This window comes from Arachis ipaensis, chromosome B8, assembly GCF_059453495.1.
Source record: "Arachis ipaensis isolate K30076 ecotype BB chromosome B8, ASM5945349v1, whole genome shotgun sequence".
Classification (NCBI taxonomy): domain Eukaryota; kingdom Viridiplantae; phylum Streptophyta; class Magnoliopsida; order Fabales; family Fabaceae; genus Arachis; species Arachis ipaensis.
Genome location: NC_142443.1, coordinates 131,282,293 through 131,354,381, shown reverse-complemented (window position 1 = coordinate 131,354,381; position 72,089 = coordinate 131,282,293). Strand labels below are relative to the sequence as shown.

General features: G+C 36.7%; 3 protein-coding genes and 1 non-coding gene across 10 annotated transcripts; all 4 read left to right on the top strand.

Annotated features, from left to right (window-relative positions):
- The first annotated feature begins 5,113 nt into the window (after positions 1–5,113).
- On the top strand, positions 5,114–5,221 carry LOC148549871 (small nucleolar RNA R71). Its single transcript, XR_015897507.1, has one exon. It is a non-coding gene; the product is annotated as a small nucleolar RNA R71 (small nucleolar RNA).
- A 32,831-nt stretch (positions 5,222–38,052) lies between these two features.
- On the top strand, positions 38,053–39,771 carry LOC148549870 (uncharacterized). The gene is made up of 2 exons (XM_088495821.1): positions 38,053–38,828; positions 39,096–39,771. Exons 1-2 carry the CDS (start codon positions 38,053–38,055, stop codon positions 39,769–39,771), a joined length of 1,452 nt encoding a protein of 483 aa, XP_088351947.1.
- Positions 39,772–52,015: 12,244 nt separating this feature from the next.
- LOC107613102 (protein CHROMATIN REMODELING 35) lies at positions 52,016–59,161 on the top strand. Of its 7 annotated transcripts, none has more exons than XR_002352968.2 (8): positions 52,016–52,155; positions 52,276–52,342; positions 53,622–54,091; positions 54,604–54,798; positions 56,051–56,200; positions 56,904–58,636; positions 58,722–58,776; positions 58,857–59,161. XR_002352968.2 is itself a non-coding variant. In XM_088496280.1 (8 exons), exons 2-7 carry the CDS (start codon positions 52,294–52,296, stop codon positions 58,747–58,749), a joined length of 2,625 nt encoding a protein of 874 aa, XP_088352406.1. In that variant the 5' UTR covers positions 52,016–52,153; positions 52,276–52,293; the 3' UTR covers positions 58,750–58,776; positions 58,857–59,161. The 7 variants fall into 7 exon arrangements, 6 of the variants coding, with proteins under 6 accessions (XP_088352406.1, XP_088352410.1, XP_088352407.1 ...); XM_088496280.1 differs by having other exon boundaries at positions 52,016–52,153; positions 56,904–58,640; positions 58,726–58,776; XM_088496284.1 differs by having other exon boundaries at positions 58,722–58,745.
- Positions 59,162–60,235: 1,074 nt separating this feature from the next.
- LOC107611531 (uncharacterized) lies at positions 60,236–62,048 on the top strand. Its single transcript, XM_021108971.2, has 3 exons — positions 60,236–60,754; positions 60,855–61,480; positions 61,789–62,048. Exons 2-3 carry the CDS (start codon positions 60,961–60,963, stop codon positions 61,821–61,823), a joined length of 555 nt encoding a protein of 184 aa, XP_020964630.2. The 5' UTR covers positions 60,236–60,754; positions 60,855–60,960; the 3' UTR covers positions 61,824–62,048.
- The last annotated feature ends 10,041 nt before the right edge of the window (positions 62,049–72,089 follow it).

Below are 72,089 nucleotides of genomic sequence, written 5' to 3'. Positions count from 1 at the left end.
AATAATATGCTCACGCACCCTGTCACGGCACGGCTATTCATCTGTCGGTTCTCGATCATGCTGGAATAGGATTTACTATCCTTTTGCGTCTGTCACTAACGCCCTGCAATCGCGAGTTAGGAGCTCGTCACAGTCATTCAATCATTGAATCCTACTCAGAATACCACAGACAAGGTTTAGACCTTCCGGATTCTCTTGAATGCCGCCATCATTCTAGCTTACGCCACGAAGATTCTGGTTAGGAGATCTAAGAGATATTCATTCTAGCTTAATTCATGTAGAACAGAAGTGTTTGTCAGGCACGCGTTCATAAGGGAGAAGGATGATGAGCGTCACACATAATCATCACCTTCATCACGTTCTTGGGTGCGAATGGATATCTTAGAAGCGAAATAAGAAGAATTGAATAGAAAACAGTAGTACTTTGCATTAATCTTTGAGAAACAGCAGAGCTCCACACCTTAATCTATGGAGTGTAGAAACTCTACCGTATGAAAATACATAAGTGAAGGTCCAAGCATGGCCGAGATGGCCAGCCCCCTATGGTCTAAGAACAATGCGTTCCAAGATGATCCTAAGATCCTAAGATGATCAAAAGATCAAAAGATGATCAAAAGATGCCTAATACAATAGTAAAAAGGTCCTATTTATAATACACTAGCTACTAGGGTTTACATGAGTAAGTAATTGATGCATAAATCCACTTCCGGGGCCCACTTGGTGTGTGTTTGGGCTGAACCTGAGTGTTGCACGTGCAGAGGCCATTTGTGGAGTTGAACGCCAGTTTCTGTGCCAGTTTGGGCGTTCAACTCTGGTTTTGGATCCATTTCTGGCGCTGGACGCCAGATTTGGGCAGAAGGCTGGCGTTGAACGCCAGTTTACGTCGTTAATTCTTGTCCAAAGTATGGACTATTATATATTGCTGGAAAGCCCTGGATGTCTACTTTCCAACGCAATTGGAAGCGCGCCATTTCAAGTTCTGTAGCTCCAGAAAATCCACTTTGAGTGCAGGGAGGTCAGAATCCAACAGCATCAGCAGTCCTTCTTCAACCTCTGAATCTGATTTCTGCTCAAGTCCCTCAATTTCAGCCAGAAAATACCTGAAATCACAGAAAAACACACAAACTCATAGTAAAGTCCAGAAATGTGAATTTATCATAAAAACTAATGAAAACATCCCTAAAAGTAGCTAGATTCTACTAAAAACATACTAAAAGCAATGCCAAAAAGCGTATAAATTATCCGCTCATCACAACACCAAACTTAAATTGTTGCTTGTCCCCAAGCAACTGAAAATCAAATAGGATAAAAAGAAGAGAATATACTATAAATTCCAAACTATCAATGAAACATAGCTCCAATCATATGAGCGGGACTTATAGCTTTTTGCCTCTTGAATAGTTTTGGCATCTCACTTTATCCATTGAGGTTCAGAATGATTGGTATCTATAGGAACTTCAGATTTCGAATAGTGTTATTGACTCTCCTAGTTCAGTATGATGATTCTTGAACACAGCTTCTTTATGAGTCTTGGCCGTGGCCCTAAGCACTTTGTTTTCCAGTATTACCACCGGATACATAAATGCCACAGACACATAATTGGGTGAACCTTTTCAGATTGTGACTCAGCTTTGCTAAAGTCCCCAATTAGAGGTGTCCAGGGTTCTTAAGCACACTCTTCTTTTGCTTTGGACCTTGACTTTAACCGCTCAGTCTCAAGTTTTCACTTGACACCTACACGCCACAAGCACATGGTTAGGGACAGCTTGGTTTAGCCGCTTAGGCCAGGATTTTATTCCTTTAGGCCCTCCTATCCACTGATGCTCAAAGCCTTGGGATCCTTTTTATTTGCCCTTGCCTTTTGGTTTTAAGGGTTATTGGCTTTTTCTGCTTGCTTTTTCTTTTTCTTTCTATTTTTTTTCTATTTTTTTTTCTATATATATATATTTTTTTTTCTGCAAGCTTTGTTCTTTGCTGCTTTTTCTTGCTTCAAGAATCATTTTTATGATTTTTCAGATTATCAAATAACATGTCTCCTAGTCATCATTCTTTCAAGAGCCAACATATTTAACATTCTTAAACAACAACTTCAAAAGACATATGCACTGTTCAAGCATACATTCAGAAAACAAGAAGCATTGTCACCACATCAATATAATTAAGCTAAGTTCAAGGATAAATTCGAAACTCATGTACTTCTTGTTCTTTTGAAATAAAACACTTTTCATTTAAGAGAGGTGATGGAGTCATAGGACATTTATAACTTTAAGACAAAGTTACTAACTACTAATGATCATGTAATGAAGACACAAACATAGATAAGCATATAACATAGAAAACGAAAAACAGAAGAGATAAGAACAAGGAATGAATCCACCTTAGTGATGGTGGCGTTTCCTTCTTGAGGAACCAATGATGTCATTGAGCTCTCCTATGTCTCTTCCTTGTCTTTGTTGCTCCTCCCTCATTGCTTTTTGATCTTCTCTTATTTCATGAAGCATGATGGAGTGCTCTTGATGTTCCACCCTTAGTTGCTTCCAATAATTGTGTGGAAGAAAATGTATCCCCTGAGGTATCTCAGGGATCTCTTGATTTGCAGTCAAATGTTCTACCACTGAGCTATAGACCCTTGATGGAAGCTTTTGTCTTCCCTTTCCTCTTTCTAGAGGTTTTTCTGGCCTTAGGTGCCATCAATGGTTATGGAAAAAACAAAAAAGCTATGCTTTTACCACACCAAACTTAGAATGTTGCTCGCCCTCGAGCAAAAGAGGAAAGAATAGAAGAAGAAGAAGAAGATATGGAGGAGATGGTTGTGTTGTGTGAGAATGAGTGGGTGGGTGTAGGTGGGTTGTATGATGGTTTTAGAGGAGTAATGGATGGATGTGAGTGGTGAAGTGTTTTGGGGAAGAGTGTTTATGGGATTGTGTGAAAGGATGATTGAGAAGAGAGAAGAGAGTGAGTGGAGGTAGGTGGGGACCCTGTGGGGTCCACAGATCCTGAGGTGTCAAGGCATTTACATCCCTGCACCAATTTAGGCATGTAAAATGCCCTTGCACACAACACTGGGCGTTCAGCGCCAGGTTGGTGGCCATTTTGGGCGTTCAACGCCCATTTGTGTGCCATTTCTGGCGTTGAACGCCAGAACCATGCCTGTTCTGGCGTTCAGCGCCCAGAAGCTGCCCATTTTGGGCGTTCACCGCCAGAACCATGCTCTGTTCTGGCGCTGAATGCCAGACAGATGCTCCTCCAGGGTGTAATTTTTCTTCTGCTGTTTTTGATTCCGTTTTCAATTTTTATATTTATTTTGTGACTCCACATGATCATGAACCTAAGAAAACATAAAAATAAGAATTAGATAAACATTGGGTTGCCTCCCAACAAGCGCTTCTTTAATGTCAATAGCTTGACAGTGGGCTCTCATGGAGCCTCACAGATGTGCAGAGCTTTGTTGAGACTCTCCAACACCAAACTCAGAGTTTGGATATGGGAGTTCAACACCAAACTTAGAGTTTGGTTGTGGCCTCCCAACACCAAACTTAGAGTTTGACTGTGGGGGCTCTGGTTGACTCTGCTTGGAGAGAAGCTTTTTCTGCTTCCTCTCCATGGTTGCAGAGGGAGATCCTTGAGTTTTAAACACAAGGGAGTTCTCATTCCATTGAAGGACTATTTCACCTCTGTCAACATCAATCACAGCTCTTGCTGTGGCCAGGAAAGGTCTTCCTAGGATGATGGATTCATCCTCTTCCTTTCCAGTATCCAGGACTATGAAATCAGCAGGGATGTAAAGGCCCTCAACCTTTACTAACACGTCCTCTACTTGTCCATAAGCCTGTTTTCTTGAGCTGTCTGCCATCTCTAATGAGATTTTAGCAGCTTGCATCCCATAGATTCCCAGTTTCTCTATTACAGAGAGGGACATGAGGTTTATTCCTGAACCAAGGTCACACAGAGCTTTAAAGATCATAGTGCCTATGGTACAGGGTATTATGAACTTTCCAGGATCCTGTCTCTTCTGAGGTAATGTCAGTTGATCCAGATCACTCAGTTCATTGATGAACAAGGGAGGTTCAACTTCCCAAGTATCAATGCCAAATAATTTGGCATTCAGCTTCATGATTGCACCAAGAAACTTGGCAGTTTGCTCTTCAGTGACATCCTCATTCTCTTCAGAGGAGGAATACTCATCAGAGCTCATGAAGGGCATAAGGAGGCTCAATGGAATCTCTATGGTCTCTAGATGAGCCTCAGAGTCCTTTGGTTCCTCAGAGGGAAGCTCCTTATTGATCACTGGACGTCCTAGGAGGTCTTCCTCCTTGGGATTCACGTCCTCTCCTCTCCTCACAGGTTCGGCCATGGCGCTTATGTCAATGGCCTTGCACTCTCCTTTTGGGTTCTCTTCTGTATTGCTTGGGAGAGTACTAGGGGGGCTTTCAGTGATCCTTTTACTCAGCTGGCCCACTTGTGCTTCCAGATTTCTAATGGAAGACCTTGTTTCATTCATGAAACTTACAGTGGCCTTAGATAGATCAGAGACTAGAATTGCTAAATTAGAAGCATTTTGTTCAGAGTTCTCTGTCTGTTGCTGAGTTGATGATGGAAAAGGCTTGCTATTGCTAAACCTGTTTCTTCCACCATTATTAAAGCCTTGTTGGGGCTTTTGATCATTCCATGAGAAATTTGGATGATTTCTCCATGTTGAGTTATAGGTGTTTCCATAAGGTTCACCTAAGTAATTTACCTCTGCTATTGCAGGGTTCTCAGGATCATAAGCTTCTTCTTCAGAAGATGCCTCTTGAGTACTGTTGGATGCAGCTTGCATTCCATGCAGACTCTGAGAGATCATATTGACTTGCTGAGTCAATATTTTATTCTGAGCCAATATGGCATTCAGAGTATCAACCTCAAGAACTCCCTTCTTCATAGGTGTCCCATTGTTCACAGGATTCCTTTCAGAAGTGTACATGAACTGGTTATTAGCAACCATGTCAATGAGTTCTTGAGCTTCTGCAGGCGTTTTCTTTAGGTGAATGGATCCACCTGCAGAAGTGTCCAGTGACATCTTTGATAGCTCAGATAAACCATCATAGAATATATCCAGGATGGTCCATTCTGAAAGCATGTCAGAAGGACACTTTTTGGTCAACTGTTTGTATCTTTCCCAAGCTTCATAGAGGGATTCACCTTCTTTCTGTCTGAAGGTTTGAACATCAGCTCTAAGCTTGCTCAGCTTTTGAGGAGGAAAGTACTTGGCTAAGAAAGCCGTGACCAGCTTATCCCAAGAGTTCAGGCTGTCTTTGGGTTGAGAATCCAACCATAATCTAGCTCTGTCTCTTACAGCAAAAGGGAAAAGCATGAGCCTGTAGACTTCAGGATCTACTCCATTAGTCTTAACAGTATCACATATCTGCAAGAATTCAGTTAAGAACTGAAAAGGATCTTCAGATGGAAGTCCATGAAACTTGCAGTTCTGCTGCATTAGAGAAACTAACTGAGGTTTCAGCTCAAAGTTGTTTGCTCCAATGGCAGGAATGGAGATGCTTCTTCCATGTAAATTGGAATTAGGTGCAGTGAAGTCACCAAGCATTCTCCTTGCATTGTTGTTGGGTTCGGCTGCCATCTCCTTTACTTGTTCGAAATTTTCAATCAAGTTGTCTCTGGATTGTTGTAATTTAGCTTCTCTTAATTTTCTCTTCAGAGTCCTTTCAAGTTCTGGATCAGCTTCAACAAGAATGTCTTTTTCTCTGTCCCTTCTCATAAGAAAGAGGAGAGAAAAAGAAAAGAAGAGGAATCCTCTATGTCACAGTAAAGAGGATCCTTATTGTTAGTAGAAGAAAAGAAGAAGAAATTCGAACACAGATAGAAGAGGGGGGTTCGAATTTGGTGATGATGTGAAGAAGAGATGTTAGTTAATGAATGAATAAATAGAATAGGATGAGAGAGAGAGAGGGAATTTTCGAAAATTATTTTTGAAAAGGAGTTAGTGATTTTTGAAAATTGGTTTTTGAAAATGTGTTAGTGATTTTCGAAAATTAAGATTTAAAAATTAAAATAATTAATAAATTAAAAAGAAATTTTGAAAAAGAGGGGAGATATTTTCGAAAATTAGAGAGAGAGAGAGTTAGTTAGGTAGTTTTGAAAAAGTTAAGAAACAAACAAAAAGTTAGTTAGTTGGTTGAAACAAATTTTGAAAAGATAGGAAGTTAGGAGGTTAGGAAAGATATTTTGAAAAGATATTTTTGAAAAAGATAAGATGAGAAGATATTTTTGAAAAGATATGATAGAAATTAGTTTTTGAAAAAGATTTGATTTTTAAAATCTCAATTAATGACTTGATTCACAAGAAATCACAAGATATGATTCTAGAACTTAAAGTTTGAATCTTTCTTAACAAGCAAGTAACAAACTTCAAATTTTTGAATCAAAACATTAATTGATTATGTTATTTTCGAAAATTTGGTATAAAAATAAGAAAAAGATTTTTGAAAAATATTTTTTTGAAATTTTTGAAAATAACTAATAATTTTGAAAAAGATTTGATTTTTGAAAAAGATTTTGAAAAAGATAAGATTTTCAAATTGAAAATTTGATTTGACTCATGAGAAACAACTTGATTTTTTTAAAAAATTTTTGAAAAAGTCAACTCAATTTTCGAATTTGATGAGAGAAAAAGGGAAAGATATTTTTTTGATTTTTTTTTTTTGAATTTTTATGATGCAAGAGAAAAACACTTAAAAAAGATGCAATGCATGAAATTTTTAGATCAAAACAATGAATGCATGCAAGAATGCTATGAATGTCAAGATGAACACCAAGAACACTATGAATGTCAAGATGAACATCAAGAACAATTTTTTGAAAAATTTTTAATGCAAAGAAAACATGTAAGACACCAAACTTAGAAATCTTTCATGTTTAGACTCTAAGAAACGAAAAATGCACATGAAAAACAAGAAAAGACACAAAACATGAAAACATCAAGATCAAACAAGAAGACTTACCAAGAACAACTTGAAGATCATGAAGAACACTATGAATGCATGATATTTTCGAAAAAATGCAGGATGCATATGCAAGTGACACCAAACTTATGATATGACTCAAGACTCAAACAAGAAACAGAAAATATTTTTGATTTTTATGATTTTCTGATTTTTTTTGGATTTTTATCTTATATTTTTCGAAAATTATTTAAAAAAGAAAGAAAAATAAGGATTCCAAAATTTTTAATATGAATTCCAGGAATCTTGCCATGTTAGTCTAAAGCTTCAGTCCAGGAATTAGACATGGCTCACCAGCCAGCCAAGCTTTCAAAGAAAGCTCCAGTCCAAAACACTAGACATGGCCAATGGCCAGCCAAGCTTCAGCAGGTGATCATGGATCAGCAGCAGGTGGATGAGCAACAACTAAATTGCTCTTGATAACAAATTGCAAGCCTCAGTCCAAATGAATTTAGACATGGCTTTACAGCCAGCCAGGCTTCAACATGCTTCATGAAACACTAGAATTCATTCTTAAAAATTCTGAAGCCATAGAATAATTAATTTTTGAAAACATTTTTATTTTTTTCGAAAACAGATGAGAGATTTTTGAAATTATTTTTGAAAAAGAAAAGAAAACAAAAGGAAAATTACCTAATCTGAGCAACAAGATGAACCGTCAGTTGTCCAAACTCGAACAATCCCCGGCAACGGCGCCAAAAACTTGGTGCACGAAATTGTGTTGTCCAGGCTCGAACAATCCCTGGTAATGGCTCCAAAGCTTGGTGCTTTGATCCTAATTCGTTCTTTGTACTTGTGTGAGATTAACAATATATAATTGTATTGAATCCTCATTGTGGCTCTATGTGTGGACACAACTCCATACAACTAACCAGCAAGTGCACTGGGTCGTCCAAGTAATACCTTACGTGAGTAAGGGTCGAATCCCACGGAGATTGTTGGTATGAAGCAAGCTATGGTCACCTTGTAAATCTCAGTCAGGCAGATATAAAGTGATGAAGATGTTTTCGAATTTAATATAATAAAATAGGGATAGAGATACTTATGTAAATCATGGGTAGAAATTTCAGATAAGCGAATGGAGATGCTTTCGTTCCTCTGAACCTCTGCTTTCCTGCTATCTTCATCCAATCAGTCTTACTCCTTTCCATGGCTGGCTTTATGTGATACATCACCACTGTCAATGGCTACTTTCGGTCATCTCACGGGAAAATGATCCAATGCCCTGTCACGGCACGGCTAATCGTCTGGAGGCATCACCCTTGTCAATGGCTTCATCTTATCCTCTCAGTGAATAATATGCTCACGCACCCTGTCACGGCACGGCTATTCATCTGTCGGTTCTCGATCATGCTGGAATAGGATTTACTATCCTTTTGCGTCTGTCACTAACGCCCTGCAATCGCGAGTTAGGAGCTCGTCACAGTCATTCAATCATTGAATCCTACTCAGAATACCACAGACAAGGTTTAGACCTTCCGGATTCTCTTGAATGCCGCCATCATTCTAGCTTACGCCACGAAGATTCTGGTTAGGAGATCTAAGAGATATTCATTCTAGCTTAATTCATGTAGAACAGAAGTGTTTGTCAGGCACGCGTTCATAAGGGAGAAGGATGATGAGCGTCACACATAATCATCACCTTCATCACGTTCTTGGGTGCGAATGGATATCTTAGAAGCGAAATAAGAAGAATTGAATAGAAAACAGTAGTACTTTGCATTAATCTTTGAGGAACAGCAGAGCTCCACACCTTAATCTATGGAGTGTAGAAACTCTACCGTATGAAAATACATAAGTGAAGGTCCAGGCATGGCCGAGATGGCCAGCCCCCTATGGTCTAAGAACAATGCGTTCCAAGATGATCCTAAGATCCTAAGATGATCAAAAGATCAAAAGATGATCAAAAGATGCCTAATACAATAGTAAAAAGGTCCTATTTATAATACACTAGCTACTAGGGTTTACATGAGTAAGTAATTGATGCATAAATCCACTTCCGGGGCCCACTTGGTGTGTGTTTGGGCTGAGCCTGAGTGTTGCACGTGCAGAGGCCATTTGTGGAGTTGAACGCCAGTTTCTGTGCCAGTTTGGGCGTTCAACTCTGGTTTTGGATCCATTTCTGGCGCTGGACGCCAGATTTAGGCAGAAGGCTGGCGTTGAATGCCAGTTTACGTCATCAATTCTTGGCCAAAGTATGGACTATTATATATTGCCGGAAAGCCCTGGATGTCTACTTTCCAACGCAATTGGAAGCGCGCCATTTCGAGTTCTGTAGCTCCAGAAAATCCACTTTGAGTGCAGGGAGGTCAGAATCCAACAGCATCAGCAGTCCTTCTTCAACCTCTGAATCTGATTTCTGCTCAAGTCCCTCAATTTCAGCCAGAAAATACCTGAAATCACAGAAAAACACACAAACTCATAGTAAAGTCCAGAAATGTGAATTTATCATAAAAACTAATGAAAACATCCCTAAAAGTAGCTAGATTCTACTAAAAACATACTAAAAGCAATGCCAAAAAGCGTATAAATTATCCGCTCATCAGTAAGCTAAATACATATATACATATATACAAACAGAAAGCCAAAATACACCCAAGGACTACTTCGCTTCCCAGGATCCCGACGCCTAGCAAGGAGCCTCTCGACCTGCATCTGAAAAACAACAATACAATATGGAATGAGAACCGGAGGTTCTTAGCATGGTAAAAGTGCCATGCGTATAATAAATAAGATCCTGAGAATGCCATAGGCAATCCTAGAACTCCGTTATTCAGTTATCCAACTTAAGGACTAAACAGAAGCCATAAATAGGGCGTAGGTGTTCTAATTCTACCTAACTTACTCAAGTTCCATCCTAACCTAACACCAAACCGTTTCTCCATTTCCTCCATTCCTCCATCAATCATAACGCAACAGAAACAAGCAACCAAACAAGTTCACGCACAAGTAATGAGCAAATAGTACAAATAGCAAGTATAACAGATAGCAGGTAATATATATATCACTTAGACATACCCAAAAAAATGCATAGCAACCAATACAAACAAATGCAAATGATACATGCCTGTCCTATAGCTGATGGGGCCCATCTGTCGGTTATCCAGCCAACTCGACAAGTCCAAAAACCTTAGACTGTCCCCCATCGCGCATCCCCAAGAGTCTATGCATAGGGTTCATATTCATTCATCATATAATCACTCAATGGGAACTATCCATACCCGGAAATTTATACGTGCCCGGTCACCCTTACGACACAGGGTCAACAGAGTATCGAGAATCAACCTGGAACACGTGGTGGCAAGTCACTGTTCTTACCCAGGGAAACTCGTATCTCAGATACCATCATTAACATTTCATAATCATTCATTACTTACTCAACATATCATTGCACCTTAATACATAACTCATCATATCCCGGAGCAAGTGGGGCAAAACCACAATTCTTGCGTCTACCCGGGGAGCCTCTATACTAACCAACCTGGAGCAAGTGGGGCGAAACCACCCCTCTTGCGTTTACCCAGGAGGTACGTTCTCATATGCCCAGGAGGAATAAAGGAGGGGATCCTAACCTCCCACCATCTCGCTGGGGGCGATTTTACAATACCAGGAGGAACAGAGAAGGGGATCCTCACCTTCCACCATCTCCTGGGGTCGCACTTTCAAGAAAGAGTGCTCAGGTGCGATATTTATTCTTTTCATTAGCCAGTTTTATGATATTTATATATATATTTGTACCACCTGCCTTCTCACATCTAAATTACCACCTTATCGACTTTACTTCACCTCCAAGTTACCTTATTTTCCTAACTTCTTTTATCTACTGAACCTAGAACCATACTTTAAGCCTTAAAGGGAAGAAACTGGAGGTTTGGAAGTGGAAAATTGGTTTAAAAACAGCCAAAACCGGTCTTTGCAGCAGGCAGCATCCACGCGTACGCGTGAATATGCTCACATGCGTACGCATGCCTCTCGCGCATGCGTCGCCAAAATTCCACGCCACGCGTACGCGTGCACCACACGTACGCGTGGATGGCGTGTTTTTGAAAAAATAGGCAGAATGCCCAGAAGCATTCTGCAGCCAACTTTGCCACCCTGCAACCTAGCTTTATACACCAAACTTGTAACGTCCATAACTTCCTCTACAAAATTCCATTTTCCACAAAGTTGATATCAATCAAAATCTCTTTAAACCATATTTTATTTGCAACAAATTACAACTCAAACCAGAATTTGTAGAGTAAATTATGGACCTCCAAAGTTTACCCAAAATCATTTTTACTAAAACACTTTCAAAACCTCATTTCCACCACATTCACAATTCCTTACCTATAAAACATACAAATTGCTAACATATCCATTTCTATCTCCTCAACAACCATTTCAAGCTAATTTTAACCAATCCAAAGAGCCATAATCTTATCTTGCATTTAGCATAAATCATATGTAAATATATGAACAACCCTTCACAATTACCATTCCATTCATGCACTATCAACTTCTCACACACAATGTTCCATCAACATATCACCAATCCATTAATGCCATCATCAACCCTCACACATACATTAAACCACCAACTCATATAACAACTTTTCAATAACAACACCAACCATAATCATCAATCTATATCAACACCAACACAACCCATCACAAGCAAGTCCAAGGCATAAAATTAATAACCTCAAGGCCTCATATCTCCAATATATGTTCACCAACAATTATACTAACAACAATACAAGCTACTCATTAAATGCCATTAACAATTCAACTTATCTTATGGTTCCTCTAGTCTAAGTTTTCACAACACCGTAAATATTAAACGTGCGAAACTTTAACCATACCTTGGCCGATCACTTAATTCATCCAAGGCTACCTCACAACACAAAATTACAGCCCCTCCAAGCTCAATCAAACAGCCCCAAAGCAAGTCTTGGTCACCAACAAACCTCCAAGTAATTCCAATTCAATTCCAACGCATAAATACCCACTTAACCCACGCCTAATACATATATATATGCTCCAATTCAGTTTTCTATCACAAGTACAAGATTGAGCTAGGTTTTAGGTTGCTCTTACCATACCCATATGCTCAATAGCTTTAGCCCACAAGTTCCGGAAGCTAACTTGAACCTAGAACACAAAAATTGGACAAGATTCACCATAGGTTTTCAAGTTCACCAAAGAAAGAGGGATAGAGATTCTGAACCTAATAGGAGGCTTACCAGTAAAATTGTTCAGATAGAAAGGTAGAGCTCAATGCGCTGAGCGCGTGGCCGCGAACGGTGCGGCGATCGGAGCCCGGACGGAGGAGTTATGGTAGAGAGAAGGGAAGGTGAGGGTTTGGAAATCTCCTCATCCCCCCTTGCTGTTATGGCGTCGCAGAAGCTTATGAGGAAGAAAAGAGCTGCTGCTTCATTTAAGTATTTGGGTCCGGTTGGACCCACGGGCCCGGTTTGGGCTCTGGTTCAACTGGTTCGGTCCTTCTGGTCCGATTTTAGGCCAAATTTTTGAAATTGGTATCAAAATTTCCGTTTTGACGAGCTCTATCCCATTTTGATATTAGTTTTGTATTTTTAGCTTTTCTAATTAAAATTCAATTTATTAACTAATTATTTACCGTTTTTAGCGGGGTTTACACAGAGAGATTTATAAATATCAATTATCATTCATTATATTCTCATACTCCATTTTCAAGTTAGTTTCTCACCTATAAAACTATTGAAAAATTCATTTTAACAAATAGTTAGAAATTCTTATGAGAAAAAACAAGTACTTTAATGAGTTGCTTAAACTGTTACAAATTAGTCATTCTAAAACTAGTCGTCATGAACTAGTCACGGCAAAAAAAAAAAAAAAAAAAGATGTTAGGAGCTAACGAGTTGTTGTCGAGAGATTTATAAATACAAATTATTTCATTTATATTCTGAGACTCCCCTTCAAATTTAGTTTCTTACCTTGTAAAACTACTAAAAAAATTCATTTTAAACAATGGCTAAATTTTCTAATGAAAAAAAAAAGGTCTTTGATAAGTTGCTTAATGATAAGGAGAAGAAAAAAAAATAAAAGACACAATGAAAATAATAAGAAATATAAGGGTCTTTTTACTATATTTCTAAAAAATTTATTCTTAGCAACTCAAGTCATTGGAAGAGTTTTTCCTACCTAAGATTAAAAAAATATGTCCTTTGACAATCTAGATCAAAGTATAAAACTGAAAGAACTAGTATTAAGAGTTACCTTAGATTGGATCTTTCAATTTCTTCATATATGAGTGCGACCAATCATAGTTATTAGAATCGAACTGGTAATTAATCTGGTCATACGACTGGGTCACTGGATCATTGGGTCAACCGGTGACTCATTGATTCACCCGGTTGACCCGGTCATAATTAAATAAAAATATAAAATTATAAAAAAATTAAAACTAATAGTTAAAATTTAAAATACATGTTTTACAAATATATTAATAACATTAAGTATCAATTCTTAGATATAATTTATAATGCAAAAGAGATAATAAATTAGTCAGTAGTATAAAATACTTTCTCAATTTAAATGAACAAGAAAAGAGAAAAACACAATACAATCAATATATCAAATTTGGTATTTATGTGAATGCATGTTTAAAAAGATAAAAATAAAAATAAAAATATAATTTATTCAAAGATACTATATATTTATCTTTTGTCATATATAGTAATAAGATACTTGTTGGCATAGTGGCAAGGGAAGGGGCATTATATGCATGATGTCCCCTGTTTGAACCCTTGCATTCAATTTTTTAGTTTAATTTCTGCTACTCTTAGTGGACATGCAGAGCTCTTTCAGTAGTTCGGCGGCATGCGGGTCCACCATGCACCCGCGCGGGTCAACAGTGGTCTAAGTACGAATTAGTCGGTTTTTAACGGGTTCGATTACTGTTGACCGAGTCAAATGTAAGTCCGGTCTGAATTATTAACCAAATCGGCTAGACCACTGATTCACCGGTTTTTCGGTCAAACTAGTCGGTCCGGTCCAGTTCTGATAGCTGTGCTGCCAAGTTCCCAAAATTCTCTTTGAACTTCTATCCATGTGCTCTAGTGATGGGACCTTCCAAAAGCGCACAATCTCTATTTTTTCCCTTTGTCTTTGGATGTCTAAATTATCCTCCAAGCATGTATCATTCTCTCCTTTCTAAAAAAGATTTATCCTCAAATCTATATCCATATCAAAACGAGAAAGATAAAAATACATTGAAAGCAGCTAAAATATCATACTCACCTGGTTAATCAATCTTGTAGGCATTATCATTGATTTTCTCTAATACTTAGAATGAACTATCTTCTCTAGTATCAATTTTAGACTTTCTTTGAGTAGAAAATCTCTCCTTCCTTAAATAAACCCAAACCTAATCTCTTGGTTCAAAAACTATATGCTTTTGACCCTTATTTATCCTTTCAGTCATAGCATTGTTCTTCCTTTCAATCATGTCATGAGCCTTCTCATGTATTGGTTTAATCTTCTCAGCTTTGCTCTTTCCATCTAAACTAACAAGATCACTCAAAGGTAAAGTCATTAAATCCAAAATATTGAAAGCGTTAAAACTATATACAATTTCAAAAGGGGAATAACCAGTAGAGGAATGCATATAATGATTATAAGCAAACTCAATAAATGACAAGTAGTCCTCCCAAATCTTTAAATTCTTACCTACCACAACATGCAATAATGTTCTTAATGTCCTATTAACTAGTAGAATACAACAATTTAGTTTCCAACTTATCCCATAAAACCCTCTAAAATTGACTAAAAAACTTAGCATTATTGTCAGATATAATGGACCTAGGAACATCATGCAAATGAACAACTTTTTTAAAGAATAAATCAACAATGTGTGTGGCATCATCAGTTTTATGACATGCAATGAAATGTGCCATTTTGTTAAACCTATCCACAACAATGAAGATGATATATCTACCTTTCCTAGTCCTAAGTAATCTAAGCATAAAATCTATAAAATATTAATCCAAAGATGAGTAGGAATAGGCAAAGAGTATACAACTCATGTGGTAAGAATTTAGATTTGGCTTGTCTACGTGCAACACATCTAGAACAAATTTTTTCAACATTTTTATACATGTGGGACCAATAAAAATGCTCAAAAACATCTAAAGTCTTTTGAATTTCAAAGTGACCCGCTAGACCACCACTATGTGATTCATTCACACGCAATTTCCTGATAGAGCAAGTAGGCACACAAATCCTATGATCTCTAAAAAGAAAACCATCATGCTCATAGAACTTGTTATTTGCACCCTTCGCACACGCAATATATATAGAGACGGAATTAGAATCCGTTGCACATAAATTCTTCGTGTACTCAAAATCTAACAACTTAGAAATGAAGATAGTAATTAAGGAATACCTCATGGACAATGCATTAACAACCACATTCTCATTACCTTGCTTATTTGCAATCACATATGGAAAAGATTTAAGAAATTCTATCCACTTTATATGTCTTTTGTTCAACTTTCCTTAACCTTTCAAGTGCTTTAAAGATTCGTGGTCAGTATGCACTACAAACTCCTTAGGTAGTAAGCAATGTTGTCAAACTTTCAAAACTTTCACCGAGGTATATAGTATTATAAGTTGAATACTTAAGATAAGCTCCATTCAATTTCTCATTGAAATAAGTCATTGCTTATTTTTCATGCATCAAAATAGTACATATACCAATTCCAGAGGTATCACATACTATTTCAAAAGTATTGTAAAAATCGGTAAAACAAAAATAAGTGTAAAACACAACAAATCTTTTAGAATGTTAAAAATAGTTTTTTTGTTCTTTTTCCCATTTAGAACCTACACCTTTCAAAAATAGGTTCAGTAATAGTAGAAAATTTTTTCACAAGCTTCCTATAAAAACTTGCAAGACTATGAAAACTTCTAAAATTAAAGACACTATTAGGTGTGGGACATTCTTAATTGTCTTCATCCTTCTCTTCATCTATCTCAATTTCCTTAGAACTTATCACAAAATGCAAGAACACCACTCTACTCAAACAAAATGAGCACTTTTTTAGATCAACATACGATTTTTCCTTTCTCGGCTCGCTTTTCTTTCGCGCCTTCTGTTAGGTGGGCAGCGCTACCCCCCTTTGTTTGCGTTGTCCTGCTTTCGCGGTAGAAGCAGGAACCGCCTTCAATGACAAGCAAAGCATACTTTCTTCATATGTGATTTATCTCTTTTAGAATCTTCTCCTTGTTTCAAAGAGGGCCCTGATGCCCCTAAAGATTGAACTATACCGCTAGGGAGCGAAACCAGGATACTTCGATGATACTATTAGATAATAGAATAGTAGATAGGGGGACTGTATCGCGGAATCATCCAGTGGTGACCAACCAAAAGAGGTTGCGTTGATTATTCAATGATAAGATCATGGCACGAAAATACTTAAGGATTGGAGTAACTAGGCTGGGCGGCAGATACTTCAATGAAAGAGCTCCTTTGGAATTTTCCTTGAGAAAAGAGAATGAAATAGCATCCTTCCCTATCCCATCAGATATACCTCTAAAACAGCCTTAACATAAAAAAACATGATCATTAAGACATTTACTACAAATAAGTATATCATCAAAACAAATAAATACAAATTTTTATAAAAATTTCCTCAAAATATTATTCATTAATTTCCCAAATGGCATACCTAATCACTCATACAATCCATATTTAGTTTTAAAAACTATTTTTTACTTATCACAGGTTTCATTCGTATTTGTTAATAACCACACCTTAAATCTTTCTTTTGCATAAAATCACATTTTTTTTATCAATCTCTTTATTTTTCATTCTCACAAATTTTTCAATCCCTATAACTCTCTTTTTCACTCATACTATGACTCTTTTTCTCACTTTTTTTTCTCTCAGAATCCTCTCTTTACCCTCTTATGTTTTAAATTTCTCACATCCAAAAGATTCTTTTGTTAATTCACACATTATCAACTACTTCAAGTACACCTTTTTAGGAGATAATTGATACATGCTTCAAATATTCATGATATGAAGAGTTCAAGTATTATTTAGTAGTTATTAGTTTATATTTTTAAATAATAGAATGTTTAATTTAATTTTATGTATTTTTTTATTTTATTTATTTAGTTATTAGATTAGGTTTTATGTTAGTGGGTTTAGGATTTTCTTTATTTTGACCAAATAAGATGTTATAAATACTTCTTAAATTATTGTAGCTATCATATAGAGAGATTAGATGAGTGCTAAAGTACTTTTTGATTTCGTGGTGAAACCATGGTGTAAGCAAGTGTAGTTGAGTGAGTCTCTCTTTTGTTGCATTGGAAAATTAGATAGAAGGTTGAGTGATTCCCTTCTATTCAATTCCTAAATTATAGTATGGACAAGTTAGATTGAGTGAGTCTCCTTTTTTGTTGTATCAAAAAATTGGATAAAATGTAGAGTGATTCTCTTCGTATTCAATTTCAATCTTTATCTTTTTGTTTATCTTTGAATTTTTATCATTTGGTATCAGATTTTAGATATTAGATTAATCTTTATTAATATATGTGTGTTCTTCTTGTGTTCTTAAAAGAAGTTCTTGTGTCTTTTGTATCTTTCTTTATATTTTTGTCATCCTTATCTTCTCTATTTGTATTTCATTATTATTTCGTCATTGTTGTTGATTTCATTACTTAAAAAAAACATACAACGCAAAAAAAAATGAAAAACACACAAAAAAAAAGAAAAAATTATCTTATTTTAATCATTTTCATATACTATTTTTTCAACTACAAAATTCAAGGACGAATTTTTTTTGAAGAGGAGGAGAATGATACATGTTTTAAAAGATTAGTGATGTGAAGAGTTCAAGTATTATTTAGTAGTTATTAGTTTCTATTTTTAAATATTAATGTTCAATTTAATTTCATATATTTTGATTTTGTTTATTTAGTTATTAAATTAGGCTTTATATTGGATTTAGGATTTTCTTTATTTTAACCTAATGAGATGTTATAAATACCTCTTAAATTATTATAGTTGTCATATAGAGAGACCAGTGAATGCTAAAGTACTTTTTATTTTCGTGATGAAACTATTAGTGTGGATAAATGAGGTTGCGTGAGTCTCTTTTTAGCTACATAAGGGAATTGGGTAGAAGATTGATTAATTTTTTTCGGTTCAATTTCCAAATTATGATGAGGACAAATTAGGTTGGGTGAGTCTCTTTCTTGTTACATCAAGAAATTGGATAAAAAGTAGAGTGATTCTCTTTGTATTCAATTTCAACTTATCTTTTTGTTTCTATTTCAATTTTAATATATCTTTTTTATTCAATTTCAATCCTTGTCTTTTTGTTTATTTTTGAGTTTTTTATCAGTAATGGTGTAAGGGTGATTTTGCTGCCAAAGTAGGTAAATGAATATTTATTTGTAAAATTATCGTATTACCATGGACGCCCTAAGAGTAAATGATAAGCTTGTATAGGTACAACATCACATAGTACTTCATAACTGTGTCTCCCAATAAAAAAATTCTCACGAGTTCGCTTTATGACCTTCAATTCTCTAACATTACTCAACCACTCTAACTTATAAGAATTAGGGTCTTTGGTAGATTTTAACCATAAGTTTTCAACCATGGTAGTGCTAGCAACATTTGTGGGACTTTCAGCATCAATAATTATAAGTCTAATATTTTATCCCATTATAACTTTTGTGTGAAAAATATTCTCTCACTATTCTAAACGATCGTCCTTGACTTGAACATTTAAAATTCGTCTAGTAATAAGAGCCTCTCCACTAATAGCATATCCAATTACATTTTCATCATTTGTAGCATCTTTTAAATGTGACATGTCTTCACACCCATCTGAGCCTTCATCTTCTAATTGTGAGAACACATCATTTTTCTTTATGATCATCGTCCTTTTATTTGGACAATTTGAAGCATAATGGTCTAATGCTCTACACTTAAAGTATGTAATATGTCTATGCCTTGAAAAAGAATTAGATGTTGAATTGGATGAATTATTCTTCCTCTGTTGGTCTATGCTTCTTTCTTTTGAATCTAGAGTCTTGAAATTGTTCTTCTCCTCGAACTTAGCTCCCCTCAAATTCCTCTTGGAATTATAGTTGGGCAAAGCTTTCATCCCCTTCAATCTTTGTTGTCTTTTCACCTTTATAACTATGTTCACCAAATCTTCCACTTGCACATACTAGTGAAATTCAACAACATTTGCAATGTCTCAGTTCAATTCGCCCAAGAAATATGCCATAATAGTTTCAGAATCTTTCTCAATATTGGCCTTGATCAATAACATCTCCATATCCTTGTTATATTTTTCTACGGACTTAGATACCTGGTACAACTTTTAGAGCCACTGATGTAGCTCCCTGTAGTAGTAAGATAGTATGAACCATTGTCGCATAACCTTCTTTATCTTCTCCCAAGAGTTAATTAATGCTTTCGTAATCCTTCTTCTAGTTTTCTCTTACTCATCCCACCAAACATTAGCATAATTTGAAAATTCTACAGTTGCCAGCATCACCTTCTTTATCTTGGAATAATTGTGACAAGCAAAAATTAGCTCCACCTTTCTTTCCCATTCTAAGTAAGCCTCGTGATTAATTCTATCTTTGAAAGTCGGGATGCACATTTTGATAGCATTGATGTTACTATCAGCATCTTTCTGTTACCTATATCGTTTGGAGTTAGATGAATTATCCCCATCGGACTCCTCAATTGATTGTGAACACAATCTCAGGAACGAGTTTTTCTAGGAGAAGGTAATGAATCAATCATTGAATCCATGTCATCAGGTCATTGAATCCTTTGATGTTCTCTATGGAGGGGTTCAAACATAAGTTTTTTATTTATGACCACCCCCTCATCACTTGTAACATTCTTGTTTGTTTTTATGCCATTGAAGAACCTACAAGAAGAAAAGACCTCACAACACTCTTCTCACGTGTATCACTTGAATTAGGATACTCGTGTCTACACATAATTTGTGGTTTTTTTTCTCTTTTGAATTGATTACTCTTGCCTTTTTTTTCACTCTTAGATTGCTTTAAACAAATTGCATTTCAAAAATTAAGAATAAAGAGAAACCAAATTAAGATAATCTTAATGTAAAAACTTTCAACTTGATAAGGAAATCAGATAATGTGACAAGGACACAAAGCAAAGACAAACACTTTTCTAAGTTTAAGAGAAACTACAAAAAAATTCCAAACCCAATTGATACTCGAAAGTAGAACCTTTTTTTTTAATATTGGGCCTCCATTGGTGTAATTCACCAAAATGCTCAAAGATGCCTGTTTAATGCCATTATGGGAGTTTCTGACTGGCGCAGAAAAACGTCAACACTGTTTAGCACAATACGTCACTGCTGTTTTGCACAAAACGCCACTGACGTTTTGTGTGCATGCTTGACACGTGGCGCGAGCCTCTCTCACAAATATACAAAACACTATGAATGTGAAGAACAATGCTTTCACAATGAACAACTACTTTGCAATTTAGCACAACATAACACTTTTTTTATAGTTGATTTTATATTTTTTTATTCCTACAATCACAAAATGTCACTGACATTTTTACTTTTTCTTCAACATGTCAATGACATTTTGACCGAATTATATTTTAAAATATTTTTGCATATCAAAACGTCATTGTAATTTTTTAATTTTTTTAATTAAAAAATTAAAATACTTAAAACGTCATTGACGTTTTTTATTTTGAATTAAAAAAATTTATCAAATTAAAAAGGCACTGTCGTTTTGTGAACAAAAAAATTTAATTATTCTTTTAATCAAAACGTTGGCGTCGTTTTATATTTAAGTAATTAAAAAAATATTTTTGCACACAAAGCATAGGTAACATTTTGTGCCTTTTAAAATGTAAAAAATATCCTATAACAGTATAAAACACATGCACAAAAATATTGAGACACATTACGCAATTTGTTACAATATAAAAAAACAGCCTCCAGAATAATGTGAAACAAATCTAAAATTTTTTTTTAATTTCAGCATTCTTTTTTAATTATTCTTTTTTATTTTTTTCTTTTTTTTTGAATTTTTTGTTTTCATTTTTTTTAAATATGACGCTAAAGTAAAATTGCAGAAATAAAATATAAAACAAAGAAACTAGATGAAAATTATAGAATATGTAAATAAATAAGAATTTACTTATGACCTATAACTGATACCAAATGATAAGAAGAAGAACAAAGAATAAAAACACAATGGAAATAATAAGAAAGATAAGGGTCTTTTGTTAAACCTCTAAAAAATTTGTTCTTAATAACTTAGGTCATTGGAAGGATTTTTTCCACTAGACATTCAAAGAACGTGGTCTCTAAAACTGAAAGAACTAACACTAAGAGTTATCTTGAGCTACATTCTTCAGTTTCTTCATGTATGAGTACTGTAAAATTTCCAAAACTCTTATTAAACTTCTTTACACATGCTCTAGTAATGGGATCTTCCAGAAGTGTAAAATATCTATTTTGTACTATTTTCTTTGGATATCCAAATTATCCTCACAAGCATGTATCACATAATAAAACTTTGTATGAAAGAAAAATTTGATGAGATAATACAATCATGTTTGTATAATGATTCAGAATATGAAGATCTTTATATCACACTAAACCAAAATATTAAATGCTCTTTTTTTACTCATTGTAGATGGATCAATAGGGATCACAAACTAGGACATAATCATCTTTTTAAAGATTGCTTTGTAGAAGAGCCGATGTATTATGTTGAGATTTTTCAACAAAATTTTGAATGGGAAAATATGTATTTTTTTGGAATGTTGATACTCTCTCATTTGTCTATCTGTATTTTCAACAGAGGTCGGTGGTACTCGAAAAAAGGCTTATCACCGTTGCAAAAATGAAATGCTGAAATGCAGATGTTAGCATATGATGTAGTAGCTAATGTTGTTGAGGCTTATGTGAGTATAGGCGAAAGCATCACAATTGAATACTTGAAAAAAAGTGTTGAAGGTGTGATACTATTTAGCAGAAGATATTTCTCTTGAATGGACATTAGTCAATTCAATATCGAAACCACAAGGAGAGAAACATAAGCTATTTGCACAATATCAAGAAGGGCAATGCAAATATGTGAAGTGAGTATTCAGAGTGTTGTAGGCACACTTCACAATCATAGTGGTCTAACGCACTTTTAGGAGAGGAAGAACGCAAACATAATGAAAGCATGTATTATATTGCATAATATGATTGTTAAAAATAAAAGATGTGCTTATGCAAAAAATTTTGCTCAAAACTTAAAGTATGATAATATGAAAAATGGCTTATAACAACCATAGTTGGGAGAGAAAGATTTTGCATTATACCATTAATTTCTCTAAAAAAATGCTTAACTTCAAGATAGACAGAAGTATCAACAACTGAAAAAAGTCTCAATTAAACTCGTGTGACAATTTCACTATGTGCGTCGTCATCTATAAAGTTTAATTATATTTTTCTTTATATTAAGTAATGCTGCTAATTGGTTAAAACTCGAGTTATGTATTATTTGTTGTCGTTAATTATGAAGTTATTAAATTTTTTTCGTATATTATTAATTAGTAATAGTTAAGTGTTTTTTAATTTATAAATTTTAATAATATTATTGTGAAAAAAATTTAATTTAATCATTAAAACTAATTTATTTTTATTTTAATTAAATAAATAAGTTAGATCACAATAGGACTAGAGTTTGTCTTTCCTATCGAGAAGAAAGGGACACTCTTAATATTTTTTATTGCTTATGATACAAAAAATAATGTAAAATTATTTTATATGAGAAGTGGATCATAAATAAAAATTTGATGTAATTTTTTATTGGGATTATTCTAATATTCATATGTAACTAAGTTTATATTCTGTAAGATTTTGGTAACAATGTGGCTAATTTTTTTTGTTATAAAAGTAAAAGTAATAATATACTTTAATATTGTAATTTTTGCTGTTTTTTAAAATTGTAGATAGTACACAAATTGGAGGGTTCGATTTTTGTACCTCAAATTTTTTAATTTTTTTTAACATAAATTGAACGGTCCGATTTCTGTACCTCTAATAAGTCCGATTTTTATTTCTCTAACTAAACGGTTTCATATTTGAGAATAACATCCCAACAATTCATATATTAAAAAAACACCATTACCACTCCAATATTAAAAATAAAAAGTTCTATCAATGTAGGTAGATTAGATAAATAACATAGAAAATAAAAAATTAAATGTAATATGTGGTAGAAAAATATAATCATGATACGTATATAAAAAAAAATAACCATCTTATAAAATATATATTAAAATATAAGATATACATTAAAATGAGTTACTTTCTCTATTTTCATTTTATCATTTTTTTAAGGTTTAATTACTCTGTTGGTCTCTATAATTTTGCGAAATTTTTAATTAGGTTCCTATACTTTTTTTCTTTTTAATTAGGTCCTTACACCAATTTTTTTTCAATTAGGTATCTTTTGGCAGTAATTGACTTAATTGTATAGAGATCCAACTAAAAAAAAATTGGTGCAGAGACCCAAATAAAAAGAAAAAAAAGTGTAGAGACCCAATTAAAAAAAATTGATACAAGGACTCAATTAAAAAAAATATAAGAACCTAATTAAAAATTTTACAAAACTATAAAGACCAACAGAATAATTAAATCTTTTTTTTAATCTTAGTACACTAATTAATTTTTATTAAAAAATCAAATAATAAGAATAGAAATACAAAATTACCTTTGTATCACTATAAATATTTTTCTCTCTCCATTAATAACTACTTGTTACGGCCTGGCCCAAACCCTCCACGGGTCGGCCCGACCCGAGCGCCACCCGACCCAGACGGTCAAGGGTGAGGCACCCCGCAACCGACCCGGACACGCGTCCCAGGCAGCTCACTCACAGCTGTGGGAGAACGTCTCGGAAACAGTGGGCCTGTCCTTGAAGGGCCCACCTCTGACACAATATATAAGGGGAAGGTTTTACCATTCCCCCAAGGTACGTGACACATCACTCTCCCCCCTTTTTTCGCCTACACATTACTGACTAGAGCGTCGGAGTGTCCTTGCAGGTGACACCCCCCCCCCTTTTACAAGAAGAGCTCGGGACCCCGCCTACACCAGACCGGCAGTTCACGACGAGGCGAGACCCCATTACCAACCAGCATACCAACCCGATCCGTCCGGTACCCGACCTACCGAACATTAGCGCCGTCTGTGGGGAATCTCATCCATGGACTTCGTGCTAGTCCAAACCGGGACAGGCTGCGAACCCGAGCCCAGAGGGGACACCGCCGCGATGAAAATCCGGCAACATTCAAGGTCACCTCCGAGGAACGCAACACAGTCTCACGAGAGACGCCCCTTTGGGGAGACTGGCGACAACCACGCCAGAATAATGCAAGAGCTACGCCATAGAATGCAAGACTTGGAACGCCGGCTAGCAGATAGGGAACACGACCAACACACCCCAGAGCAGAGTCACTCCCGCTCTCACTCTAGGTGCCACTCCAGACACACGCCTAGCCCCCTGGCTGAGTCCGAAAGCGTTGGGGAGAGAGGGCGCGCGAGAAGACGTCATGACCCTGTCATTTACGCCAGACATGAGAGTCGGCGTACCACGAACCACGGGGCCGAGGACACCCGTCGGGAGAACGACGAGGGAAGAACGACGGGAACACGGGGACCCGTAATAATGGGAGCTACCCTATTCCATCGTTCCATACTCGAGGTCCGGCTGCCAAAACACTTTGACAAGCCAATGGATATGAGGTATGATGGAACGCAAGACCCGCTGAAACACCTCACGGCCTTTGAGGCCAGGATGAACCTAGAAGGAGTAGGAGACGAGGTAAGGTGTTGCGCCTTCCCAGTCACTTTGGCGGGACCCGCAATACGGTGGTTCAATAACCTCCCGCAGGGCTCAGTGACCGGTTTCGCGGACATCAGCCATGCCTTTTTAGCCCAATTCACGACCAGGATCGCCAAAGCAAAGCACCCAATCAATCTGCTGGGGTGACTCAGAGACCCGGCGAGACGACCAGGAATTACCTGGATCGGTTCAATGATGAATGCTTGGAGATTGACGGACTGACGGACTTAGTAGCAAGTTTGTGCCTGACGAACGGACTCCTGAACGAGGACTTCAGAAAGCATCTTACCACGAAACCAGTCTGGACAATGCAGGAGATCCAGTGTGTAGCGAGAGAGTACATCAATGACGAAGAAGTCAGCCGGGTCGTGGCTGCCAACAAACGGCAGCCCCCTCACAACCAAACCCGGCATCAGGAGAGTGGTGAAAGACCAAGGGAACACGCCAAAGACGGCGGTGCAAACAAGATGCCAAGGCCATTCCCCCGAGTCGGGAAGGTCACAAACTACACCCCCCTCACGGCACCGATCATGGAGGTCTACCAACAGATAGCCGAGAAGGGAATACTATCGAAGCCATGACCTCTGAAGGATCGAACAAGGGGAAACAAAAGCCTTTACTGTGAATATCACAAGGGATACGGGCACAAGACCCAAGACTGTTTCGACCTAAAGGATGCACTGGAGCAAGCAATAAGGGACGGGAAGCTTACCGAATTCTCCCACTTCATAAGAGAGCCGAGGAGACGGAATCGCGACAGAGAAGATGAGGACAGGTCCCGAGCGACAAAGCGACGTCAAGAACCGGAAGGAGACGACCACGGTCTCACGGTGGTGAACGTGGTAACGGCGAGGAATTCGGCCCCGAGGTCGAAATCGGCACAGAAGAAAGACGCCAAAGTCCTAGCCGTCTCCTCTTCATCTACAAGAAGTTCCCAGAGGCTCCCGCCCATCTCCTTTGGTCCCGAGGACCAATGGTTTGACGAGGTACCGGAGAGTCCCCCATGGTCATCACGGCCAGGGTCGGAACCGGCCTCGTTAAACGGATCCTCGTCGATACAGGGGCGGATTCGAACATCATGTTCCGCAACGTATTTGACGCCCTGGGGCTGCACGACTGACGAATGGATTTTTGACGGTTTAGAATTTCACAAATGAATTCTCGTTGCAAGTATAGTTTCTAAACCAATCACTAATCCTTTCATACAAAAAGTTGTTTGTCACTAGTACAAACCCCTAAAATTTATAAACCGAAGTATTGGACCTCGGGTCGTTCTCCCTAGAAATTACAATAAAGTGTCTTGTTATTGGTTATGAGTTATTTTGGGGTTTTGGATAAGAAGCATGAAAAGTAAATGGCAATGATAATAAACTAAAAACTATAAAAGGCTCTTGGAAAGGTGTGAGAACTAGAAGTCCTATCCTAGTTATCCTTCTCAATTGTGATGAGAATTGTTCATTGCTACCACTTAGTTAACCCTTACTAATTAAAGGAAAGTCAAGTGGATGAATTGACTTGAGCCACAAGTCCTAGCCAACTCCCAAGGAAAGACTAGCTTTAGTGCACTCCAAACCAATTAGCAATCTCTCCAATTATCAATCAACAAAGGAATTAGATAACTCAAGAGTCACTAATTACTCTACCTAGGCCAAGAGGAACAAAATCTACACTAAAACTAAAAGAGACATTTCAACAAACACATAATGTGCAAGAGGAGTAAATATTATTAAATGCAAGAATTAAAGGAATCTACAACTACAAAAACAAGAGATCAACAATAGAAAAGCAAAGAAGACACATTTATTACGAATTACCTTTATTGAATTGAGAAAGAGAAAAAGGAACAATACTAGATCTATAACAAAATACAAGAACAACATAAAGGAAATTGCAATAAAAGAATGGAAGAAGAATCAATGTAACTACAAGGAATTGAGATGTAGAAGTAGAAGAACATGAATCTAAATCTAGATCTAAGAACTAAACCTAATCCTAATCCTAATTCTAGAGAGAAGTGAGAGCTTCTCTCTCTAAAACTCTAAACTAAAAGTGATTAGTGGTTGGGAGTTTTTGATTAGTCAAAAAAAATGATCATCCTTCCCCTTAATCCTTCATCCTTTTATTCCTTTCCCTTAGCAATTTGGCGCCAAAAATGGGTTCAGAAACCCTCTCAAATCGCCAGGCACGTGTTGCATTAGTGAGGTCATGTGCCCTCATCGACGCGTGCGCGTACGGTATGCGTGCGCGTCCCTGGCTAATTCTGCGATGTGCGCGCGAGCGCCTTGTGCGCGTGCGCGTGCATGGCTGACTTTTCTTCTTTGACTTTTTATGCTTCTCTCCACTTGTATGCTTCCTTCCTTGCTTCCTTTGATCCATGCCTAGCCTATTTCAATCCTGGAATTACTAGCAAACACATCAAGGCATCTTATGGAATCAAAGAAGAACTAGAATTCATCAAAATAAGGCTTAAAAAGCATGTTTTTACATTTAAGCACAAATATGGGAGAGATAACAAAATCATGCTAATTCCTAGGCTAAATGTGACAAAAGGTTATCAAAATACTCTAAATTCAATGCAAAACAAACCGTCAAATTGGGGTTTGTCAACCTCCCCACACTTAAGCCTTAGCATGTCCTCATGCTAAAATAAGAAGAAACTAAGGGTTATGACATTTATTGAACGCAACTAAACTATATGAGTCCTATCTAAATGCAATTATCTAAAGCAATTGGAAATGTTTAGTTCAAACAAATCAATTCCCAAGAGAGCATGTGTAAGCACAAGAGCTAGGCAATAAGGACTAAGTTCAAACCACAATTGTATTGAATTGTCAAAAAGAGTTCAAACTTGCAAGAATATAGATAATATGGGTGAACACATGTGATTGAATTTTTGAACCCTCACCGGATGTGTATCCGCTCTATTCACTCAAGTGTTTAAGGGTTAATTCACTCAATTCTCTTCTAATCATGTTTTCCAAAATTTGATTTTCTTCTAACAATCAACACTTATTCAATGCATGCATACATTCATCATGAGGTCTTTCATTTAGGTTGTAATGGGGTTAGGGTCAAGGTAGGATCATTTATGGTCAAGTGGACTAGGATTTGAATCTTTGATTAGCATAGACTTTCCCACCTAACCTATTTAATGACCTATACAAATGCAAGCTATTCTAACTACCCATTCTTCACTTTTTCTTACATACTCATGCATTCTTATTTGATTCATAATACTTATGCATTGATCCCCTTTTTATTGACTTCACTTTGGGGCATTCTGTCCCTTCTTTATTGTATTATTTTTTTTTTCTTTTTCATCATCATCATTTTTTTCATTTTTCTTTTCTTTTCATCATTTTTTTTTCTTTTCTTTATATATATTTTTTTCTTTTTCTTCTTTCAAACTAAATACAAGAACATCAATGCATAAGGTCTCAACATTTAATCAATACATGAATATGTGCCCAATTCCTAAACATAAAAGTGTACTGCCCCTTTTTATCCCATCCAATGTTCCCAAGCCTCACCAACTTTGAATAATAAAACACTCTCACTAGCCTAGGTCAATCAAAGATCCAAATAAGGACTTTTCATTGGTTTTCCGCCTTAGGCTTGTAATGTGCTAAAATAAGAATAAGTTGGTTAAGCATAGGCTCAAAATTGGCTAACAATGGAGAGTAAAAGGTTGGCTATTTGGGTAAGTGGCTAATGAAAGAATGGCCTCAATCATATAAATGCACAAACACAAGAAATAAACGGATATATAGAATCAAGCAAATCAAGGATCACAATCATGGAAAGAGAACAATTTCACACAAGAATGGAAAATAAGTGGTTATAAAATGTAACCACATCAATAGGCTCAAGTCTCACAAGCTTGTGTTCTCAATTCAATACATGCTTCACAAGGTATGAAATTCAAGCAAGTTTCAAAAATTCTCTTTCAATCAATTGGGTTAATGCCCTATATTTAAACTTCTTGAAAAATCTCAATGTTTGACTAAGCATTGTTGTGATTGAAAAGTTCAAAAATTTTCTTAGTTCACCCTTTCCTTTTTCACTTAGAACCAATATATTATGCAAAAAGGGTGACTAAATATTTGCAATCCAAAGTATGATTTCTAATCACAACTACAAACTAAAAACAAAGATAAACAAAATGTATAAAGAAGAATCCAACTAAAAGTACGGAATCTATCATCCAAAATATCTAAAAATATCCAAAAGCATCAAAATATCTAAAATCCAAAATAAGCAATAAAAGTATCCAAAGCAAACTAGAAGTGCATCAAAATATATACAAAGATGTGCAAAATGAGATAACTAGGCCGAAAAGTTCACCGGTTCCCAAATAATGCTACCGGTGCCCTCCCTACACTTAAAACCAAGCATCGTCCGCGATGCTAAACCGGAGGATCAGTGGGAGGTACAATGATAGGCTCAGGCTCGGGCTGTGGCTCTGGGACCTCAGTAGTGTCAGGAGCAGCTGGAGGTGCATCCCGCTGAAGTGGCTCATCCGCATCCTCCTCCCGATGATCCTGCTCATCGGAGGTCGGAGATTCTGGGAGCGGAGGCAACTCAGCGCCAAGGGAGATGAGTGCCTGATCCATCCGATCCAGTCGGCGTCTGACATGGAGCCTCTCGCGCTCCAAGAACCGAAACAGACGCTGAACCAGTAGGTAAGTGGGCTCGGGTGCTGAAGGAGGTGGGGCTGCTGGCAAAGAAGATGGTATAGCTGCCTCGACTGCCGCTCTAGCTCGAGAACGGCGGCTGGTCGGGGGCCTCTCGTGCACCCACACACCCCAGGGAATAGTAACTTCCTTGTCGTCGTCATCTGGAGGTGGTGGTGTCACGTCATTGTCCTCCCACGGGACATCAGCTAGCTCAGCTAAGCTAGTAACCAGTGTCGGAAACGGTAACAAGCCGCGAATATGAGCTCTCCACATGCTATGCCTAATCAGTCGGGGAAAATATACTTCCTTCCCCTCCATGACACACCCAATCAAGACTAGCATATCCATCGGAATCTCTGAAAAGTGAGTGGTAGGGAAGACATAGTGGGCAAATATTTGTTGCCAAGTCCTAGCCTCCCTAGTCAGATGTGCAAATAGCATGCCCTTGGGCTTTGTGTTGCTCGAATCCATTACCCAAGAAGCATCTGGTGTAGCAATCACGCGCCGAAGTGCCTCATAGTTGAAAGTCATGGAGAGGAGAGCTACCTCTGCCTGCTGGTAGGCACAAGTCTCAGGAGTACCAACTCTGCAGAGCAGTGCATCCCTCAAGGCATCCTCAGTGATCATAATCTCTCTACCCCTCAAGAATACTGAATCCAAGCCCGGTCGAAAGAAATTGCAGTAAAATTCCTTGACCCACGAGATGTTAATCCGTCCCAAGTCCCTATCGACGAAATCCAAGCCCAGCTCAGAAATACGGGCGTTTATGGCACGCCTCACATCATTGGGAAGATTCAGCTTCTTCTCAATATTCAGATTCTTCTTTGCATAACGGGAAAGGCGTAGCTCGCAGAGAGATTTGGAAATTTGGTTGGATCAGTGGACGGGAGTAACTGATTTTCTTTCTCCTCCTCATTTAGCGGATTCCTCGCATAGTTAGCAGATGGTGGGGGTGTAGAGGTCTTGGAGCGCTTCCTTTTTTGGAAGCAGAGGCTATAGCTTTTCCTTTATCCGACATCCTGAAAAATATGATAGAATATATAAAACATTTAGCATGTAACAAAGAAGGCATGTTCAGGATACAATTATCAAAGAGCAATCATGATGTTGCACTGAATATGTAAAAGTGAACAAGTAAACATAAGTGAATGAACCAAGACTGTAATCTTCATTAAAGGCAACATCTCATATTCAAAAGGCAATAATATCATCATATTTTTGAAAGAATTGTTAAAGAGGGTTAAAGGTGAGTGGAAGTAAAACGGTTAAAGAAATTAGTAAGTTAGAAAAGTGGATTAGCGATATGATGATATATAGGCTCAATTGAACGAGAAGTTGCGGTTCATGTTCACAATGATTGTGCAAATCCGGGAAGTCAAAAAGGAAACGGAAATTTGCCCAAAACTGAAATAAAGATCAAGATGAAACTAATTTCCTTGAAAATCGGACAGCATTCCGGCTTAAAATTGGACGTTCCCGGATAGCAAAATAGCACAATTAGCACAAAAAATGACATCACTCACGCACAGCAGCAAACAGATATTATTTGGCAACACATATTGCATGGAATATCAACCCAAAACCAACATACCGTACCCAAGGAAGCAAGCAGCAGATATGCACATACGGAGCAATTATCAGGCCTAGAATCCTCTATCCAGCCCTAGCTACGTAATAGCAATTATATCTATCTAACCTAACATACAAAATTTGAATTTAGCTAACTAACATGCAATTCCAGGAACTAACATAAATGAACAAATAAAAAGGAAAAAAAAGAAATAACAGAAATGGAGCAGGAACCTGGGAGCCGGGAAAACTGAGAATGGAAAGGGGGACTACGATAGGGCAGGGGCAGCAGAGACAGAAACTGGCACCGCCGTGAACGGTGGCGGTGAAGACGGCTGGCGCGGTGGTTTGAGAAACTGAGGGGAGGAGGAACGGTGATGGTGAAAGGAAGAACTGACCGGAGCAGCGCGGTGGAACTTGCGCCGACGGCAGCGGCGGTCGCGGTGAGTGGCGCTGGGCGGCAAATGGGTAGAGACAGAGGGGAAGGGTGAGTGGAAGAGAGGGGGCGATGAAGGGAGAAGGGGGAGGCAATGATGGCGGCGGTGGTCGCGGTGAGTGGCGCTCGCCGGAGGTTGCTGGGAGTTGAGTGGTGGGAGAAGAGAAATGGAACGTTAGAGGGGAAGAAGTGTGGTGCGCGAATGCGTTAGGGTTCGCGTCTCTGGGTAAGTGAAAATTCGAATCCGCGCGTACGCGCGCCGTGCGCGTTCGCGTGAGTGGAAGAAATGAAAGAATGGCGCGGAAGCGCCAGACGCGCAGGCGCGTATGTGAAGGAATCGGGATGGGCGCGGGCGCGCAAGGTGCGCGTCGGCGCGGATGTGCTGGGCTGGAGGCTTAAAAGGGGCCCAGAGTTGGCACAACTCTCGGGTCCTTTGGCCCTGGGTGGTGCTAATACGCATCGACGCGCACGCGCACTGGGCGCGTTCGCGTGAGCTGCTTGATCTTATTGGATGGGTGCGGAGGCGTGAAGTACGCCAACGCGTGAACAGCGAGGGGTGCGGACGTGTACAGCGTGCGTCCGCGTGAGTTGAGTTGAGCTGGGGGCTTAAAGTTGGCCCAGATCCCGCGCAACTCTCTGGATATTGGCCCAGAAGTTCTAGCAGCGGGTCGACGCGTACGCGGCAGATGCGCGTATGCGTGCGTTTCCTTATAGCTGTATGGACGCGCACGCACGTAGTGCGCGTCAGCGTGGAAGGAATTTGGGCTTGGGGCATAACGCCGGCCTAAGAGAGGCCCAACTCTCTGGAAAATGGGTGATGAGGCGTCCGCTCAGGGGCGCGTGCGCGTATGGTGCGCGCACGCGTCCTTCCTACCCTTCTTCTCTCTCTCTTTTTTTTTTTTTTCAAGGAGAAAAATTATGCCCAGGAGCTCCCTAGACTACTTACAACTCTTTATTCAATCAACCATCATACAATTTGCAAGAATGTAATTTGATATTATTCATCTACTACGAAACACAACATACATGTGACTAGGCTAACAATTAAGTTGTACAAACAAATTATGTGAAACATCTACCTACAATGGTAACTCAAATCACTTATTAGGCAGATTTAAAAGAGAATGGAAAGAGTTTACCATGGTGGGGTGTCTCCCACCTAGCACTTTTAGTTTAAGTCCTTAAGTTGGACATTTTGAGAAGCCTATTGTCATGGTGGCTTGTGTTTGTACTCGTCCTTGAATCTCCAAGGATCTTTGCTTCTCAATTGGTTGACAGAATTTCCAACCATGTTCATCAAGCTTGGGCACAGTTCTACCCAAGATATGAGTCCCCATAGTTGGTCTTCACATAGCGAACCGGGATCCCATATCTTGTCTTGACACACATCCGTTAGTTGAGTTTCATGGTTTTGTCGGATGAGCGGTTGACATAAAGGTGATTGACACATAGAATTCTCTTTACTCCACCAATGCTCCCTCCTATATCCGTATAAAGTAATCCTTGTCCCAACATTATCCCTATACCTTGAGGCCTTGGCCTTGATAAGCTTAACACCTATTTTCCAACCACTACACAACTCGTTTTTACTTTTAATTCCACAAAGAGTTCTAAGTTGACCATCATTTTCAAGCAAACCATATTCAAGTGAGAGATTAAAGCTCAGGGATAGAGATTTTACCCACTTAAATGTTGTATTAGATGGTAATTTGGGGAGAGAGGCTTCCCCACACTTAGACCATGCAAGGTCCACTTTCTTGTGCTCCTCTTTAGTTGTTTCCACCTCTTCACAATTCTCTTCACTTTCAATCTCATCCTCTTTGTTACGTGGCTTGGTGTTATCTTCAAGAACTTCATCTTGTTTAATGAGAGGCGATTCAATTTTGGATAGAAATTCATTGATGAACGAGGTCATCTCTTGATCAACCTCTTCATATTCGTCAATTTCAATATACACCATGCCCTTCTCATCTTCCTTGGGAGGTTGTGCACACTCTTCTATAATTTCAACTCCATGTCCAACGGGTGAAGATTCCATTGTAGAGAGCAATTCATCTATGATTGAATCCATCTCTTGATAAGCCTCTTCCAAGTCTCCAACGATGATATGCCTTGGGGGTTGCACACCTTCTTCAACTTCAATATCAAGCTCCTTGGAAGAGTGCTCCATGAGACTACATTCCCTTGGACTTTCAACATCTCCTAAATCTTCAACCACTTCTTCCTTTTCTTCAATGATCATAGGCTTCTCCAATTGTTCCAACACAAAATTTGACTCCTCCTTTTCCTCCGAATTTTCCAATTTCTCCTTCATGCTTTGCTCTTCTTTTGACTTTTCATATGTGGTCACGGAAGTACCTTGAATATTCAAGCATTGGTGGGCTAAAGTGTGCACTACCTTAGTCAAGTTGGTCACGAACTCAAGTGTATCCCGTTTCATGGCCTCTTGTCCTTGAAGTAACAAAGTGAGAGAATCGTCTATTGGGGCTTGTGGTGGGTAGGAAGGTTCGTTGTTTTGGAGAGAGAGTTCATAATAGGAGGGTGGTTCTTTTTGGTAAGGTTGTGGAGATTGTGTGTATTGAGGTGGTTCTTGGTAGTGATCTTGATAGGGTGGAGGTTCTAAGGGCTCTTGCTCATAATGGTCATAAGAATATGGTAGGGGTGGTTGGTTATATGAGGGGTAGGGATCATAGGAAGGTGCTTGGTATGGGAAGGCTTGTGAGAATGGTTGAGGTTCATGTTGAGGGTGAGAGTCATAGGCATACGGTGGTGGTGCTTGGAAGTCACAAGGTGATTCACCATAGCCATTGGATTGGTATGCATCATAGAATGGCTCTTCTTCATAGTGCATTGGTGGGGGTTGTTGCCATGAGGATTGATCATATGCATATGGCTCCTCCCACCTTTGGTCATCCCATTCTTGATACAAATCTTCATTATAGTCCTCATTTCCTACAACATGTTGATAACCAAACTCATAGCTAAGGTGAGAATTCATGATAGCAAGAAGAAAATGAAAACAAAATCTAATAAGAAGCAAGAAAATTAAATCCTAAAACTAGCAAGAGCTAACAAAAGCAAATGTATTCACACTATTCACATATATACAATAACCAATAACATAACACCATTGCAATTCCCCGGCAACGGCGCCATTTTGACGAATGGATTTTTGACGGTTTAGAATTTCACAAATGAATTCTCGTTGCAAGTATAGTTTCTAAACCAATCACTAATCCTTTCATACAAAAAGTTGTTTGTCACTAGTACAAACCCCTAAAATTTATAAACCGAAGTATTGGACCTCGGGTCGTTCTCCCTAGGAATTACAATAAAGTGTCTTGTTATTGGTTATGAGTTATTTTGGGGTTTTGGATAAGAAGCATGAAAAGTAAATGGCAATGAAAATAAACTAAAAACTATAAAAGGCTCTTGGAAAGGTGTGAGAACTAGAAGTCTTATCCTAGTTATCCTTCTCAATTGTGATGAGAATTGTTCATTGCTACCACTTAGTTAACCCTTACTAATTAAAGGAAAGTCAAGTGGATGAATTGACTTGAGCCACAAGTCCTAGCCAACTCCCAAGGAAAGACTAGCTTTAGTGCACTCCAAACCAATTAGCAATCTCTCCAATTATCAATCAACAAAGGAATTAGATAACTCAAGAGTCACTAATTACTCTACCTAGGCCAAGAGGAACAAAATCTACACTAAAACTAAAAGAGACATTTCAACAAACACATAAAGTGCAAGAGGAGTAAACATTATTAAATGCAAGAATTAAAGGAATCTACAACTACAAAAACAAGAGATCAACAATAGAAAAGCAAAGAAGACACATTTATTACGAATTACCTTTATTGAATTGAGAAAGAGAAAAAGGAACAATACTAGATCTATAACAAAATACAAGAACAACATAAAGGAAATTGCAATAAAAGAATGAAAGAAGAATCAATGTAACTACAAGGAATTGAGATGTAGAAGTAGAAGAACATGAATCTAAATCTAGATCTAAGAACTAAACCTAATCCTAATCCTAATTCTAGAGAGAAGTGAGAGCTTCTCTCTCTAAAACTCTAAACTAAAAGTGATTAGTGGTTGGGAGTTTTTGATTAGTCAAAAAAAATGATCATCCTTCCCCTTAATCCTTCATCCTTTTATTCCTTTCCCTTAGCAATTTGGCGCCAAAAATGGGTTCAGAAACCCTCTCAAATCGCCAGGCACGTGTTGCATTAGTGAGGTCATGTGCCCTCATCGACGCGTGCGCGTACGGTACGCGTGCGCATCCCTGGCTAATTCTGCGATGTGCGCGCGAGCGCCTTGTGAGCGTGCGCGTGCATGGCTGACTTTGCTTCTTTGACTTTTTATGCTTCTCTCCACTTGTATGCTTCCTTCCTTGCATCCTTTGATCCATGCCTAGCCTATTTCAATCCTGGAATTACTAGCAAACACATCAAGGCATCTTATGGAATCAAAGAAGAACTAAAATTCATCAAAATAAGGCTTAAAAAGCATGTTTTTACACTTAAGCACAAATATGGGAGAGATAACAAAATCATGCTAATTCCTAGGCTAAATGTGACAAAAGGTTATCAAAATACTCTAAATTCAATGCAAAACAAACCGTCAAATTGGGGTTTGTCAACGACACCGACCTAGCGACCCACCAGCACGGTGTGGTAGGGTTGGGAGACCATTTCATCAAGCCGGACGGGATCATCTCCCTCCCGACCTCGGTTGGACAAGGACAGGGGCGAAGGACGGTAATGACAGAATTTATGGTCTTGCGAGATTCCACAGCTTACAACATCATTTTGAGGAGAAAAACCATCAACGACCTTGGCGCGGCGATCAGCACGAAACTGCTTGTAATGAAGTTTGTTACTGATGACGGATCTATAGGATCCATCAAAGGAGACCTGGAAACGGCAGTCGCCTGCGACCACGCCAGCCTCTCCTTGAGGAAAAAGTCTAAAGAAGCATCAGGGGTTTTTCTAGCCGACCTGGATGCCAGAATAGATGACAAACCCAGACCCAAGCCAGAGGGGGACCTGGAAAAATTTAAGGTCGGAGACACGGAGGAGAAGTTCACGTTCATAAACAGAAATCTCCCCCATGGATTGAAGGGACCTTTGATAGAGATGATCAGAGCCAATACCGACCTGTTCACTTGGACACCGGCCGACATGCCGGGGATAGATCCCCAACTCATGTCGCACTGTCTGGCCGTCAAGCCGGAAGCCCAACCAGTGGCCCAAAGGAGGAGGAAGATGTCGCAGGAAAGGGCAGAGGAGGTGGCCAGGCAGACGGCCAGCCTCCTCGAAGCGGGATTCATCCGAGAGTTGGACTACTCGACATGGCTATCGAACGTGGTCTTGGTGAAAAAGCACAATGAGAGGTGGAGAATGTGTGTGGACTACTCCGACCTCAACAAGGCATGCCCCAAGGACTGCTACCCCCTTCCCAACATCGACGCACTCGTCGACGCAGCGGCGGGGTACCGATATCTAAGCTTCATGGACGCTTACTCTGGGTACAATCAGATACCGATGCACCAGCCCGACGAAGACAAAACGGCATTCATAACGCCCGGAGGGATCTATTGCTACAAGGTGATGCCGTTTGGCTTGAAAAATGCTGGCGCCACGTACCAGAGGCTGATGAACAAGATATTCAGCGACCTCATAGGTAAGACAGTAGAAGTCTACGTGGACGACATCCTTGCGAAAACCACACAACCCGACGATCTCCTAAGTGACCTGGAGAGCGTGTTCGCGTCCCTCTGACAAAACGGCATGAGGCTCAACCCGCTCAAATGCGCCTTTGCCATGGAAGCCGGGAAGTTCCTAGGGTTCATGATAACCCAAAGAGGGGTAGAAGCCAACCCTGAGAAATGCCAAGCGATTCTCCAAATGAAGAGCCCAGGTTGTATCAAAGACGTACAGCGATTGGCAGGAAAGCTGACGGCGTTATCCCATTTTCTCGGCGCATCGGCAGCAAAAGCCCTGCCCTTTTTCAATCTGATGAAAAAGGGGATAGCGTTCGAATGGACTTCTGCGTGTGAGAAAGTGTTCAACCACTTCAAAGAGATCCTAGCATCACCTCCGGTGCTCGGAAAGCCAATGGCTGGAGAGCCACTCTACCTCTACCTGGCCGTAACGGAGGAAGCGCTTGCAGCAGTGCTGGTACGAGAGGAAGGGAAGGCTCAGCAACCAATCTACTTTGTAAGCAGGGCGTTACAAGGAGCAAAGCTGAGGTACAGCAAATTGGAGAAACTGGCGCTGGCACTCCTAACCTCCTCCGAAGGCTGAGGCAATACTTCCAAAGCCACCGTGTTGTTGTAAGAACGGACCAAGCAATTCGCCAAATACTCCAAAAGCCCGATTTGGCAGGAAGGATGATGACTTGGGCCATCGAGCTCTCCCAATATGATTTACACTACGATCCCTGACATGCAATCAAGGCCCAGGCAATGGCAGATTTCCTAGTGGAGGTAACAGGCAATCCCCCAGAGGAAACGGGCACACGGTGGAGGCTCCATGTGGACGGGGCCTCCAACCAGACGTTCGGGGGCGCCGGGGTCATCTTAGAGAGCCCAGCCGGGGTAGTATACGAGCAATCGACCAAGTTCGAATTCCCCGTATCCAACAACCAAGCGGAATATGAAGCCCTCTTGGAAGGACTGACCCTAGCCCGGGAAGTCGGAGCGACAAGGCTGAAAGTGTGCAGCGACTCACAAGTCGTCACCTCGCAAGTGAACGGAAGCTATCAAGCAAGAGACCCGTTGCTGCAAAGGTATTTGGAAAAGGTTAGAGAATTGACCAGGCAATTCCAGGAAGTCACGGGCCAACACGTTCCAAAGGAGAGGAACACACGGGCGGACCTCCTATCTAAACTAGCAAGCACAAAACCGGGAACGGGCAACCGGTCCCTCATCCAGGGCATGGTAAAGGAGCCAACGGTTGCCCTCCATTTGACGGAATCAAGCCCCTCCTGGTTGGACCCCATCACAAACTTCCTGGAACATGGCAAACTACCTGATGATGAGAAGACAACTAAAACGTTGAGAAGGGAGGCAGCCAAATATGCAATCATACAAGGACAACTGTTCAGAAAGGGGCTCAGTCAACCCCTACTGAAGTGCTTGCACCCCGACCAGACGGACTACGTACTCAGAGAAGTCCACGAGGGATGCTGCGGTCACCATATCGGGGGCAAAGCCCTAGCGAGGAAGCTCATCCGAGCCGGGTATTACTGGCCATCAATGATGAAAGACTCTAGGGAATTTGTCAGAAAATGCGTCAAGTGTCAAGAAAACGCCAACTTCCACAAAGCGCCGGCTTCCGAGCTGAGCCTACTGATGTCTACACGACCTTTCGCTCAATGGGGAGTCGACCTCTTAGGGCCCTTCCCGGTCGGCCCAGGACAAGTTAAATATCTCATAATGGCCATCGACTACTACACCAAATGGATAAAGGCTGAACCACTAGCCAGCATATCCTCATCCAATTGCAGGAAGTTCATGTGGAGACAGGTGATAACCCGTTTCGGCATCCCGGAGGTCGTCATTTCGGACAATGGGACGCAATTCACTGACAAGAAGTTCACGGAAACAAAGTTTTCCTCAGTTGAACATCCCCAGACAAATGGACAAGTGGAGTCCGCAAACAAAGTCATCCTACTAGGCCTCAAGAAGCGCTTAGACAACAAGAAAGGCGCATGGGCCGACGAGCTCGCTTCGGTCCTCTGGTCCTACCTGACAACCGAGCAAAGCTCCACGGGGGAAACCCCCTTTTGCCTAACATACGGGGTCGACGCGGTGATACCTGTGGAAATTGGCAAACCGAGTCCACGACTACTTCTCGCAGGAGTAAATGAAGCAGTGGAAAAGGACATAGTGGACGAGACCAGAGAGATGGCCCACCTGTCAGAAACAGCACTGAAGCAAAGAATAGCTCTGCGCTACAACACTAAAGTCCTCAGGAGGGAATTTGAGGAAAGAGACCTCGTCCTGCGACGCAACGACGTCGGTTTACCGAACCCAAGAGAAGGAAAGCTGGCGGCAAACTGGGAGGGTCCCTACAGAATCAAAGAAGTGCTCGGCAAAGGCGCCTACAAGCTGGAGAAACTCGACGGCAAAGAAATCCCAAGAACATGGAATGCAGGTAACCTAAGGAGATTCTATTTGTAACTTGGGCACACCGACCAAGCGGCCTAATGAGCCAATAGATGCTTACTCTATTCACGTGTTCATTCTTAGCTATTTATCTTTATCAAGTACCTGCCACGTTCACGAATTTGTTTGGCTAACGACTAATTTTTACTTGTCTAAATTCTTTTATCACATATTCCACATAATCACGTTCTTAAACGGCAATCCGGGGCTGATCACCCCGGGAGCCAGTCGGATCATAGCCATGACTAACGACTGCGATAACATGACCAAGATGGTCCCAACCGTTACCAACATAAACGGCAAAACGGACACAAACAATAAGTCCACACCAGAAAAACGGTAACAAAACATAAGGTGCTACTAAACAAACGGAATAAAAGCGATAATAAAAGGCCGACCAGGCGACCACTAAAAAGTAGCAAAGGTCTCAACAGTTATAACAAGTATCTTACAAAACCACACAAAAACACAAAGTTACAAGAGCTCATTTCCGAGGCATGTCAACAATCTTGCCGTCTTGGATCATCTTAAAGATCCCAATAGCCGACGTGTCGAAGTTAGGAGCCACGATCTTCACCTGGGCCTTCAAAGCCTCCTCAGTCATGAAGATCGCGTTCTTCCCTTGCTCCTTGGTCGCCTTGTGCTTCCTCTTAAGCTCTTCGACCTCGGCTTTAGCAGCTTTAGCCGACGAAATGGCCTGGTCGCACTCCTTCTCCAAGGCTGCCACCCGGCCTTGAGCGGCGCTCAGCTGGCTCTCTAGGGTCATCTCACGCTCGGCCAAACGGGACACGGCCTCATCTGAAGTCTTCAGTTTCTTCTCGGCAGACGCTGTTTTCTCCTCAGCAGTCTTAAGCTTCTTTCCCATCTCAGATAGCTGCCCTTGGAGGAGCTCGACTTGCACCTTGAAGTCATTGTTCGCCTTGCCAGAGGATTCAAGTTTTCTTCGAAGAGCCTGCATTCCCGACAACTCGAATTCGGCCTTCCGAGCTATCACGGCCCCACGGAGCAACGTCCGATACATCCACCTCGCCTGCCCCGCCAGGTCGGTTCCAAGGAAATGCTCCTCCGTACCAGGAATCAGCTGGGAGTCGATGAAATTCGCAGCATCAAAATTTCGTTCCATAACGGTGAGGGTTCCTTCCGGGCTGGCAGATGCCCTCCGCCTCTTAGGAGTATGAATAAGTTCCACATCATCATAGTCTTGGCGGGTAGAGGACGAGTGCCCAGCAACGGCCTCTTCGAGAATGGGGGAAGCCTGCGCCCCAGCCGGATCCTTTTCGGACATCGCGGTGTCCTGGGGAGAGGGCAGAGCCTGATCCTCCCTCTCCTCTGAAGGGCCCTTCGGCTTCCCGGCATCCTTTTCGTCAGCCTTCTCCTCATCGCTATCCTCCAAGAAGGTCTTGACCAAATTTTCGAGCCCGGTCACCGAAGCAGACATCTCCACTACAACAGAAAGACAAATACGTTAGTCGTGAAGTCGGGGAGAATAAATTAAACAACAAACAATGCAAAAACACAAGACAGAACAGCTCACAAATATAATTCCTGGCGGACTCCCGTTCGCCCATGAGGAGGTGGGGGTTCACGGGGTTCTTTCCAAAAAGAGCAAACAGCACATCGGCAATCCTCTTATTTACAGGGGACATTCCCTTGTAAGTCACCTTGATGAAAGAATTAGACCCCGCCCCGAAACTCCAATAAGTCGGGATGAGGCGTTCCCCCTCTAACGATAACCAAAAGGGATGACGACCTTTAACAGGACGGACTTTGAAGAATTTGTCCTTGAACCCATGATAAGAGTCCTCGAACAGGCCAAATATCCTCCGGCCTTGGGCAGACTGGAAAGACAGGAACCCTTTCCTCGCTTTCCCTTGTTTAGAGGGGTTGGTAAGGTTGAAGAAGAAGAGGAAGATATCCACTGACGCCGGCAGCTCGAGATATTCACAAACCATCTTGAAACAGCGGATAGAAGCCCAACTGTTTGGATGGAGTTCCGACGGTGACACGGATATCCGATTAAGAAGCGACATCTGAAAATCGGAAAATGGTAGGCGAACGCCGACCTGGGTGAACATGGCTTTGTAAAACCAAATCCAGTCGGCGACCCGGGGAGAACGAAAATTAATCTCATACAATCGCTCGTTAGGGGCAGGAACGAAGGTCTCGTAATTGGTCTCCTCATCTGTCCCCCCCGCACAGATACCCGGCTTGCCAGAACTCCGTCAACTCCTCCAGATCCATCTGGTTGGGCGAGTCCTTCACGTCTGAGGTCACCCAGGCGTAGGGGTCATAGTTTGCCAACTCCTCATCAATTACCATATATTTTCACATGTCAATATCGTACTCCAAAAACATGCTCATCAACAAGAGTTTCAACCTTTTCATCAAATAAACATATCAATCCATGTATCCATCTCAATCCAATTCATTCATCAAATATATCAACATGTCACAACCCACCAAGTTCATGCATAACAACACAATTTACATCATTCATCAACTACCTCATTATTTCAAAATCCTATCCTAAGGCCACTAGCCTACGTTTTCACACCACATTACATTTTAGATACAGAAAATCGAAACCATACCTTGGCCAATTCCTGTTCCACCCGGAACACCTCTAATATCAACCTTCCAAGGTTTCCAAACTCCACCAACAGATTTTTCCAACACAAAGGTCCTTTCCAAGCTTTCCAAAATCACCAATCAAGCTCCAATACACACATATATAATGCCTAAGCCATAATATCACATCAAAACACAATAACTCAATACCCAATACCTCAAATTCAACACTTTCACTAGGGTTTGGGATCTCTTACCTTGCCCAAGGATCAAGGAGGCAAGAACAAGCCTTCCCTTCAAGTTAATTTGATCCTACAACACAAGGAGCTCATAAATTTCAACATTTTTGTCCAATAAATTCAAAATCAAGGGCTGGGATTCGAAGAAGAAACTGTGGCTTACCTCAAGAATGTTTGTGTGGGTTTCGTAGAGTTCGACGCCGCAGTCGTGTGGCCGTAAACGGTGCGTCAATCGGAACTCTGGATCAAAAGTTGTGATCAATTAAAGTTGGAACAAGGGTTTATGTTTCCTCCCCCTTTCTAATTTCCAGTATGAGTGTGTTCTTGAGGGAGAGTGAGAGCTGAGCTCTCTCATTAAATGAGAGCTTGGCTGGGCCCTTGGGCCCAACTTGGGTCCGGTTGGCCCGGTTTGGCCCAATCTTGTGTCGATTTCTTTAAAATTAGTGTCGAAATTCTTGTCTTAAATTTCTCTATCACATTAAACCATAAAAACCTCATTTCTCATTTTCTAGAATATATTTTAATTCATGGGTTAGTTAGCCATTAATTAACCGGGTTTTACATTCTACCCACCTAATTGGGAATTTTGCCCACAAAATTCGATTTCAGTTACCTGAGAATAGGTGCGGGTAGTCTGCTCGCATCTCTGACTCAAGTTTCCAAGTGTGTTCCTCAACACCGGCTCGACTCCATGCAACTTTCACTAATGAAACCTCTTTTCCGCGCAACTTCTTAATACCCGTGTCATCAATCCTGACTGGAGTCACCGACAGAGTCAAATCCTCCTTTAATTGAACCGATTCAAGTTCTAATACATGGCTAGCATCAGGAGTATACTTCCGAAGCTGCGACATGTGAAATACGTCGTGCAGGTTCGAAAGGTGAGGCGGTAGAGCCATTCGATACGCCACTGGTTCAACCCCCTCAAGAATCTGAAACGGACCGATGTATCGGGAATTCAGTTTCTTTGTCTTAATCGCTCTACCTACTCCTGTTGTCGGAGTAACTTTAAGGAAAGTATGGTCCCCTTCCTCAAACTCTAAGGGCTTCCGCCTCTGTATAATTTGGAGAGAATACTAATGTTATAATTAAAAGTTAGAATCAAGATTCAATTGTTTAAAAAAAATTAATTTTGAGTTAATTTTATAACTATCAGTACATTTTTTTATGCTAATATCTAATTATATTTTTATAGACATAAAGAGAAAAATATTAACACCTAATTATTTCTATTTGTGCAACAGACTTAACACTTAATTAAATGTAAACATATACATGTTAAATTGTTTCAAATTTTAGGTAACGAATGTTAAAATTAATTATTAATAAAAATTAGACTTTTTCATATAAAAATAATAACTAAAAATCCTATTATTTGATTTTTTATCTATAGATACCTTGGTCTTTTTAGCCAGAGCTTTTTGTCAACCTACGACTTTTTTTTTGTAAAAGTAGTTTGATTTTATAAATCTTTTGTGCCATATATAATCTATACTGTCAGAACAAAGTAAACTGTAATTTTAAAAAATGTATATTTCTGTAATATTATTACGGATAAAAATATTAGTATAAACTAAAAGATAAGTCTAATAGTATTATTAGTGTGAAATTATAAAACTTAAAATAAATAAAGGTAGTAGAATGATTTTCAGAATTTGAAATTATTAAAAATTTGAAAAAAAAATTAAAATTTTTAGAATTTTTTAAATTTGAAATTATTGGTAATTAACGTTATAGAATAAAATTTTCAATAAGTAATTTTAATGAAGAAATTTAAACAAAAGTACTATTATAAGAGTTTTTTTTATTTTTATTTTGGTACGATTTGAATTTTATTGGTATATTTTTATTTTTTTAATTAATTTAATTTTATTTAAATAATTTAAAATTTTTTAATTTAAAATTTAAATAAATATAATTTAAATTAATCATATAAATACAATAATACGAATATTTTTTTATTAAAATTAAATTAAATTATTAATTTAAATTTTAAAATTTATTCTATAACGTTAATTACCAATAATTTTAAATTTAAAAAATTTTAAATTCTAATTTTTTTTCAAATTTTTAATATTTTTAAATTTTGAAATTTATTCTACTATCTTTGTTTATTTCAAATTTTATAATTTCACACTAATAATACTATTAAGTTTATCTTTTAGTTTATATTCTTATCATATAATTTTACATTCTCAAAAAAATTCATACTTATTTTAGTCTACAATCCTAACATTACTAAAAGGCCCAACATATTATTCGCCTTCATTAACTTATAATTTAACACTTCTAATTTATCCACTTCCCAACAACTTCTGTTCCTTCTGAATTTCTGTTTGCGAGTGTCAACACCGCTGTTAGGCGTCAAGCCTCCAAGAATCCACGCATCTTTTGTATCTGCTGAAAAATTTATTGTTCAGCATCATAGCATAACCCTTTGGAAAATTCTGTAATACTAACAGCAAAAACATCATGTCATGCTATCCCTACGTGGCATGCTGAAAGATAGATGCGTGTATGGTAAACGTGTGCCATAGGTATGGTATTTATGTTCACACATCATGTCATGATATCCCTACGTGGCATGCTGAAAAGTGATGCGTGTATGGTAAACCGTAAACATGTGCCACAGGTATGATATTTATGTTCACACTGTCAAAAAATGTCAAATATCTAAATTTTTCATTTTTTGTTAGTGGTGTATATGGGTCGGGTTATTTTGGGTTTGGTTTAATTCAGATTCGACTCAAAATATAAATTGGGCCTAATTTTTAGATTCTAACTCAATCCTAAATTCGATGAAATCTACTCAACTTTGAGTCGAATAAAAATCGGATAAAAATTAAATCTTTAGCATGTAAAAATCACCTAATCTTCAATCATTAATCCACAATTCACATAATAAAATTCAATTAAAAAAATATAACAAGAATCAACTCTTCTCTAAAATTAAAGTATAACCATAATCAATACTAATATTATCTAATAACACTAAATATTTAAATTAATACAAATAACACAATATTATACATTAGTCTAAAATCTTATACATTTTAAACATAAAATATTAACTTATAATCTTATAATAACTAATAACACAAAATATTAAAATTTACAATATTTAAATTCCATATAAAAATAGCCATAATCTATCATTCATCATTTTTAGATGACTAATAATATTTAAATTCCATTCTTGCAGATTACGTGAAATCCCATTTTGCATATTAGTATTAAAAGTGTACAGATAAAAAATATACAAATAACATTTAAGAGATTACAAATGTTTGTTACTTATCCGTTCAATCTAATTTTCAAGCTAAAATTATTAACAACAAATTTATAATTACACAATAAATTTCATAGATTATAAAGTGTTCTAAAATATTTGATATAATTATTCATATTTATTTTACTTTTATTTATAGTTCTACATTTTTTATAACCTTATAAATTAATATAATTATTACTTTTAAATCTAGACTATATTCTTCATGGAACAAAAAATTAATTAAAAAAATAAAAACCTAAAAACTCAAGATGGTTAACCACGACGTTGACAGAAGCCGACGACCAGGACGACAAGCCATTATAAATTAGTGAATTAAATAATTATAGCAAAATTCAGAATCCAAAATTGAATTACATACAGGCATACAACAGCCATTACAAGTTTATAACAATTATAACAAAATTCAGAATCCAAAATTAAATTACATAAGCAATAGAAGAACTGAATTAACCAAATAAAGAATTCTGCCATATAATTAACCAAATAAAAAAATTAACTGAATTTAAATTAGTAGAAGAACTCTACATCAATTCATATAATTAACCAAATAAAAAACTCTGCATCAATTTATATATTTAATTAATAAAATAAAAAAATAATTGAAACTCACCACGACATAGAGGCAGAACAGATGCAAAACAGATACAGAGAAGGCGTCTAGGTCACAATAGCAGAACAGATGCCCATCGACGTTGACAGAGAAGTTTTCGATGACCAGACGAATAGACGATGCCGACCAGGAAGCTTCGGAGTTCAGACGACCAACCGACAACGCCGCTGACAACAGCTTCGATCCACGACGATGATTTCTTTCCGCCCGTTGGAGATCCTTCTGCCCGGTGATACCAGCTCTGAGCCGGCGTCGATTGTGGTTGACTAGTAAGGACGGTAGCCTTCGATGGACTTCGATGAAGATTGGAACTTGGAGGCAAAAATTAGGGTTCAGGTGTGGCTGTGTGGTGGCTGGTGAGTGTAATGGGGTGAGATCTTTGCAAGAGCATAAGGGGTTGGGGTCACCAGGTACTGGGTTGAGTGGGTTCGTTAAGTTTATTTTTTATTTTTATTTTTTTTTGCGTCAAAATGACACCGTTCGGGCCAATAGCAAAAAACCGATCCTTTTAGAAACTCGACCGATTTGGTCAGTTCACCGATTAACCAACGATTCGATTAGGGGTGACAATGGGTAAGATAGGGTTTGGAGCCAACCCTAACCCTACCCGCGGGTTGAGAATTTTATATAAACTCAACCCTACCCTACCCGTAGGTTGAGAATATCTCAACCCTAACCCTACCTGTTCTTAACCTGTGGGTACCAAACCCTACTCGCGGGTTACAAAAAAAATGCAATATTATTATATAACTTGATAATAATTTAAAATAGAACTGTCTTTTATGGGAAAAAAAAGTATTAAATTATCAATTAATAATCTTCTTTTAGTGGCTAAGAATTTTTTGCATTTAGTGAGAGATCTTTAGTTCAACATCCACTTGAAACATATTTTTATATAAGTATATAACATATACATATATAGGATGCGGGTTGGTCGGGTAGGATTGAAGCTCAACTCGCACCCTACCCGACCCGCACGAAACTCTACTCGCACCCTACCCTACCCGCTGCGGATCGGGTTGGCAACCCTACCATGACCAGGTGGAGTCGGGTTGGGTACCCGCGGGTAGGGTACATATTGCCACCCCTAGGTTCGACCAGTTTTTTACCAATTTTTCGCAAGTCGGTTCTATGATCAACCGGACCGATCAGATGACCAGTTTTCGATTAATCCGATTGAACCAGTCAGTCCGGTCCAATTTTCAGAACCTTGATTCTCACATTCTCATATAAGAATGTCATTTTTATATGATACATTCCCTATATATATATATATATAACATTTTAAAAAAAATAAAGCAACAAAATAGAAAAAAGATGGAATTAGGAATGACCAATACATCTGTAAAATTAGGTAACCTTAGATATTACCCACGATAAAAGATTTAACAAGACCAAAAAGCATTTTTACGATATGAGACGAGATCTGCCTCTGCAAATAAAAGGGGACAAGAGTAGATGTACCTGTTCGATGGGGACCCATCAAATTTTTGCGAAGGGTGAAATTTCTAAGATATCTTCGTTTGTGTATACATTGTGTTTTAATATGATAAATTTAGCTTAATTGTATTGAATTATATTATAATTGTATTAATTTTTTTAAATGTTTTAAAGATTGATATCCACTTATAACTCTTTGGTTTGCTTAAGCAAGTATCAGGGTTCAAAATTCATCTTGTACATACAACAACTCATTGAATAATGACAAACTCTTAAATAAAGTTTCAATCTACGACGAATTAGTCATTAGTCTGTTGAATTGGAGAATACCATAAAAAATAATAAAAAATATGAATATCTACGGGTATCCACCTCTCCAATAAAAAAATAAATAAAAATCCATAACAAAAATGAGACAAGGACAAAAAATATTTTCCTAAATAGAGCTCAAGATGAAAATCTACCCATGATATCCATTTTCATCCCTAAATGAAATATAATTATAGAAGCAAAAAGATTGAATGATTTCAAGGAGCTTTTTTCGTTGGAGAAAAAATAATCTGGATCTTGAAGGACCAGGTTGTAAACTCAAATAATAAAAAATACATAGGTTAATTTACAAATAAAGTAGAGTAACAGTTGGGAGAAATTTGGAAAAAATTTAGAATTTCTTATTACAAGAAAACACCAAAATCCATTAACAGGTAGGGTCAAGTTGGGTTGCTTCGTTTGGAATCCATAGAAGGAGACAGCACTTTACGGGGAGATCGAGTGATTGAACGGCGCGAAAGCATAAATCGGAATCAATTTGATGTTCCCCGTAAAGAAGGCAATGTACTACATGGGACAACCAGGGATGCAGGTACGTTGTATCCATGACGTTGAGAATAATAAAAAATTAACGGTGCCCAAGAATTACAATGATAAATTTTACGATATCAAACAAAAATATATTTGTTTATTCTTGTGCACTGTTTATTATTCTATTTATCATTTTTAATACATATTTTATTATAATTTTTTATAACAATTTGTTCCTATTAAAAATGACAAATTAAATAAAAAATTAATTATAAATAATAATAAAAATATAACTAGTAAAAAGTTAGAACTTACAACAATAATAAAAATAAGATTACTAAAAATACTTAAAAAAATACTAAAATATATTATTTTATATGTTATTTTTAATTTAATAAATAAATATTAACTTTTATTATAAAAATAATACTTAAAAAGTTGTCAATTTTTATATGGTATTTTAATTTTATAAATAAATATTAATTTTTATTATAATAGTAAAAAATTATAACATACTACAATAGAGTACTATAAAAAATATTATATAAAAAATACTAAAAGAAGTATAAAAAAATTAAATATATTTAAAAAAATAACATTATAATTTAATATTATACTTTTTTAATAATTAACTAATTATCTATTTAAAAATAATTTTAACTAATATTAACCAAATAATATTCATTTTATCAAAATCAATTTTAGTATAAAATTGCTAAACATAGATCATATTGGCATAAACTCACTACCCAAAATCAATTCTACAAAAAAAACTTTCATTCAAATTCTTTGATAAACGTTAATCCAAACAAACACTAAATCACCTATGCAGGTGCTTTATTTACTAACAATATTAATAGCTTCTATTACAGCCTGAACCTCATTCTAATTTTTCTTCTCATACTCAATTACATCTCCAACCTTCTTGTTTGATTACACTAATTAATATTTGTTTACTTTAATAATGCTCTCTATTATTAATTTTTTGTAAAGCCATCTTTTTTAAATTTGGTGTAAATTCAAATTATAATAACTTAAAAAAAAGACTTACAAATATTTTATATATACCAAATTCCAAATTATTATAATTTTTAAAATTATTTGGAATTTATTAAAAAAATATATATAAAGTAGTGTTTGATATATCAATGTAGAAGATAAAGTTGTATAGGAGGATATAAGTTTTATTAAAATATAAAGTAGTGTTTGATTATTGAAATATGGAGTAATTTTTCGATGGACTGTGGAGAATAACTCAGACTGTTTATTGGGATATAAATTTGTATTATAGAATTTTTTAGGTGGGATGTAGGTGTAGCTTATGTTACAAAGTAAAAAATAAATAAATTCGTCTAAGAAAATCGATCATTAAATAATTGGTCTAATCAAACAAATTTAAATTGATCTGCAAATACATTAAACTTTGAATCAAAACTAATATTTTTAACGATTACTGTATAAATATCATCCCAATCCTTTGTTTGACGTTTTGTTTCATGATCTTTCAACGTTTTAAAAAATAAAAATATTTTCTCCGCAGAAAACATTCTCTGATTTCAATGATATATTATTTTAGAAAATTCTGTGATGTTGACCGCAAAAATAATCATGTCATGCTATCTCTGCGAACATATTGGAAGGTGGATGCTTATATGGCAAATGGCAAATGGCAAATGGCAAATATGTGCTGCAGACAGGACATTTATTCTCAAACTGTGACAGCTAACTAAATGTTTCATTTTTCGTTTTCTGTCCAATGAGGTTAATTACGAATATTCATATTGTTACGTAATCAATGGAACGTTGATTGGATAAACATATAAATAGGTTTTGTGAAAATAAAAATGATGTTAAATAATCTATTGTTAAATTTTGTGATTTTTTTTAAAATAAATTATAATTTCTAAAATTAATTTTTTAACTCTAAATATTAGGTATATTTTTTTTTGAATTTTTGGCAAATTTATTGCGTCTGTCAGTTAATCTCACTTCGAATTTTCGTAAATAATTGGCTGACTCAAATTTTTAAGCTTCGCAACGGATAATGATAATTATTATCATTAATTTTAAAGTATATAAGAGTACACGAAAATACACAAAAATAAGTCGTATTTTTTTTTGGAAGAAATAATGATTATTTTAATTTATAATAAAAAAATTCTTGTTAAATAATAAATATAGCTTATTCCCTGTATATTTCTGAAGACGATGACAATGGTTGCTATTGTCTGTGTATTCCTATGTACTCTTGGGCTATTTTTGTTTTTGAGAACAAGACACTGATAACAAGACACAAATAACAGAAACACAGAATTTTATATTTTTATATTTTATTTGGTGATAAACTAGAACAAATTATAAAAATCTAATTTATTCTCATTTTTTTCATTCAAAAAATTTGAGAAAAAATATAATAATAAAAATATAATTATAAAAAATTAAGAAAGATAAAATAAAAAATAAGTCGTGTCTCTTATTATCTTTTTTATTAGGATAGATACAAAATACACTAATTTAATATCTTTTGATATAATGTTTCTGTCTATATCTCAAACATAATTTTATATTTCTGTATCCTATGTGTTAATGTCATGTCTCACTAAACAAACATAACTTTGGAGATAATGATAATAGTTTAGAAAGGGAAAATTTGGATGAAGTTCGTTAGGAGTGCGACAAACTCCTCCTAAAAAACGCATTCTAGAAATCAAAATTAAAATAATTTGTTTCAAAAAATAATGTTTTTTTATTTATTTCAGAAAATCCTCTCTTTTTAATATTCTTTATATTTTAGGTAAAATTTCATTGTTGCAGATTAGGTGAATTCTCATTTTACAGCTTACACATAATTAGTATTAATAAATGTACAAAACAAGAAAATAAAAAATAGCATTTGAGCGATTATAAATATATGTTATCCGTTCAATCTAATTTTTAAGCTAAAATTGTTAAAAATAAATTTATAATTACATAATAAATTTTGTAAATTATAAATTATTCTAAAATATTTGATATGATTATTTATATTTATTTTAATTTTATTTATAAGAAAAAATTTAAGGGATTAGCAACTTTGTTAAATTCTGGTCGGCATGTAATCAGTAAAGAAAAGTGAGTCATTGGATGAAATTTCACACCTATTTCACACCATTAAAACCATTATTGATAGCTATAAATCACAAAATTGCTGCCCCTAGCATTTTTCTATTTATAATTCTATATTTTTTATAAATTTATAAAATTATTATTTTTAATATATATTTTTCCACAAATTTTGATACAAATAGTATTTAGTCCCCTCCACTACCCACCGAGTGGCGAGTGCCCGGCCAAAAGGCCTTTCAAGTTTCAACTCAATAGTCACACAATTGTACTCTCTCTCTTTCTCACACCCACATTTCGTCGTAATTCCCCGATGCTCTTTCTTCCTCACTCACAGTGATTCAGGTGTATGTCACCTTCATACTCTTCTTTCCAATGATCAGAAAATTTTCCCTCTTTTTTTCGTTGAAGAAAAGCTCAAATAGTTTCTTAATTTTGATCATTTCCCCCTATGTTTGATCATTCAGGGTTTTTTATTTTGATCAATGGGTTCGACGGTGGATACACTCCCAGCTAAACGTCCCGCTCCAACTGGTATTCTTCATTTCCTTGTCAACCGTTTTTCTTTTTTCGTGTAATCTGCCTTGAATGTTGATTGCCAGGTATAGTCAAATGTATGTTTTGTTGTGTTTTCAGTTGCATTTTGTTTTTGATGTTCCTCTTTAGTTAACCGTTTTCTGTGGAATATTAAATTCCTCTGTTGAATTCGTGAGTATAGAACTTTTTTTTTGTTTTCTGTCAATTTATTTTGGATTTTTCCAATTTTTATGGATATATATTGTGAATTGTGAATTTGCTGTTGGTATATAGGGTTCTATAAGTCAGTTTATGCTTAATAGTTGCCTCGGTAGTGGTGAAAAGTGGAAACCTTCAAAGATAAGTACTTCTGATTCTGAGAATGAATTGAGGGCTACGTGTGTAGAAACTAGAAGTGAGGGTCAATAGTAGTTTTGGCTTCTTCACTGTCGTTGGTTGAGATTTCTCTGGTATGATGATGGGTGGATGCTTGTGCTTTGGATTGGGCTTTAAGTGGACAAGCTAGTCCACATTTTCTTTGTTGTTTGAAAAATGTAAACTGGTGAGTTTTCTAACATTAACACTTATAAATTTTTCGGTTTGGTTAGGTGCCGAATGGAATTTAATCAACAATGATCATTGGAGTTTAAGTCTTTTATCTCATGTGGGTTGCATTTGGAAGGGAGACTGGACTGAGAGACAAAGATTGAGAGACAGAGACTAAACTAAGTTTTTGTATTGTGTTTGGTGTAAAATGTACTGAATTGAGTTATGTTTTAGTATTATGTTTAGTTTAAGATAAATTTGGAGATTAAATGATAGATTTGGAATTTGAAAAGTTAAATGAGGGTATTTTTGAAAAGAAATGTTATTAAAGTTTTAGTATTCATCCCCAAAAGTTTCTGTCTCCTGTGTCTCCACTTTCTGGAGGTACTGAAGGGACTGAAATTTTGTGTCCTGGGACTGAAATTTTAGTTCTAGTTTCTTGCCACCAAACACAATACTGAGTCCCCGAGTCTCAGTCTCCGCCTCGATACCCTGATGTATATGCCCGTTTTGTCAGTTGGCATTGCATCATATTCAGTATATATCGCTTGGAAGAAAAAAATATTTATGTAGTTTACCCTTAGTATAGTTTTTCTAATCTCTCCCGTTAGTGATTTCATAATTTTCTGTGTTTATATGTATACTGCAAGCTGGTCAATTTTTATTTATTTATTTGAGAAAAAGAATAATGCATTAATGGGTGTTACTAGTGCATGAATTTTGACTTGATATATTCATTTTTGGAAACCAGAATATTCTTCTGAGGGACACAAAAGACTGAAATTGTCATCTGATGGCTCCCCATACTCAAATGTTGTGGATTACAGTGACCCATTTGCAATATCTGCTGTTCTGAACCGGCTTGACAGTGGGGAATTTGGAAGTGTCACGAAGGACATAGAGGCCCTCAGAGTGCAGAAAATGCAAATGTTGGGACCATACTTTGCAAAATATCCTTCCCTGATCAATCAATTATTGAAAGTGGCAACTAACCATACTGAAGAAACTGTCAAATTGGAATTTGAACCAGTTACTAGTGCACATCAGGGTGTGATAAAGTTGGAGGGTGGGCAAATTAAGAAGAATGTTCCTGCAGCCCCAACATCTATCGTAATTATTGATTCAGATGATGAGGATGATAATGATAAAAATTCTGATCCTCGATTTCATCAAGTAGTGTTACCTGCACCAGTAAGACCATCTCCTGCGCTGCAGATGAATGTAAGTGTTTCCTTTGCTTTTGTAATTCTTTGTATATTGCTACATTGAGAATTGAGATAATATGTATTGGCATGCTGGAGCTTTTAGTAGAAATGTGTTTGTACCCTGTTTACTTCAGTGCTGAGTTGATTGAAGTGGGTTTTCATTAGTTGTGCAACTGATAAAGTTGAAAAATGAAATACAAAAACAATGGGATATCTAGATTTGTAATTTTAAATTAGTAGTAGCTTGTACCATCCTATTTGTACCTGTGTTCTCCTTACTCCTACTAAGCACAACTTTAATGTTGAAATATGAATAGTTTGTTATGATATTTCCATTTATATTTCAGAATAGTTCAAACTCATTCATTTGGATTAATGGGTTAGGACTATGATAGCTTCCTTTATAAGATTCTGTGTATGCAGATTTACTTTGTAGCTGCTGTTATTTAGCAGATGCTGTTTTTCTAATATGCAAGTTATTTCAGTGACATCCATTGCCATTTTATGTGCAATAATGCTTGATAACAGGGTCATGCTTCCATTGAATTCGATGAGAAAAGTAAAGTTCCAAAAATTGAGAAAAGTCTGGATGGTCAAGATACGAGTCCCAGAGACAAAGGTATCTATGTTGGTATACAGGAGGAAGAAGATGAGGTTGAAGAGAAAGATGATGGCTTAGGTGATATTTGGAGGGAAATGTCAATGGCTATAGAATGTTCCAAGGTATGAATTATTGATTTTTTTTCTTCTTATCTTTTGTTTTTCAGAAATTGAAACTGTATTTGTCCAGTTAGTTTATGTTTAACTATTTGGGTACAATTTCCATGTTATCTCGCTTGTGGTGCTTTCCTACTACCTGTCTTAAGCTGGAGATATGGGGAATAAATTGATATTAAAAAATTATGGTCTAATTCTTTCTGAGTAAGGAAGTTGTTTCTTAGCACTTAGCATCATGACTTGTTAATGCACATACTGTAAGAAATTTTCTGAATGTTGTTATTAGCTAATAGAAATTATTTGGTTTTATTGTAGAGACAAGAAATGGATAGTGAATGTGATTTCTGTGTATTGAAACCTTATAATTAATGGAACATAACATTAATACTCTGGCACTTGATGCTCGGTGTTATACATGCTCTATTCATCATACACATATGCAAGTCTGCTATGGCATGTATATTTAGAGTATGCTGTTATTTTTACTCCAGAAATTTTTTTGTCTACATGGTAAAAGGTTGTTTGTGTTACGAAACCAAGATTGTTTCATGCACAGTTGTTAAGATGCAATCTTGCAAGATTGTTATTATTCTGGGATTGCCAAGGAAGATCATAAAATCATTGGAAACAAAGAAGCAACCTCGTTTCTCTATGTTTTTCATAAGAGAAGGGGCCACTTGGCCTCTTTCTCTCATCTTCCCCTAGTCCTTGTGCAACCACGTTCAACGTCAGCTGCTTCAAACTTGTGTTCTGTTCTGTGTTCTTTCATCACCTTAACGTCGATGAAGTCAAAGGATATGGTGACATCAATGATGTAGATGGAGACTGTGGAAGATGATAAATTTGATTATCATGGCCTTGATTTTCTATGTATTCATCATTCTAGTAATTTGGATCTCCTTCATTTGTTTTAATTATGTTTTAAGCTTATGTGTTGCAATGATGTAGGCGAGTTTTAAGTCGTGTATTTCCACTTGAACTTTTTATCATTTGAATGTAATTTTCAATTTAAAGTAGGATCTTTGATCTGTGTTACAATTACACAGTTTATGTGTTTCTTCCCTGGTTAATTTGTGGTCCTGCTTGCTATTTATTAGAGAATGATGCTACTCTATCATGTACATCAGATTACTTTTTGGTTCTAAATTATACTTATTATGGATGTCTTTTGGAGTTTCTTCAATACTAATTTTTTCTTGTAATATAGCAGCGTCTCTATCTTGCTATTTCACTAACTTGTTAATTGTATTTCTATTAGGATGCTTCTATGGATGTGCTCGATGAAGAAGAGGAAAAGGAGGAAGACTGTGATCATTCTTTTGTTTTAAAAGACGATCTTGGTTATGTTTGTCGTGTATGTGGGGTTATCGAAAGAAGAATTGAGACCATATTTGAGTTTCAGTACAAGGTTTGTCTATTTCTCTACCTGATTTATTTAATTATTTTTATACATATGGTCATAGACACTTGGTAAATTTATGAAATTGAGAATTTAGGCGTGGGACTTGAACTTAGATGCATAGATTGAATACTTGAGCAGTGCATGGCAACATGAAAAGTGAGACACCTAGGAACTCATTTTGTTATAGGGATTCTAGACAAAATATGCTGAATTTGGTGACTTTTTATGTTTGATTCTGATAGGGAACCAATATTAGGAGTATCCATGTATCTCAACTGCTAAGATAATATAGCAGCAGAGGGTAATTATTTTGTTTTAGGCAAGAATCAGGATTTGGTAAACTGAGAAGGACTGAACACTACATTTGCTCAGAGCAGTGTTATTTCATACTGTTTTGTTTTCTCTGGCTAACTATTGCCTTGATATTTAGCTCAGTAAATCAAACCATAGTGCAGTGGTTGTCGTGTGCTCTTTCTCTTCCCTATTTCTTTACTCTGTTGCTAGCTATTAGATTCACCTTAGTTTTGTTAGGCACCCTTTACCAAACCAACATCATTTAATAGGAGGTAGTCAACTTGTATCATGTGGCTTGCTCAACTGATTTGTAAAACATTACCTCATTCATAATACTAATGATATATGATGAGTTATACTTGGGGACAAGAAGAGTTAATTTGATTATTTTATGTTTGTTTTGATTTGATTGCAGGTTAAAAGGAGTACAAGGACTTATGCATCTGATTCATGGAGTTCCAAAGAGAAAGCTGCGATGCATGGGATCCACGTAGCTGAAGATGATCTTGTAGTGACTGATATTTCTGCACACCCGAGACATATGAAGCAAATGAAGCCACATCAAGTCGAGGGATTCAATTTTCTCGTGAGGAACCTCGCGGGTGATAATCCTGGGGGTTGCATCTTGGCTCATGCTCCTGGATCAGGGAAGACTTTCATGATAATTAGTTTCATGCAAAGTTTTCTGGGCAAATATCCCAATGGTAGACCGCTAGTGGTGCTTCCCAAGGGAATACTATCAATTTGGAAAAAAGAATTCCAGAGATGGCAAGTTGAGGATATACCACTTCTGGATTTTTACAGTGTGAAGGCTGACAATAGATCTCAGCAACTGGAAGTTTTGAAAAAATGGAAGGACCAGAAGAGTATCCTTTTCTTAGGATACAAACAGTTCTCCACAGTTGTATGCGATGATTCCACCAGCAGAGCATCAGTAGACTGCCAGGAGATATTGCTTAAGGTTCCTTCTATTCTCATTTTAGATGAAGGGCACACTCCAAGGAATGAGAATACTGATATCATGCAGTCCCTTTCCAAAGTTCGAACACCTCGAAAAGTTGTACTGTCAGGAACTTTATATCAGAATCATGTGCAGGAGGTGTTTAACATCTTAGATCTGGTGCGGCCGCCAAAATTTTTGAAGATGGAAACTTCTAAGCCTATTGTCAAGCGCATTTATAGCAGAGTGCATGTACCTGGTGTTCGAAACTTCTGTGATTTAGTCGAACATACTTTGCAGAAGGATACTGATTTCAGAAGAAAGGTGGCCGTCATTCAAGATTTGCGTGAGATGACAAGCAAGGTGCTTCACTACTATAAAGGAGATTTTCTGGACGAGCTTCCTGGTATGGTTGATTTCACAGTGGTGCTCAACCTTACCTCTAGACAGAAGCATGAAGTTGAGAAATTGAAGAGGCTTTCCAGGAAGTTCAAAATATCTTCTGTTGGCAGTGCTACCTATCTTCATCCTAAGTTGAAACCTGTTGCTGAAAAATGTGGTGAGAACTCCATATCTGATAACATCATCGATGAGTTGATTGATAAATTAGATGTGAAAGATGGGGTGAAGTCAAAATTCTTTCGCAACATGCTCAACTTGTGCGAGTCTGCTGGGGAGAAGCTTCTGGTTTTCAGTCAATATCTCCTACCTCTGAAATATTTGGAAAGGTTAGCAGTAAAATGGAATGGATGGAGCCTTGGCAAAGAAATTTTTGTCATCTCAGGAGAATCAAGCCCTGAACAACGTGAGTGGTCAATGGAAAAGTTCAACAGCTCGTCTGATGCCAAAGTCTTCTTTGGCTCAATCAAGGCATGTGGGGAGGGCATATCACTGGTTGGGGCATCCCGCGTAATCATTATGGATGTTCATCTCAATCCATCAGTTACTCGCCAAGCTATTGGCCGTGCATTCCGACCAGGTCAGACAAAGAAAGTCTTTGTATATCGGTTGTTGGCAGCAGATTCTCCAGAAGAGGAAGATCACGCTACTTGTTTCAAGAAGGAGTTGATTTCAAAGATGTGGTTTGAATGGAATGAGTATTGTGGTGATAGCGCTTTCGAAGTGGAGAGCGTCCCTGTGAAAGAATGTGGTGATTTCTTCCTCGAAAGTAATTCATTAGCTGAAGATGTTAAAGCTCTATATAGAAGGTTAGTACTCAATCTTGCTTGATTATTGCATCATATATTTATGCAGTTTCTTTTTCTCTAACTTCATGTTGTTTATGTGTATCAGGTAGGTTTTAAGGCAGGTTTATGTGTAAGAAGTCTTCTTCTCTGCTCCACTGTTGGTGCACATTCTTGTTTACATCAGTTCATCATATAGGACACAGGTTTTTTCTCTAATATTTGTCTTGTTTGTGTATGGCAGGTAGATTCTTGCATGCAGATAGGTTTTGAACAGGGAGAATCCTTCATGTTCTCTCTGGTTCTGGGAGTAGGTTTATGACGGTCTTGATCAGAAAAAATGGTAAAATCACCGAATGAAATAGTTTTTACTCTTTAGCTACAATTATGTGATTTTGAACCCCACTTTGAGCTGGGAGTTCCGTGCTCTTGATTTAATATCTGAGCTTGTTAATATGAGTTTTTTTTAGCATCTGTTGATTATTTGTTTTTGTTTTGAGATTGTACATGTCTATTTTTGTTTTGTTATGATTATATGCTTTTTCTCAAGTTCTTGATGATCTCTGTGTCTTAAACCAGTTAAAATAAAAGAAAAATCAGGTGAGATGCTGTAGTTTTAAAATTAGCATAATAAGACTTATGTGTTATAATTTTGTCACTTGGTCCTTGTTCAATTTGTCAACCAAGCATGTATTGTAAGTTCTGGTTATACACCAAAAAGCACAAATCGATGATCCCTAACGAGATTAAGGACAAGATTGAGGATGGAAAGAGGATGTAATAAGAATGGCGCTTCTTATCTTAAACTATTATAATATGAATTAAAGTCGGTTACGGTTTTGCAAATTTAAAGTAAGTTGTATTGTTTTAAAGAATAAAACAGTTGCCTCGTAATTTATTCTTAATTTAGGTGTACATTATGATCGATGGGAATGAAAACAAGTTGCAATTGCAAATTTCTTTTTGAAATGTATGGGGATGGACACTCTACACCTACTCACATTTTTCTTTTTCCATCGTTCATCACTTATTTTATTTTTTTGTTATTTCTTTTCATGACTTACGAAAATAACCAAAATTTTTACGCAAACAAGATAAACCTATTTGCACAAATATAAAATAAGAAAAATTGAAACATGAAAAATAAGAACAAAAAAGAACGAAAGAGGAAAAGGGACAAAAAAGTAAAAAAAAAAAGAAAGAAAAATAATGAGAAAAATGAACTCAGTGCATGCAAAAATAAGGAGGGCAGAAAGCTATTAGAATGAGCGTTTGGGGGGAGTTATTTGATACTAGAATGAAAATGAAGATTTGTTAAGTTTCTACATGAATAGAGATTTGCTTTTATTCTTTGGACACTTGTTATAATTTTATGACATAAAATACAAAATAATCTTTTATTTTATTTATATAAAAATTTAAAATTAGAATTATAGTTATTATTGGTTTTGTTATTGTGAGATCTAGATAATATTATTATTATAAAAGTGTGATAAATAATACATGAATAATTTTATAAAAAATACTATTTGTCCTTTAAAATTTAGTCTTTAGTCAATTTTTTAATTTAAATAATATTATATAATTATTTTTTAAATTAAAACACATTTCTATTTTCCAGGTAAACACATTATTAATTAAATTTAGTTTAGGTCTTATCAACTAAAATTTTTCTAACTTTCTCTCAATAAAATATAAATTACTTTTTATTTTATTTTTTTATTTTTTCTCTCTCCTACAGTAACGCATTATCAGTTTATCACCGTTGACCGTTAGGCATCCAAGGTTCTTTTTCTCCTCAAGTCTCAAATATTGTTTCAAGTACATTCATTCACTTTGATTTTTTTTCTTTATTATTGTTGTTGTTGTTGTTGTTGTTGTTGTTGTTGTTGTTGTTGTTAGAATATAATTAGGATCAATTAGAATCAATTAGCATTATTTAGTATATCTGAATATTTATTATAAGAGATTACGTCTTTTTTCTTTCTTGGATTAATCTCTCTCTCAGTCCAGAAATTGCTAAGAGCGTGATATGGATCACTTCTGCTTCAGATTTGTGGAACGGTCTGAAAATTCGCTACTTGCATGGAGATGTGTTCAGAGTTGGTGAGTTGAAGGAGGAGTTCTATGCTATTTGTCAAGGTGATTCCACTGTCACTACTTATTTCACTAAATTGAAATCTATTTGGGAGGAATTAGAAAATTTTCGTACAATTCCTAACTGTTTGGCTTGTGTTAATAGTTGCAATTGTGGACTGAAAATTGTTAGAGATTATGCATCTGAGGAGTGTGTTGTTAAATTTTTGAGAGGCTTAAACGAGCAATATTCCACTGTCAAGTCTCAGATCATGCTTTTAAAGCCTTTGCCTGATGTCAATACTGTCCTGGCCATGCTAACACAGCAAGAACGCCAGCTCCATTCGAATTTCATGGATACTAAAATAGTTGCAAACTCCATGGAAGTGCAACACTCTTCGAGCAACAACCTTACCTCAAGAGGCAGAGGACGAGGCAGAAATTCAGGACGAGGTACACAAGCTTCTAAAGGCTATGGCAGAGGGTATACTTCCAAGCTGTGCACTTATTGCAACCGAATTGGTCATTTGGTTGATAATTGTTATAAGAAGAATGATTTTCCTGCACACTTGAAGCAGAAATCTGCAAATCATATCAGCACTGAAAGGGCAATTGAGGATTCCAGTGCTGAGCTAATTGATTCTGGTCAAGATGATAAGAGTAATGAGACAGTGCTTGTCTTGACTCCTGATCAGAAGGAAACGTTAATAGCTCTGCTCCAGCAACTACTCATGACAGCTCCAACTAGTGTGAACCACATTACTTCTTCAGCCACCCTCACTCAACCAAAAGGTAAACATATTTTGAGTGCATGTTTTCATAAAACCTCTTGGATAATTGACAGTGGTGCCATTGATCATGCTTGCTATATCCAAGAATTTTTGAAAACCTTCTTTCATATAAAACTAGTTTAAATCAATCTACCTTATGGTTCCAAAACTACAACAAATATTTGTGGTACAGTGCAATTTTCAGACACTTTGATCCTTGCCAATGTTTTATTCACCCCTCACTTTAAATATAATTTAATTTCTGTTTCAAAGCTCACTAAAACATTGCATTGTGAAGTCAGATTCACTGATTATTCTTGTGAGATACAGGAACTTCCCTCCTTGAAGATGATTGGGCAAGCTGAAGTGGTTGGAGATCTCTATGTGATGAATGCAGAACCAGTAACATTACCTTCACCAAAATTCTATACAGCAAGATATAGGAGCTCTTTGGCATGCTAGATTAGGCCATTTACCATATAGCAGAATGATAACCATGAAAAATAGTTTTTCCTTCATTAAATGCATTTCTCAGTCACATGTTTGTGACTCATGTCATTATGCCAAACAAAAAAGGTTGCCCTTCTCTATAAGCAATACACATTCTGTTAATGATTTTGATTTGTTACATATTGATATTTGGGGGCCAATTTCTGTTCTGTCCATTTCAGGTCATAAGTATTTTTTAACTGTTGTTAAAGACAGAACCAGATTCACATGGCTTTATTGCATGAAGTTAAAATCAGAAGCGAGAAAATTAGTTCAAGATTTTGTTCAACTTGTACAAACACAATTTAACAAAATTGTCAAGCAAATTAGAACTGATAATGGTTTGGAATTCAAAATGGAATCATTTTATAGTTCAAAAGGCATTGAGCATCAAACCTCTTGTGTTGAAACTCCACAACAAAATGGTGTTGTGGAGCGCAAACATCAACACATCCTCACTGTTGCTAGAGCGCTTTTGTTTCATTCATTTGTCCCAAAATGTTTTTGGCACTATGCTGTACAACATTCAATTCATTTGATAAATCGATTGCCTAATGCCTTCTTAAAAAATATGACTCCTTATGAAGCTCTATTTCATTCTAAACCAGATTTAAGTGAACTTAAGGTGTTTGGTTGCCTTGTATTTGCTTCCACTCTCACTGTTGGAAGACGAAAGTTGGATCCAAGGTCCAGAAAATGCGTTTTTCTAGGCTAAAAACTAGCACTAGAGGTTCAATTTTGCTTGACATAGAAACTAAAGAAATCTTTATGTCTCGGAACACTGAATTTTTTGAACAACATTTTCCTTTCAAAACTGTTTCAAGTAATTCACACTCCACTGCACAACAATCATTCACACCTGCAAATTCGGATCCCTTCTTGGATTTGTATCCTATTTCTGCATTTCATCCTAACATTCATGACACTCCATCTTTAGCAACTAATCACGCAGCACCTGACATTATTCCTCATACTGCATCATCTACTGCATCTTTGCATGACACTCATACCTCCAATACAACTCCTAATCAAGTTACTCAATCTGCCACCATTAATTCACCACCTTCCATTCCTGTTTTAAGACGGTCTGAAAGGGAACGCAGACAACCATCTTATCTTCAGGACTATCACTGCTTCAACTATCATTTACATAGAGATCCCATCCAAACTGTCCAATTATCTTCAAATTGTAAGTATCCCTTGTCTCACCATTTGTCATATGCATCTTTCTCTCCAAAGCACCTGGCCTTCACTCTTGCCATCATTAACAACCCTGACCCTAAACACTACTCTGAGGCTGTCATGCATAATTGTTGGAGAAAAGCTATTGATGCAGAACTTGCTGCTCTTGAGCAAAACAAAACCTGGACCGTTACCTCCTTACCACCTGGCAAGAATGCAGTTGGTTGTAAGTGGATCTTTTGCACTAAATTCAACCCGGACGGAACTGTTGAATGGCACAAGGCTCGACTAGTTGCTCAAGGTTTTACCCAAATTCCAGGGTTGATTATATTGACACTTTTAGCCCAGTGGTCAAAATGAGCACTGTTCGAGTCTTTCTGGCCATTGCTGCAGCAAAGGACTAGCATATTCATCAACTTGATGTTAACAACGCCTTTCTTCATGGCGACCTTCATGAAGATGTATACATGAAGCTTCTGAAAGGGTTGAAATGTTCTGATCCCAAGCTGGTTTGCAAGCTAGACAGGTCTCTTTACGGTTTAAAGCAAGCGAGTCGTCAATGGAATCTCAAGCTCTCTGCTGCGTTAACTGAATTGGGGTTCAATCAATCTGAAAGTGATCACTCTTTGTTCACTAAATCTAATACACATGGGTTCACAGCAATTTTGGTGTATGTAGATGATCTTGTTCTAGCTGGTGATAATTTGAATGAAATTCAACATGTCAAGCACTTTCTGGATAGCAAGATCCAAATTAAAGATCTTGGCATTCTTAAGTTTTTTATTGGAATGGAGGTAGCTCGGAGCAAAGTTGGAATTTCTCTTTACCAAAGAAAATATGCTTTGGATTTGATCAATGATTGTGGCTTGCTTGGAGCCAAGCACGATTCTCGTAGTACCTATAAATACCCTTTTATATTGTATCATTTCAGACAACTTAAACAAACAACTTGAATATACTCAATAATACACAAATTCTTTCTCCAATTTAGTCTCTTGTTTCTAACATGATATCAGAGCCATAGTATCCTCCTTGAAGAAGATATGTTATTTTTCTTTTGGTGAAATCACCGTATTTTTTACACTTTTCTTCTATTCTATTTTTCTTGTCTTTTGTCACTTCTTTGATGCTTTTTCACCTCACCGACTAGCCTATTCTCTCCTTCTTGTGTCCTTTCGAGTCGAATGATCAAACGCCAATGTCATCTGTTATTTTCCTATTCTCATGAAGAAATCATATAGTTTTTTCTCTCTTTCGGCAGTTCTGTCTGTATTCTCTCGTGGCAGTTCTGTCTGCGTTCTCTCGTGGTAGTTCCGTTTATGTTCTCTCGTGGCAGTTTCGTCTATGTTTTCTCGTGGCAGTTCCGTCTGCGTTTCTTTCCGGCAGTTTCATCTGCACTTCCTTAAGACAAGCGGCAGTTCCGTCTGCGCTTCCTTCAGACTAGCGGCAATTCCGTCTCGCTTCCTTCAGACAAGCGGCAGTTTCGTCTGCGCTTCCTTCAGACAAGCGGCAATTTCGTCTGCGCTTCCTTCCGTCAGTTCCGTCTGCGCTTCCTTTAGACAAGCGGTAGTTCCGTCTATGCTTCCTTCCGGTAGTTCCGTCTGCACCCGTTTTAGAGAGTTTATGCATTTTTTTTCTTTTTTCTCTTTATTTCGTTGTTTTAAATAAATTTCAAACTCAAGTTGTCACTTGAGTTTGAGGGAGGATGTTAGAATATAATTAGGATTAATTAGGATCAATTAGCATTATTTAGTATATCTGAATATTTATTATAGGAGATTACGTCTTTATTATTACGATTCTCTTAGTACCTATAAATACCCTTTTATATTGTATTATTTCAGACAACTTGAACAAACAACTTGAATATACTCAATAATACACAAATTCTTTCTCCAATTTAGTCTCTTGTTTCTAACAATTATTATTTTCATTTATTAATTTATATTAATAGATTAAATTCAATGAATCCATAGAAATAACAACCTGATTTTATGCACAGTTAAGGTGAAAGAGAATATATATAACACATCTAAAATTATTTAAATATACATGAAAATATTTTTTTTCACACATCTAAAATCATATAAATAAAATTTAAAAATAAATTTGAATTTTTTTCATACATTACTCAATAAAAACACGTCTAACATATTTTATTTTATTATTAGTTGAATTCTTTATTACTTATTAGAACACTAACATTTATTCATTATAATTTTTTTTATTTTTTGATTGTTTGGTATTTTAACTAATTTTACAAACTAATTAATTGCGTACAAATATAACACATCTAGAATAATATAGTCGCACACAAAATACTTTTTGAACACATCCAAAAATCAACTAAATAAAATTTATGATTTAAGAATGAAATGTCATATCTCATTTTATTATTAGTTGACATTTTTCATTGTTTAGTTGAACATGAACATTTATTCATTTCAATTTATTTAAATTTTTGATTGTTTGGTATTTTAATATCTTATTTATTAACACATTTAAAATTAAATAAACAATATAAACACATCTAAAATTAGATATTTACACATTCAACTTGCATTAACATTACAAACTCCGAATCAAATAGAGGCGTGAAAAAAATAATCAGCACTAGCACATCCATGAACTTAAAGAAAGAAAACCATAAACACATAAAAAATTAAATGAACAATATAAATACATCCAAAATTAAATAAAAAACAAAATCATAAACACATCTAAAATTAAATGATCAACATAAACACATTTAAAATTAGGTATTTGTACATTGAAAATACATTAACATTACAAACTAAATCCTCTTTGTTACTTGCACCAACCTTCATCAAAGTTTCAATCTCTATGCCCTCAGCTTGTTCAAGTTCATGCCTTTAAATCCTGTTCAGAATTTTTCTAAAAAAAAAAAAAGAGAGAGAGAGATCTAAACATTCTAAGAATACTCACATTCCATTCAAATTCACATGTGAACTTAAAAGGTGAATGAGATTTGGATATTTTTCATCTTTGGTATATATATAAAAGAGTGAGTCTTTTAATACAGAACAAAAAGGATATCTCGGGATCTCTTCAAACAATTGAATTTCATTAGTTTTCACAAAGAAAAAAAATTTTATATAAAATACTAGAGAAGGAAGGCGGCGCAGATGACGAAGCGGCGATGAGGAGGAAGGTGGCGTAGAGGACGAAGTGGCAACGAGGAGGAGCACGGCGACAAGGATGGGCGCGGTGCGGAAGAGGAAGCACGTCGAGGATGAAGGCAGCGCGGATGGCGAAGTGACAATGAAGAGGGAGGTCGTGTGGAGGAGGATGCGGCAATGAGGAGGAAGGCGGCGTGGAGGAGGAAGCTGCAACAGGGAGGAGCGCGACGACGAATGAGAAGTGTATGTGAGGTGCAGTTCTGGATATTACGGGTTTAGCTTGTTGAAATCTGATTTTTTTTTTAGGGTTTTATTTGAGATGTGTTAGGAATTAAAAGGTTTAAAATTGATACGAAAATTTTAAAATTGAAATTTTGAATTTTAGTTTTACTTAAATTAATTTTTGGATGTGTATTTAAATTTTAAAAAATATTAAATCCATTTGGATGTGTTTGTTTTAATTTTTTTTAAATTAATGTAATAAAAGACTAAATAAAAAAATACTTTAAAGAATATCTAGTTGAACTGTAATCTTATATATTTGAAAAAAATTGACCTTGAAATGATATACATGAATTTTTATATTGTATTTTAACTTTATGTTAAGTTTTTTAATAAATAAATTATGATATTTATCTTTTACATTATATTATATTGGATTATGTTCTATTATTTTTATTTTTTTGAAATTTAATTTTTTAAATTAATATCAACATATACCCACAAGGATTCACTTCTGTGAAAACCAGTAAATTGAAATTTGTGACGAAAATGAAAAAAGGATAATAGACAATTTTTCTTAATGAGAATAGAGTGAAGCATGAGCATGCATTTTTACAAAACTTTTTTGCCATTCTTATTAATAATATGAATGACATTTTTATAAAAAGGTAATCCTATGGTGCTTAAAGTGAATATCTTCAACACATACTGAACTGTCGTGACAAAACCCAGTAGCGGACATGTGTACATGAGTTTTCGTGACTTTTGGCTCCATGTGACTGCAACTTAATCAGAGTCGAAACCTACTGTTTTAGAGTAGTTGTTTGGCAGTGGGATAATGAATCCATTTTATTTAGATGATAAAGGATGGTGGTGATTGCTATCCTGAACTATTATAATATGAATTAAAATTGGTTACGGTTTTGCATCTAATCTTCATTCATGATCCCACTACTTATCATACTGACACAGCTTTCATGTGACTTTGATACTTACCCGTAAATAAAGGACAAATATACATCCTATACTCTCGACAATGCAAGATCAACAGGTGTAGGTGTTTTTTCCCGCATACTATCATTAAATTTATTTCCACTTCTCTAATTAACAAATCATAATGACCAACATGAAATTTATGTATCTTCGAATACTGACAATTACTACTTTTCATTCGTGATCTCGCTACTGATCTTACTAATACAACTCTTATGCGGCTTTGATACTCACACGTAAACAAAGGACATACATACATTCTATTCTCCCGACAATGCAAGATCAACAGGTGTGGGTGGTTTTCATCACAAACTACTATTAAATTTATTTTCACCCCTATAATTAACAAACCATAATGATCAACTTTAAATCCATTAATGTTCATTGGTTGTTAAGAACTACTCTTCATTCACGACCTACTATTGATCATACTGATACGGCTCTTATGCTGCTCTGATACTCACACTTAAACAAATGACACTTATATATTCCAATCTCCCGACAACGCAACATCAACTGGTGTAGGTGATTTTTACTGCAAACTATAATTAAATTTATTTTCACCCTTCTAATTAACAAATCATAATGACCAACTTTAAATCCATTTATCTTCTTCGGTTACTGACAACTACCCTTCATTCATGACTTTTACTATTAATCACCCTAACATAGCTCTCATGTGGTTCTGATACCCACACGCAAACAAAAAACACATATATATTCCATACTACCAACCATGCAACGTGAACAGGTTTGGTGGTTTTCAACGCAAACTATTATTAAATTTATTTCCGCCTCTCTAAATAACAAATCATAATGACCAACCTTAAAACCATTTATTTTTTTCGGTTAGTGACAACTACTCTTCATTCATGACCCTACTACTGATCACACTGATACAGCTCTCATACGGCTCTGATACCCATACGTAAACAAAGGACACACATACATTCTGTACTACCAATCATGCAACATGAACATGTTTGGTGATTTTCAACGCAAATTATTATTAAATATGTTTTCACCCTATAATTAACAAATCATAATGACCAACTTTAAATATATTTATCTTCTTTGGTTGTTGACAACTATTCTTCATTCGTAGCCCCACTACTGATTATACAGATACAATTTCCATGCGGCTCTAACATTCACATGTAAACAAATGACATGCATATGTTCCATACTTGTTAAAATGAAATATAAATAGGTGTGGATGGTTTTCACCGCAAACTATTATTAAATTTATTTTTTCCTCTAATTAACAAATCATAATTGCGAGAAGGAGGGATAAATACACAGTTTGCCAGTGCGGAAAACAACTACAACCAGTGTGCATGCCCTACACATATTTCCATGAAACACTTCTCGCAACTGACGGAAAACTTGGTTATAGGAGAAGCAGGGTCCCAGCTGACCCAGTGATGCATCGTGAAGCTTACGTGATGCTAGTGCCAAGTGCTCTTCCCTGGCCCTTACGACGCGTGTCGCTGCCGTAACTTCTCACTTCCTGCATGATGCCAACGTCAGTTTTTTGTTTCTTGTGAGAAACCTTGGTCTACCATCTTGTGTTCATCACCAGTTAGGGCCACCGAGTTGAATATCACCAAAATCGAGCCAATATATAAAATAATTTCTCGTATGACCACCGCAAAAAAATTCATTTATAACGGTTTATCTTTTTTGTATTAATTTAAACAATTTAAAATGAGTTTTATTTTTTAAATAGTTTATTTAATTTTCTTTTGTTATGAGTGATTTCTCAGATTTTTTCTTGAAGACTCTTTACTCTTTAGATTCTGCCGCTTAACATCTCTAGTTTCTTTTTCTCTAACTTCATGTTGTTTATGTGTATCAAGTGTGTTTTAAGTCAGGTTTTTATGTAAAAGGTCTTCTTTCTCTGCTCTTTTGATAGTGCACATTCTTGTTTACATCGGTTCATTATATAGGACACTGAGGTTTCTTCTCTAACTTTGGCTTGTTTGTCTATGACATGTAGATTCTTGCATGCAAATAGGTTTTGAATAGGAGAATCCTTTTTGTTCTCTCTCATTTTGTGAGTAGATTTATGACAGTCTTATATAAAAAAATTGTGAAATTACTGAATGAAAATTTTTTTACTCATTAACTACAGTTACATGTGATTTTAAACCCCACTTTGAGCTGGGAATTCCATATTATTGATTTAATATCTGAGCTTGTTAATATGAGTTTTTCTAGAATATGTTGATTATTTGTTTTTGTTTTGATGAGCGGATATTTTATACCCTTTTTGGCACTATTTTTATATAGTTTTTAGTATGTTTTAGTTAGTTTTTATTATATTTTTATTAGTTTTTATTCAAAAATCACATTTCTGGACTTTACTATGAGTTTTTGTGTTTTCTGTGATTTCAGGTAATTTTTGGCTGAAATTGAGGGACCTGAGCAAAAATCTGATTCAGAGGCTGAAAAAGGACTGCAGATGCTGTTGGATTCTGACCCTGCTGCATTCGAAATGGATTTTATCAAGCTACAGAAGCCCAATTGGCGTGCTCTTAATTGCGTTAGAAAGTAGACATTCTGGGCTTTCCAGCAATATATAATAGTTCATACTTTGTCCGAGATTTGATGGCCCAAACTGGCATTTAATGTCAGCCTAAAAATTCTGGCGTAAAACGCCCAAACTGGCACCAGAATTGGAGTTAAACGCCCAAACTGGCACCAAAGCTGGCGTTTAACTCCAGAAACAGCCTATGCACGAAAAATATCCAAAGCTCAGCCCAAGCACACACCAAGTGGGCCCCAAAAGTGAATTTCTGCACTATCTGCACTTAGTTACTCATTTTCTGTAAACCTAGGTTACTAGTCTAGTATAAAAACTACTTTTAGAGATTCATTTGACACCTTATGACATTTTTTTACACTTCATATTGTATTTCTGACGGCATGAGTCTCTAAACCTCATAGGTGGGGGTGAGGAGCTCTGCTGTGTTTCAATGGATTAATGCGATTATTACTGTTTTCTATTCAATCACGCTTGATTCTATTCTAAGATATTCACTCGTACTTCAATCGGAGAAGATGATGATCCGTTACACTCATCATCATTCTCACATCTATGAATGCGTGCCTGACAACCACTCCTGTTCTATCTGAGCTCAACGTAGTCATTGGGCGACAGCTTGAGTGCGTATCTCTTGGGTCTCTAATCCACGGACCGAGTCCTTGGGATCAGAATCTTCGTGGTAAAGGCTAGAACCAGTTGGCAGCATTCCTGGGATCCGGAAGGTCTAAACCTTATTTGTGGTATTCTAAGTAGGATATGGGAAGGAATGACTGTGACGAGCTTCAAACTTGCGAATATTGGGCGCAGTGACAGTGTGCAAAAGGACAATGGTCCTATTCCGATGCTAGCGGGAACCGACAGATGATTAGCCGCGTGCGGTGAAAGCGCATATGGATTTGTTTTCATCCGAGAGGATCATACAGACTGCCATTGAAGGAAGCCATGCGTGTTTGGAGAAGAAGACAGTAGAAAAGCAGAGATTCAGACGACAGAGCATCTCCGGAACCTCAACCTGTTCCTCATTACTGAATCACAAGTACCTTTTAATTCATGTTATTTACTTTTCATAACAAAATCATTTTTATCATTAATTTCCTAACTAAGATTTACAAAATAACCATAGCTTGCTTCAAGCCGGCAATCTCCGTGGGATCGACCCTTACTCACGTAAGGTATTACTTGGACGACCCAGTGCACTTGCTGGTTAGTTGCACGAGTTGTGAAAAGTGTGATTTACAATTTCGTGCACCAAGTTTTTGGAGCCGTTGCCGGGGATTGTTCGAGTTTAGACAACTGACAGTTTATTTTGTTGCTTAGATTAGGAAAAATTTGTCTTTTTTGTTTAGAGTCACTAAAATTGAGTTTATTATTATTATTTTTGGTTAAAAATTTTAAAATCCTTATTTTATTTTTTTTAAATTATTTTCAAAAATTTCTAAAACTAATAACCTCTTAATTTAGTCTTCTGTTTAAGTTTAGTTTCATGTTTTAAGTTTGGTATCAATTGCATGATTTTATTTTTCTTTCAATTTTTTGAATTACATGTTCTTAGTTCTTTCTTGATCTTCAAGTTGTTCTTGTTTATTTTCCTTGTTTGATCTTTAGTTTTTCTTGTTTTGTGTTTTTCCTTGTGCATTTTCGAATTATTAGTGTCCAAAATATAAAAATTTTTAAGTTTGGTGTCCTTTGTGTTTTTAATTCCTTAAAAATTTTCAAAAATTTGTTCTTGGTGTTCATCTTGATCTTCAAGTTGTTCTTGGTGTTCATCTTGACCTTCAAGTTGTTCTTGGTTGTTTTCGTTGTTTTGATCTAAAAATTTTAAGTTTGGTGTTATTTTATTGTTTTTCTCTTTCCTCATTAATTTCAAAAAAATCTTTTCTCTCATTTTAATTGATTTTTTTTCGAAATTACACTTAAAAATTCAGATTTTTATTTTAAAATTTTTTATTTTATCTTATCTTAGTTTTAAATTTCAAAATTCAAATCTTTTTCAAAATCTTTTTCTTTTTTTATTTATCATTTTCGAATTACTTGTTCTATTTTATTATTTTGATTGA

Coding starts and splice junctions, on each gene's coding strand:
- LOC148549870 (XM_088495821.1), top strand. CDS start 38,053: ATGGCAGATTTCCTAGTGGAGGTAACAGGCAATCCCCCAGAGGAAACG. Junction 38,829..39,095: donor AGGAAGCTCATCCGAGCCGG/GTATTACTGGCC, acceptor ATCCAATTGCAG/GAAGTTCATGTGGAGACAGG.
- LOC107613102 (XM_088496279.1), top strand. CDS start 52,294: ATGGGTTCGACGGTGGATACACTCCCAGCTAAACGTCCCGCTCCAACT. Junction 54,092..54,603: donor CTCCTGCGCTGCAGATGAAT/GTAAGTGTTTCC, acceptor GCTTGATAACAG/GGTCATGCTTCCATTGAATT. Junction 54,799..56,050: donor TGGCTATAGAATGTTCCAAG/GTATGAATTATT, acceptor TATTTCTATTAG/GATGCTTCTATGGATGTGCT.
- LOC107611531 (XM_021108971.2), top strand. CDS start 60,961: ATGCTTTTAAAGCCTTTGCCTGATGTCAATACTGTCCTGGCCATGCTA. Junction 61,481..61,788: donor CACCCTCACTCAACCAAAAG/GTAAACATATTT, acceptor TGTGAGATACAG/GAACTTCCCTCCTTGAAGAT.